At 46.1% G+C, this 72,089-nt stretch overlaps 2 protein-coding genes across 2 annotated transcripts; both read left to right on the top strand.

Moving 5' to 3' along the window:
- Nucleotides 1–18,326: 18,326 nt before the first annotated feature.
- LOC310868152 (extracellular calcium-sensing receptor-like) lies at nucleotides 18,327–19,602 on the top strand (the record flags this gene model as incomplete). The annotated part of the gene is made up of 3 exons (XM_083778421.1): nucleotides 18,327–18,398; nucleotides 18,487–18,610; nucleotides 18,692–19,602. 3 exons carry the CDS (start codon nucleotides 18,327–18,329, stop codon nucleotides 19,600–19,602), a joined length of 1,107 nt encoding a protein of 368 aa, XP_083634547.1.
- Nucleotides 19,603–23,152: 3,550 nt separating this feature from the next.
- Nucleotides 23,153–55,777, top strand: LOC310868153 (extracellular calcium-sensing receptor-like; the record flags this gene model as incomplete). Its single annotated transcript, XM_083778422.1, is given in 8 exon segments — nucleotides 23,153–23,332; nucleotides 52,443–52,563; nucleotides 52,885–53,036; nucleotides 53,263–53,404; nucleotides 53,407–53,531; nucleotides 54,339–54,566; nucleotides 54,655–54,778; nucleotides 54,867–55,777. Coding segments are annotated over 8 exon segments (1,983 nt in total).
- Nucleotides 55,778–72,089: the final 16,312 nt, after the last annotated feature.

A 72,089-nucleotide genomic window follows, 5' to 3' on the forward strand; every position in this document is an offset into this window, starting at 1 on the left:
CAAATGTCTAAAAAATCTTTTGAAAATAGCTGATCTACAAGCTCACAATGCGTCGCAATCGGCTATTTTCAAATGGCCGGAATTTATATAAGGCTGAAGTGGTTAATGTATGTTTTGTAATAATAATCAAAATCTACAAAGTAACTAAAGTTTCCAAATAAATGTAGAGGAGTAAAAGTACAATATTGGGATTTGGGATGTAGTGGAGTAGAAGTAAAAGCATTGGAAATGACAAATACAAATACCTCAAAACATGCCACTGACAACCAACCTGCCACTGACCACCAACCTGCCACTGACCACCAACCTGCCACTAACCACCATTGACCACCAACCTGCCACTGACCACCAACCTGCCACTGACCACCAACCTGCCACTGACCACCAACCTGCCACTAACCACCACTGACCACCAACCTGGCACTGACCACCAACCTGCCACTGACCACCAGCTTGCCACTGACCACCAACCTGCCACTGACCACCACTGACCCACCTGCCACTGACCACCAACCTGCCACTAACCACCACTGACCACCAACCTGCCACCTACCACCAAACTGCCACTGACCACCAACCTGCCACTAACCACCACTGACCACCAACCTGCCACTGACCACCAACCTGCCACTGACCACCAACCTGCCACTAACCACCAACCTGCCACTAACCACCAACCTGCCACTGACCACCAACCTGCCACTGACCACCAACCTGCCAACCTGCCACTGACCACCACCAACCTGCCACTGACCACCACCAACCTGCCACTGACCACCAACCTGCCACTGATCACCAACCTGCCACTGACCACCAACCTGCCACTGATCACCAACCTGCCACTAACCACCAACCTGCCACTGACCACCAACCTGGCACTGACCACCAACCTGCCACTGACCACCAGCTTGCCACTGGCCACCAACCTGCCACTGACCACCATCCTGCCACTAACCACCACTGGCCACCAACCTGCCACTGACCACCAACTTGCCACTAACCACGACTGACCACCAACCTGCCACTGACCACCAACCTGCCACTAACCACCACTGACCACCAACCTGACACTGACCACCAACCTGTCACTGACCACCACTGACCACCAACCTGCCACTAACCACCACTGACCACCAACCTGCCACTGACCACCAACCTGCAACTGACCACCAACCTGCCACTAACCCCCACTGACCACCAAACTGACACTGACCACCAACCTGCCACTGACCACCACTGACCACCAACCTGCCACTGACCACCAACCTGCCACCAACCTGCCACTAACCACCACTGACCACCAACCTGACACTGACCACCAACCTGACACTGACCACCACTGACCACCAACCTGACACTGACCACCAACCTGCCACTGACCACCACTGACCACCAACCTGACACTGACCACCAACCTGACACTGACCACCAACCTGACACTGACCACCACTGACCACTAACCTGACACTGACCACCAACCTGACACTGACCACCACTGACCACCAACCTGACACTGACCACCAACCTGACACTGACCACCACTGACCACCAACCTGACACTGACCACCAACCTGACACTGACCACCAACCTGACACTGACCACCACTGACCACTAACCTGCCACGACATGTTGCGAACCGATTTGCAAGTTTATTGCAAATCTCATTGTCTCTCGTAACGTACAAAAGTATTGGCATCAAAATGTACTTAATGTACCAAAAGTATAAGTAGCCTACTCATTATATAGAATGTGGCCCATTTCAAATGTCTAAAAAATCTTTTGAAAATAGCTGATCTACAAGCTCACAATGCGTCGCAATCGGCTATTTTCAAATGGCCGGAATTTATATAAGGCTGAAGTGGTTAATGTATGTTTTGTAATAATAATCAAAATCTACAAAGTAACTAAAGTTTCCAAATAAATGTAGAGGAGTAAAAGTACAATATTGGGATTTGGGATGTAGTGGAGTAGAAGTAAAAGCATTGGAAATGACAAATACAAATACCTCAAAATTTAACTTAAGTACAGTACTTCAGTAACTCTAGTTTGTTACTTTCCACCACTGATACCTGGTGTATGTTAAGCCCTGCCTCTGTGTGTGCCTAAAGGCCCAGATCGGTGTTGTGAAAGATTACGTAATGTCGTCATCTGGCACAGGGGACGGCACTGCATGGGTATAAAACCTAACAACTGGACACTGGATGGAGAAGGTGGGAGGCGGTTGTTGAGGACAGTCATGAGGACTTCTTTAGACATACAACTGTTTTCATACTTGATGATGTTCGCTTCCTTCTCTCCTTTGTCTTCATCCTCTTCCTCTTCTTGTGAGTTCCAGGCACCGTTAAAACATGGCGGAATGTACAAGGCTGGAGATGTGCTTCTGGGTGGTTTGTTTCCATTCCACGTCTCCTCTGAGTTCCCTGAGCTGACGTTCACACAGTCCAAGGAACAGAATCCCTCCTGCAGTCGGTGAGTATCACGAAGACAACACCAACCTTGTTTTGATGTATAGAAACATGATTAGTTGATGTGTATATTTCTACAAAGATATAGGCTGTCGGGTGGAAACCTTCTCAGAACATGTGTTTGGATGGATCTAGGGTAGTTATTATTTAGTCACAAGCACTTTCACCTAAATATTTTCTTCAAAAATAGCAAAAAATAATTTGTCACACTGTAGTATGACAAAGTAACTAATTTATTAAACAAAAACAGAACGTTTAAATATGGAGATACAAGGTTTCTGCCTGACAGCAATGATATTCAAGGCTACAGTGTAATTGTGTGTGTTAGTTTTCACATGTCGGTGTTCAATGGTGCACAGACCATGGCTTTTGCCATCACTGAGATCAACAGAGACCCCAGCCTGCTCCCCAATGTGACTCTGGGATACCGTTGCTATGACACCTGTTTAACGCTTGGAGTTGCAGTCCCTGCAGCGTTGTCACTGATCAGTGGGACAGAGGAGCAGTTTACACTGGATCAGAGCTGTGTTTGGTCTCCTCCAGTACTTGGAATTGTGGGTCCTAGTACCTCAAAAAGTTCTATTACACTCTCTAGAATATTAGGTGTATACAGAGTGCCCATGGTAAGTTTCCTATCCCCTTTCACAATAGCCTATTTTATTTAATTTTGATTACTTGGCTATTTGCAAATCTATAATATGATAAATATAAAATGTTGTCTTTTTGGAGTTTGAAAGACATAATCGTTGCTGTCGAGAAGAAACCTTGTGTCTCCATATTTCAACTTGTAATGCTTTTTTAATGCCCTATGAATGCCACAGACGAAAAACAGTCTTAAGTCCACACTATTGATCCATAATGTATAAATGATTGATAAGGGTTCAGGACAACGAGGCCTTTTTGTGGAGGGGTCAGAATGAAATTTGGACTTAGACTGTTTTTCGTCTGTGGTACTCATTTCTTCATTATGCTAATGTTAGACAAAAGTATCAAACACAGCTGATCAACAAGGTCACAGTGTGACATGTTCTGAGCTTGTAGTCTGCAATTCTTTCTTGTTCTGTCTTTTTTCCCCCTTTTTTGTTTTAAGTGAAAGTGGTAAGTAACTGCGCTTAGCCTGTGTTTTACAGGTCTGTTGGTTCATGGTACAGCATCAATCACCTCTGTACAATTAGAGCCTGTCCTTAAAGAAAAGGCAGGTAAACTAAATAGACCTACAGATGTGCCATTCCAACTCTTCACACTTTACTGATCTTTTCTTGAACGTTTCTGAAAATGCATGTTTTCCCTGCAGGTTTAATTCACTGATTAGCCTAATGTTAATGCTACTGCTTTGCTACTGAAAAGAAGTGTCCAGCAGAGGAACAATATCTATTCAGGATCATTTAAATATAACACATTGACATATGCCCCCTTACTGAACTGTTCTGTTTCTGACAATGCACTGACAATCTACTGAACTGTTCTGTTTCTGACAATGCACTGCATTCTACTGAATTGCCAATGGCAGGACATGTAAAGTTCTCAAACAGCACATCCAAATCTCTCTGGCCAGCATCCTCTCCATAGTATTGGAAATAATCATGTTTGTACGTCTGGAAATGTTTGTCTTTACTGCAGATAACCAGTTCAGATTAAAAAATAAATCTGGCACAGTGCAATTTTTGCAATTAAGGAAATGATTGCCAGCTACAGTATTTCCACTATCTTCTTATGCTAAATTGAAACTTCTTGAGCTTTTGACAGGATAAACCAAACTGTTTCAGAAGCTGGTTGTGGCACATCTAAGCACATTGTGCAGAGAACAGGGTAAGATGAACCACTTTTTGCCTACGTTGTCCTGGAAGCAAGGCAAAATGAGATGGCAGTAAAATCTAATGATCTACCCATATTTCAGGATGTCTTCTATCAATTGAAATGATGAGTAAGCATCTATGACAAAGGGCCATGAAAATATGACCTTTTTAAAAAAAGTGGTCTTGTGGCTCAACTTGCCCCAGGTAAGGGGTAAGTAGATCCAAGTTGAGGGGCAAGTCGAACCACATGATATTTTAATGTTAAAAGCTTAAACTTGAACAGATAATGTATTCACTTATCAATAATAATATAATAACAGTTTTCCCTTTAGCAAATAGTCTTATTTACCGTATATTACCAAATAGTAGCCCAGGCTGTAATATGCAAAATCGATTCGGACCCCGGGCGTTTATAAGGAGCCGGGCCGTTATTTGCCATAGGCTGTTATTTATTTTTGCACCGGCCTGCACAAGGCCATTATTTGGTTTCAGTATATACAGTAACATGAAGTGCAAATAATAATAATAAAAAAACAAACTACAGTACATATAGTAAAGCGTTTACAAGTATACTGTACAAAACAACATATAATAATACTGTACAAGTGTACAGGGTTCCTACCGCCATGAAATTCAGTGAATTTTAATTTTAAAATACAGGCCTAGAAAAGCTAATTTGGAATTAAAATGTTTGGATATCATTTCATAAATAGCAACCTAACAACATAGTGTTAGTTACTTTTTTACATCTGTTCGTTTTTCCATCTTGTGTTGCATGGGATGCATTACTGTACTCAGCATGTACAGTAATAATCCACATATTTTTCTTAATCCAGAGCGATTTACATTAAGCAAGAACAAAAAGCATCGCAATACATCACATACATAAAAAGTAGTTATCATGAATCATGCGTAAACTAAGAACGTAACAGTGGAATATCTATATAATGGGACTATGCATGTATACTCTATAGTGCTATGTCTACATGAACATGCTATAAGTCTACATAAAATGCTATATATAGTCTACATAAAAAATGTCGGGGCTAGGGCAAGTGCTAAGTGCCATGATGGAGTCTGAAGAGATGGATTTTCAGACCACGGCGGAAGATTGGGAGTGCGGCTGCAGTTCTGATTGTAATGGGAAGTGCATTACATAGTTTTGGAGTTTAGAGTTAGAGTTAGAGTTTGGAACGTGTGGAGCGTTGTCCCGGCGTTTTTAGTGAAGGTACTTCCAGCTTCCCTGCGTTGGCTGATCTGAGCGCTCGGGAGGGTTTGTAGGGTTCTATCGGACTTGCAAGATATGGGGGTGCCATACCTTTGGTTGCTTTAAATGCTAGCATCAGAGTCAATGGAGGGAGCGGAGAAGGTGGGAGTAGTGGGATAATTTTGGCTGGTTGAAGACCAAAATGAGGCTTCATTCACAACATGTGAAGAGAACATATAACGAACAGATTATCACAGGTAATAAAGTAAGTGGTTAATACTAAGTTGTCAGGCCATACAACATACAATAACTACAATCTTGTTCAAAACAATGAAAATAACTAATATTATACTTTAATTATTGGCCGCAGATACATTAATCAGGGGCAGCGGGTTGAGTAGCACTGCCCTGAGGGTACCAGACGCACTGTTGAATACCTACAGTCCAGTTCTATTGGTCTGTTCCTCGCTGACATCTACATCTAGGTACCTTTCAAAGATCTAGTACATTACAGAATAGATCTTTTGTATTTGTTTTTATTCTGTTTTTCCAGATAAGTTACTATGCTGGTTGTTCCTGTCTGAGCGACCGGACTCAGTTCCCATCCTTCTTCAGAACAATGCCAAGTTTTGTCTTCCAGGTGAACTTCTATAACAATAGATGTGTTGGTATCTAATAGTTCATGTTTCAGAAACTGGAATACTCGAACCCATGGGGTGGGCAACTTTGATGTAGGAGAGGGCCACTATATTTCTACACTCACTCCAGAGGGCCACTATATTTCTACACTCACTCCAGAGGGACACTATATTTCTACACTCACTCCAGAGGGCCGCTATATTTCTACACTCACTCCAGAGAGCCACTATAGTTCCACACTCACTCCAGAGGGCCGCTATATTTTTACACTCACTCCAGAGGGCCACTATAGTTCCACACTCACTCCAGAGGGCCGCTATATTTCTACACTCACTCCAGAGAGCCACTATAGTTCCACACTCACTCCAGAGGGCCGCTATATTTTTACACTCACTCCAGAGGGCCACTATAGTTCCACACTCACTCCAGAGGGCCACTATAATTCTACACTCACTCCAGAAGGCCACTATATATTTCTACACTCACTCCAGAGGGCCACTATATTTCTACACTCACTCCAGAAGGCCACTATATATTTCTACACTCACTCCACAGGGCCAATATATTTCTACACTCACTCCAGAGGGCCACTGTATTTCCACACTAACTCCAGAGGGCCACTATATTTCTACAGACTCCTGAATTATTGTCTCCACCAGGCCGAAGGCATGTGGGGAGAGTATGTTTTGCACTCCGTCCGTCCGTTTGTGTGTCCGTCCGTGTGTCCGTGAACAGCTAATCTCGGCCACCGTTAACCCGGTCGATGCCATATTTTGCACACACACTCCCTGGATGCCAACGATGAACCTCTGCCCCAAACTTTCCAGAACGGCCTGTTATAGCGCCACCAGGAGGCCGCTTTGTGCAAAACAACCCGGTCGATGCCAAATTTTGCACACACACTCCCTGGATGCCAACATGAACCTCTGCCCCAAACTTTCCAGAACGGCCTGTTATAGCGCCACCAGGAGGCCGCTTTGTGCAAAACAAGTTTTTGCACAGTACACCTACAGATTTTGTCCAAACATCACGCAAATTGGTACACAGTCTCTCTAGAGCCATTCAACGAAACGGGTCTTTCAGATTTATCAGACTCCATCCTGATTGGTTAACATTGGCTTCCAAAGTTCACAGGAGTGCTCAGTTTCAAACAAAATGCTGCAAATCATGAACACATCGCGTGATTTCCGTGAAATTGTGCACCCACATTCCCACTAGGCCGAGGACGAAATGCCACATGAACAATTTCAACTCAGCCTCAAGGTGGCGCTATAACTGGCCGAAAAGTGTTTTTACCTCTAACTGCACGGATCTGTGGATAACCTGGTGGAGACCTGTGCCCGGAAGGGCACTTTTTCTAGTTATTTGCTATTTTTGCTAAGGATTTGAGTATTTCAGGATTTGCTAATCCTGAAAATTAGGTCTAACTTTTTTTTTTTTTTCATATTACATGTATTTATACTTATGTTAACTTAAAACAAACATACTTAAATTCAAATGCATTGGACATAAAAAGACAATTGATTTTTTTTTTTTTTAATTCATAGCTTTTTATTGTTCATACTAGTAGCAGTTGGTCACAACATACAATATCTCGCCTATGGGAGAAAATAAAAATTATGGGGTACAATCTTTTTTAGTTTGTTCCCTAGAGGACAACCTCCTACCTCCCACCCACCCCCCCGCCCGACAATGACACAATTTAAATTGTAATTATGCTACTAATATTGACCATTATAGATATAATTAAAGCGGGTCATGTTTGCATGTTTGGAATTGTAACAGCTGAAATCAATAATATAATGGTATTCCAATATTAACCTGCAGGCCACATAAGTGAACACGGGGGCCGCATGTGGCCCCTGGGCCGCCGTTTGCTCATGTACTGTATGATCTAACCTAAGTACATTTCCGTCCATTTCTCATCCACTCAGGTGCGAGCTATGCTCCATACTATGAGGTGGTTCGAGTGGACCTGGGTAGGACTGTTGTTCAGTGATGATGATGCTGGCCGTGACGCCGCCCGATTGTTCCAGTCTGGCCTGGACCAGTCTGGTCTGGGTTGTGTGGCTTATTCAGAGGCTCTGCCCTTCCACAATGACCTGGATAAACTCCAGAGGATTGTCACTGTGATGAAGACGTCCACAGCTCGGGTGGTCATTATGTTTGGATACGGGCCCTATATGCATAATGTCTTGGATGAGGTTTGTGTTACGATACATCTGTGGAGGATGTTAATTTAGGGATTCGTAATTAGAAGAATCTAAAATGAGAATGTATTGAAAGAAAGACATGTCTTTCATTTCTTTCAAAACGATTAACAGGTGGTTAAGCAGAATGTGACAGGTCTGCTATGGATCTTACCTGCCACTTCAGCTTGGTGGGGAGATTATCATCTCCAGTCTCCTCACCTCCTGCCATACCTCAGAGGCACCCTGGGTTTTGCCATCCGTCGTGGAGAAATACCAGGTTTCAAAGACGTTTTGTTAAAAATACGTCCTGACAATGACCAGGATAATATAGTAAGTATTTTTGTTTAATTTGATTGTATATTTATTTAATTGTATGTCTTTAAATGTCTCAATTAATTGAATACACACCACAATGGACACAAGTCCTTAGGACATTTTGTGTTATCCTTTTTGCACCATTGTATAATTGTACCACTGTATTATCTGCAAACTTAGTCTGTGCATGAAGTGAATACCGTATATTACCAAATAGTAGCCCGGGCTGGTAATATGCAAAATCGGACCCCGGGCGTTTATAAGGACCTAGGCCGTTATTTGCCATAGGCTGTGATTTATTTTTACACCGGCCTGCACAAGGCCATTATTTGGTTTCAGTATATACATACAGTAACATGTAGTGCAAATATTGTCTGGAACTGGTATTACCGTAATAATAAACAAAAACAAAGCTACAGTACATACAGTAAAGCGTTTACAAGTATACTGTACAAAACAACATGTGATAATACTGTACAAGTGTACAGGGTTCCTACCGCCAATTCAGTGAATTATTTTAATACAGGCCTAGAAAAGCTCATTTGGAATTAAAATGTTTGGATATCATTTCATAAATAGCAACCTAACAACATAGTGTTAGTTACTTTTTTACATCTGTTCTTTTTTCCATGTTGTGTTGCTTGGGGGGATTGCATGGGATGCATTACTGTACTCAGCAGCATGTACAGTAATAATCCACGCGATAAAAAAGAAAATCGTAAAACAATAATCCACGGACACGATCATTTTTCATGGCCCCATCCGACCTCATCCTACGTTATAAAGAGTAAAATCGTTGTAGAACCACTATAGTTTGTCATAAAAACAACACAGGCGGGCGCCGCCATCTTGCTCAGAGACGAGCGCTGAGTGGTGAGCGGAGCGCAGCCTGGAGACCAGAGACGTTTAGAGAGAGAGAGAGAGTGACGACAACATATACTGTTCAGTGACTCATCAACACGTATCAACACACAGGTGTACTACATGTTCTGATTGAGCAAGGGGAAGCAATGATTTCATTATAAACTGTAGGCCTACGTACCGGTAGATTGCAATTGAATAAAACCATAATTTATAGGCCTACACTACACATAGCCTACTGTAGTACTGTGTGTAGTCAAGTGGCTAAACCCCACAGTTTACCGATAGAAAATGTAATGTCAAGCAGAGCCATGCAGTGCACGTGAACTGCATATGCCGATGTTAGCAGCTCACTCCATATAATTTAATAAAAGCATATAAAAAACATGAATTATACACCCAATGAAAATTTACACTTCACGGATTATAGGCCATTTGGAATTAGAACAATCGGTTGAAGATTGTCCGAGTATTGCATGATTCAAATATCAACTTTTCTTTTTGCGGCGAGTACGTTTTTTATAGTACTATACTTGTGAGGACCTGGCTGGCGCACGCCACGCACCGAAAATGGATCATCTGCAAGCTCACAAAGCGCTGTCATGCAACACTTGGAGCTTGTAGATACACGGATGACAATAAACATTACACAGAATATATACCACTTTACATTAAAACAATTGGTTGTGCATAGGAGGCACTTGTGAAACTATAGCCTAGATTTATTTTATGGATGTGGAGGACTGGTGTTGCGCTGTTGTGAGGTGATCGAGTGGCGTGCGGAGATTTGCAAACTCAACACGGTGAACAAGCATATAATACTATAAATGAGGGCTGAGGCTGATTAAGTTTGCAAATAACGGCCAATGGGCACTTATATGGACCGAGGGCGGTTATTTGAAGGAGGCGGTTATTACACAAAATGGTGTCAGAACCTGGGCCGTTATTAGGTGCTATTTGAGCATGCATGGGCTGTTATTTGGTAATATACGGTAATCAATAAATTAATCAATTCATTGTATTTACCGTTTTACTTGTGTTCTTTCAGGTGATGCAGTTTTGGGAACACACATTCCGGTGTAAATTTTCACCCCTTCCACCAGAGTGGGTGGACGCTGGTGGAAGGGTGTGTACTGGACAAGAGGACCTGGGAACAGCAGAAACTACACTGTTGGATGTGTCTGACCTCAGGGGAGAGTACAATGTGTACAAGGCTGTGTATGCTCTGGCCCACGCCCTCCATGACATGCTGCAGTGTGTGCCAGGAAGAGGGCCTTTCCCTGGGCACAGCTGTGCCAGTTTGCAGACAATACAGCCATGGCAGGTGGGATATTAATTCAGTTAACCTGTAGGATTATTTTTATTTATTGTTTATTTGCACATTTAAAAACAACACATTTGAAAAACAATATTATTGGGTTGTGCAGGTGAGACAGGTGACATTCACACCAGAAAGCTTCACTGCGATTAAAACAAATCCTGCTGCTTATTGTCAGAAAGTTCGCTTCGTTTGGCAGGTGTGAAGCATCATTCGAATCCTAATGCGCATCAAATAATCGCATTCTACTTCGACCAAAAATGGGGGTTTCGATTCGTTTCCAATCGCACTTGAATACCATTCGGTGCAGGTGTAAATGCAATCCGCAGCAAATAAAGGAAACGAAGCAAACAATGTGGCGGGTGAGGAGTTAAACACAGTTGGAGACGGAGAAGGCATATTTTACGCAGCACAAAGATGTCCCGTTACCGTGGATAGACACGGTCGAATGAGAAGACCGAAGCCCTGGTTGAAATGATGACGAGTACATTAATCAATTGCTTAAGGAAACACATAAAAACACTGAGGTGTAGCCTACATAATATTCTGCCCAAAGGAACAATGCGTGCGGAGGGAGAGAGAGAGAGAGAGAGAGAGAGAGAGAGAGCGAGAGAGGTCCATTCCCAGACGGCACGAAACATGCACGTTGAGTAGAATTTTAACACCATAGATTTAACTGTGTAGGCTATAGTTTATGAATTGAACACATTGATAAAATTCCCTGCTGCGTTTCCTTGCTGCGCTTGACACAGCCAGTGTGAAGGCAAACCGCAGCAAATTAAATATGCAAGAATCGCAACTTCTCCGCCCATTCGCATCAATTTACAATTACAATTTACAATTTAGGCATTTAGCAGACGCTCTTAATCCAGAGCGACTTGCATTAAGCAATAACAAAAACTAAGAATGTAACAGTGGAGTATCTATGTAAACTATACATACTATACTAGTCTATATTATATATTATGCATGTGTACTATAAAGTGCTATGCTGGCTATGTACTATAAAGTGCACACTACACTTTGTCCTTTTTATCATTCATTCATTTTTTAAGAGCGGGCCAGGGACTACAGATGGAATTTTCGGCTAACTCTGGCCCATTTACATTGATGTGAAAACTGACATGTTGATTAATGAGCTTTGTCCCTGTCAAATAAATAAATAAATAAAATAAAATGCAATTCTAATGCTGTCTACGTAACAAGCTATTAGTCTGTTTAAAATACTATCCAAGTCTACATAAAGTGCTATCTAAGGGGCTAGGGTAGGGCAAGTGCTACGGGCCATGGTGGAGTCTGAAGAGGTGGGTTTTCAGACTACGGCGGAAGATTGGGAGTGAGGCTGCAGTTCTGACAGTGATGGGAAGTGCATTCCATAGTTTTGGAGCCAGAAGGGAGAAGAGTTTGGGACGTGTGGAGCTTTGTCCCGGCGTTTTTAGTGAAGGTACCTCCAACTTCCCTGCATTGGCTGATCTGTGTGTGCGGGAGGGTTTGTAGGGTACGATCATACTTGTGAGATATGGGGGAGCCATGCCTTTGGTTGCTTTGAATGCCAGCATCAGAGTTTTGTATTCTGTGCGGGCAGCGACCGGGAGCCAATGGAGGGAGCGGAGAAGGGGGGGACGTTTGATAATTTTGTCTGGTTGAAGACCAAGCGAGCTGCGGCATTTTGGATCAGTTGGAGGGGCATAAGTGCACATGCCGGTAGGCCAGTAAGGAGGGAGTCAAGTTTTGACAAGACTGTTGTCTCGATTAGGAGCTGGGCTGACTCCTGGGTGAGGAACGGTCTAATTCGTTGTATGTTATAGAGTGTAAACCTACCGGATCGAGTGACAGGCAGCTGTGATGTGTGTTTTGAACGAGAGCTGACTGTCCAGGACAACACCAAGGTTCCTGGCTGTCGGGACAGACATTACCAGGGCGCTGTCTACGGAGATAGTTAGCTTCCGCATAGGGCAGGACTTAGCTGGGAAGAACAGAAGCTTAGTCTTGTCTGGGTTCAGCTTGAGGTGGTTGGAAGACATCCACTGTGAGATGTCAGCCAGGCATGCAGTTCATGCAGAGGGGGGAAGGATATAAACAGTTGTGTGTCATCGGCATAGCAGTGATAGGATATATTGTGAGCAGAGATGATAGTGCGAAGGGATTTAGTGTACAGTGAGAAGAGGAAGGGACCAAGTACAAATCCCTGTGGGACCCTAGTTTGGAGGGTACGGGGGGATGATAGCAAAACTTTCCAAGAAACCTGGTAGGTCCGGTCAGAGAGGTAGGAGGAGAACCGAACAGATCAGATCAGCTAGGGTGTCTAAGAGCAGCTGGTGGTTCACTGTGTCAAATGCCGCCGATAGGTCTAGGATAATCAGGACTGCAGAGTGGGAAGCAGCCTGGGCAGCATGTAGTGCTTCTGTGACTGCGAGGAGTGCAGTTTCCGTGGAGTGTGCCTTCTTGAATCCTGACTGGTTGGGATCCAGCAGGTTGTTCTGTGAGAGATGGAGAGAAAGCAGATTAGAGACAACACATTCAAGGGTTTTGGAAAGAAAGGAAAGGAGTGATACCGGTCTGTAGTTCTTGACATCTGAGGGGTCAATAGTTGTTTTTTTGAGGAGTGGTGATACCCTGGCTGACTTGAAGGCACATGGGACGCAGCCTGAGGTTACTGAGGTGTTGATGATGGTGGTGATGAAGGGGAGCAGGTCAGGTGCGATGGTCTGGAAGATTGGAGACGGGACGGGGTCGAGAGGACAGGTCTAGTGGATGTGACTAGTTTCAGGACCTCGTCTGGGGACAGAGGAGAGAAGGAGAACATGCATGGTATGTTATGGTTAGCATTGGTTGAGTCGAGTGCTTCTTTATGGGGGAGGGGGGTAAAGGACCTACTGATATCATCAACCTTCTTTTCGAACTAAGTGGCAAAGGCCTCCGCGGTGAGGGATGAGGGTTGAGTGGGGGGAGGGGGTTTAAGGAGGGAGGAGAAAGAGTTGGGTTAGAAGTGCAGGTTTGGAAGAAGGAGGTTTTAGCAGTGGTTAGTGAGAGGGAGAAGGCAGAGAGGAGTAAGTGAAAGTGGGAGAGATCATCTGGTAGCTTTTCTTGTGCCACTTCCTTTCAGCTGCCCTGAGAGGTGTTCGTTCAGATCTGAGGGTTTCAGATAACCAGAGGGCCGGTGGGGATGAGCAAGCTGGCCTGGTCGAGAGAGGGCAGTGTTGGTCAAATGCAGATGAGATAAAGGAGAGGAAGGATGTGGTTGCGGAGTCGGGTGAGAGGGAGGGGAAGGACTCCAGGGAGGGTAGAGAGGAGAGAATAGAGGATGAGAGGGAGGAGGGGTTTAGGGACTTGAGATTGCGTCGAGTGGTGGTGGTCGGAGGGAGAGTAGGTTTAGGTGGGAGAGTAGAGAGAGAGAGGGAGAAGGTTATGAAGTGGTGGTCAGACCTAATTAAGGGGGTAACAGAGAGTGTGGAGAGGGAGCAGGCTCTGCAGAACACGAGGTCCAAAAGATTACCAGCCTTGTGAGTGGGAGGGGAGGGAGATAGGGAGAGGTCAAATGAGGATAGGAGGGACGTAACAGGAAGATACTTCTCTGCCTTAGGTAGGTTAAAGTTACCCAGTAGAATCAGGGGGGTGCCACCCTCCGGAAACGAGCTGATCAGAGTCTAGTTCTTCCAGGAAGTTCCCAAGGGTTCCTGGGGGGCGATAGAGCACAATGAGGGTGACTGGTTGTGATATTGAGATAGCATGAAATTCACATGTGGAGAGAGAAAGGTGAGAGAGATTTAAGACACGGAAATTCCATTTCGGGGACATGAGTATCCCTGTACCACCCCCCCATACCTGTTGAGCGAGGGGTGTGTGTAAATTTGTGTGAAACAGAGAGGGCGGCGGGGGTAGCAGTGTTATCAGGGGTAATCCAGGTTTGGGTTAGAGCAAGGAAATGCAGAGACTTGAGGGTGGTGTGGTCTGAGATAAATTCAGGCATTTCCTTTTTGGCAGTTCCAAAGGCCTCCCTCCACCACAATGTGGTGACTGGGTGAGTGAGCTGGGCATATGAGATTTGAGGGATTACTGTGGTGGGGGGAAGTAGTGTCTGGGGCGACATGAAAAGGTCAGGATAGGGATGGTGGGAAAACACATAGTACACAAATAAATTAAAATATATATAATATATATATATATATATATATATATATATATAATAAGAATAAGAAGAAGATAAAAATGATATAGAGAGATGGAACCCTCTTTATATATCTTTGTGGGGAAAAGCTAATGTCCTTAAGATGAATGTTGTTCCTAAATTTAATTATCTCTTACAAGCCCTTCCAATTAATATCCCGCTGAAATACTTCAAACAATTTGATAAATTATGTAATCAATTTTTATGGAATAACAAACGCCCTAGGCTTGGATTGAAGAAGCTGCAGTGGCCGGTGGACCAGGGAGGTCTGGGAATCCCAAATATTCTGCTCTACCATTATGCTTTCAGCCTGAGACATCTAGCTCACTGGTATCTCCCTCCTGAACGAGCCCCACCGTGGTCTCAGATAGAGAACCACTTCTCTGATAGCCTACCTTTGGTATATTTTACCACTGCTCAACTACCTGAGGTTGTTAGTGACCATCCCATTTTTCTCCACTTACGTTGGGTGTGGAAGAGAATGTCGCTTTTTTTCAAATTTAACTTATACCTTAACCCATCTTCCAGTATTTGGCTGAATCCCAAACTCCTTATTGATAGAAGACCATTCATTTGGAATCTATGGGTAGAAAGAGGTATTTTGGCTCTGAAAGATTTGTATGAGGGAGATGCATTTAAAAGTTTCACAGAACTTGCTGATCAATATGGTCTTCCACGTAATCACTTCTGGAAATATCTTCAAATTCGGCATTTACTATTGACAAATGTAAGAGCTCACCCCAATATGCAGACAGAGTTTGACCTTTTGAAAACAGTGTTAGCAATATTTGGAACTGGGCATGAGGCGTCAACATACTATTCAATTATGATAGCACACCAAGGTCAGCCCTCAAGCGTAAAGAGTGTTTGGGAGGTCGATTTAAATCAATCCTTTACTGACGGTGAATGGAAGATGATTCTACGGAACTCAAAGAAGATGTCCCGTGAACTTAGAACCAGATTAGTTCAATTTAAAATAATGAATAGAGTCTACTGGACTCCGAGAAGATTGTTCAAGGCTAAGCTCAGAGATAGTCCGGTTTGCTGGAGGTGTGATGAGGACCTCGGTACACTTATTCATGTATTATGGGAGTGCCCTAGGGTACAGACGCTATGGTGTGCTATTCATGAGAATATAATGCAAATCACAAACCAGGATATTCCTTATACACCGGCTCTCTTTATTCTGGGTGATCCATCGCCACTAAAACACCTCCCTGCACCTCTAGCTGACTGGATTCAAACAGCATTAATGGTGGGCAGGAAGATCATTGTTAAGGAATGGAAGTCTGAGGTTTTACCTCCAGCACATGTATGGTTCACTCAGCTCGGTACTGTGGCTGCTTTGGAGAGGTTATCCTTTAAGATGAATAATCAGTTGGATAAATATGATCTGAAGTGGGACGTGTTCCTCAGTCATGTTGCAGGTCCCTTGATGTGATCCATGGTCAGGCAATGCCCTCTTGATTGTTTATTGTATTACTACACATTATGATACGGTTGATGATGCTGCGTTTGGTCGTGTAAATAATGTAAACTATTTTCACATTTTAATTTGATTTTTCCTTTTTTTTTTTCTCCTTTATTTTAATTTGTATTTGTTTATCTTATCTATCTTAATTGTCTATCCATGAATACGTACTCTGCTGTTGTTGCTTGTGTTTGTATTGTAGGTCTTATGGTTTATGTGTTTGTAAAAAATCAAAATAAAGTACTGATCATAAAAAAAAAGAATAAGAAGAAGATTGATACAAAACCCTGGGAGGCTGCCTCCTTCGTTAGATGTGTCTGGATGTCCGGGTCTTTGGGTTGGGCACCAGGCTAAAGTGGTCGTTGGTCAGCCGGTGTGCGCTATGGATCAAGGTTCATTCACGTGTGTACTAACAGGGCAGTATGTATAGAAGACAGGGAGGAAGTAAAAGAACCAAGAGCAGAGATGGTTGAAGAGTAGAGGGGTAGCTTTAATGGATAGTTTATAGGGGTTAGAATAGTATAAGTGCAAAAGGAACGGAGTGTGTTTCTCTACCTGTGTGTGTATGCAGAGTGTCAAAGTTTAAACAGCTGTGGAGCTGTTTATCACCTTGTCTCTGCGACCGTGAGTGAGTGAGTCAGTGATCTGAGAGCAGTTACTGTATATACTGCCTGAGGCTTTAATTAAAGCCTTGATCTAGCCAGCAGGGGGATTCAAGTAGAGTCTATTTGTTCTGCCTGATGGCTGATTAAAAATTCAGATCAAAAGAGTCACTCCCACCAGGTCTTAAAAGTACCTACAGAGTAAGAAAGACAAACAGAGAAAATACAAGATGACAGAATATTAGCAGAGAGGGTATAAAAAACAATGCAGACAAACAGAAACAAGCTATAACAAAAAAACACAGAAAGGCAGAGTGGTAAAAAGGAGTGAGAATGAAAGAGATAGTTTTTAAGGGGTCAGAATAGTATCAGTGCTAAAGAACAGTGTGTTTCTCTACCTGTGTGTGTATGCAGAGTGTCAACGTTTAACACTAGCATGTCTGAAATAAAATCACTACTAATAAGGGTCAAGATGACCGTGTTTTTCGTGCAATTCCATTGGCTACTCTCTCCCTGCATTTACAAAACGTTTTCGAATATTTAGACAAAGTCATGCAAGGGGAACTTTCTCAGGACTTCATGGGCAAAGAAAATCAACTTCAAAATGTCACTGTAGTAGAAGAGATGCGCCTGGTGAGGGTTTAAACCCCGCCGCTACATCAAGTCCGTCTACAGGAAATACGTAATCTGAGACCCGTTTCTGAATTCGTCTATAGGGGGCAGGTGGTAATCACATGTTCTTCTGAAGGTGGTCTGTATAGGGGGCAGGTGGTAATTACATATACATTACAATTACAATACACGTTTACCGTTGTGTCTTCTTGTCTAGAAATGCGGTCATGCTTCTCTTCATTATGCAAAAATCACACAAAATGCAGAAGTCTTCCTCACTCCTAATTCTCAACAAATGTGGGTAACATTATCGTTTTGTTCAAAGGCAATGCATAATGTATGTAAGGGGTAGAGCACATGATTTAGTAATGAGGCTGGTGGTGGCAACTCAGCAACAGGAACACCCCTTGCACAGTGCTTAAATCCCCATAGTGTGTAGCGTGACTTGGGCACATAATAGGACCCTATAAGTATGTTTCTAAAGTATCTTGCTCTTCATGATTTTGCTAATCACCATTTCTAGCTTCTCTATTACCTGGAAAAGGTCAACTTCACCACATCTGGTGGTGATCGTGTATACTTTGATGAGAATGGTGATGCTTTACCAATCTTCGATATATTGAACTGGGCGTGGCTCCCTGATGGAAGCACAAATATTCACAACGTAGGTGTGGTCAAGATGACAGCCTCCGGAGATGAAGAATTCACCCTCGATGAAGACAGAATCTTCTGGAACTTTCAATCCGCAAAAGTAATTTCAGCTTTCTAAAATGTTTAATTGAGCTCATGATGTGAATGAAATGTATAGTTAAACTAATCATTGTCACGTTCCTCTGCAGCCTCCTCGGTCGGTGTGCAGTGAGAGCTGTTCTCCTGGAACCCGTGTGGCCAGAAGGAAAGGAGAACCTGTCTGCTGCTACGACTGCATTGCTTGTTCTGAGGGAGAGTTCAGCAATGAGACAGGTAGGATTACATAATGTAGCTACAGTATATGTACAGAAGGTTATAAGAAGATACGTGAGTGTCCCTCATCCTATTTGTTAGACTCTACAGAGTGCACCGTGTGTCCAGAGGACTTCTGGTCCAGTCCCCAGCATGACCACTGTGTCCCTAAGAGCATTGAGTTCCTGTCCTACGATGAGTCCCTGGGGATCTCCTTAACAACCATCTCATTGCTAGGAACATTTGCCTGTGCTATTGTCCTGGGGATCTTTGTTTATCATAAAGAGACGCCCATGGTCCGCGCCAACAACTCAGAACTCAGCTTCCAACTCTTGTTTTCACTCAAACTATGTTTCTTGTGCTCACTCTTGTTCATTGGTCGTCCCAGACTCTGGACTTGTCAGCTGAGGCATGCAATATTTGGGATCAGCTTTGTGCTGTGTGTCTCCTGCATCCTGGTAAAGACTATGGTGGTGCTGGCTGTGTTCAAGGCCTCCAAGCCTGGTGGTGCAGACATCATTAAGTGGTTTGGTCCTATGCAGCAGAGAGGAACAGTTCTGATTCTTACTTCAATCCAGGCAATAATCTGCACAGTCTGGCTAGTGTCTGCCTCACCAACTCCTCATAAAAACACACAATACTATTCTGAAAAGATAGTCTATGAGTGCAATGTTGGATCAACAGTTGGTTTTGCGGTGTTACTAGGTTATATTGGCTTACTAGCACTCCTCAGTTTCCTCCTAGCATTCATGGTAAGGAATCTTCCAGACAACTTCAATGAAGCTAAGTTAATTACTTTCAGCATGTTGATCTTCTGTGCCGTGTGGATAGCCTTCATACCAGCATATATCAGCTCTCCAGGCAAATATGCAGATGTAGTGGAGGTGTTTGCTATTTTAGCATCTAGTTTGGGCATTTTGGTGGCACTGTTTGGACCAAAGTGTTATCTAATCATTTTGAAACCTGAGAGAAACACTAAGAAGTCCATCATGGGTCATGCCACCAAGACGTAGAATCAGACATTTTTAAATTCACATTATGTGTATTTTATTACAATACGTGTATTGGATATATATATATATATATATATATATATATATATATATATATATATATATATATATATAGCTGATAACCTTTTGTTTTCTACCATATTAAACTACATCTAGTCAGAGATACAAACATCTATTATCTGTGATAAAGGAGAAGTTGATTACCCTCCCTCAAAGACTGTTTGTTGATTTTAGAGCTACATTGACAATAAACCATGTGCACCTCTCCATTATCTGTGGGTCAAAATAGAAAATACTATATAGTAAGAGGCAAATTATGTATCGGTAGCATTACTTTGTGAAGGCCTCTGGTTTCAATGGGTTAAAGCTGCTTTGATTAATATTTTCAAAAACCTATTTCAAAACATACAAGAGATATTATTATAATAAAAAAGTAAAGACGGTTTGGACATACACGGTTTCCACCCGGCAGTGTGTATATGTAGAATGTGTTGGTTGTCATGTGGTCTTTAAGGCTCAGTCCTTTGGCCCAGGCCGTAGCGTAACGGTCTGGGCACCGGACTGGTGATCCAGTCGCGGTGTGCCGCGGGTTCGACTCCCGAACCCGACACGGCCTTTACCGCATGTCATCCCCCCATCTCTCTCCCGTTTCCTGTCAGCCTACTATCTGTCCCTTAAAAAATCAATAAAAGGCGTAAGCCGCAAAAAAAAATCTTAAAAAAAAAAAAAAAAAGGCTAAGTCCTTGTACAGCCGGCCCGCTTTTACCACGCCCCCAGAGTGGCTGGCCAACATTAAAGCCATGCTTACCCTTATGGCCAAAGCTGGAACTTCAGGACGTTCATGGAGGTGGATGGACGTTCAGTGACGTCATGACGCAAAAGTTTAAATCAAATCTCATCAAATCATATCAAACTTTATTTCTAGAGCACATTTACAAAGACCTGAAGGTCAACCGAAGTGCTTTACACGATCATAAAACAGGCATACAATCAACACAAACAGCATAGTAAAACAACATCAAAGCAACAGAAATATTACACAGGTTAATTAGGTCAAACATCATTGAAAGCCAGGGAGAAGAGATGGGTTTTAAGTAAAGACGTAAAGGCCTCTAAGGAGCGGGCAGATTTATAGGGGATTCACTGAGAGGGACTCATTGGAACCGTTTCCGAATACGGTTGCCTGGTCCCCGATGGCCATGATTCACATTGCCCGAGATTCAACAGCGCACCTGGGTACACTTGCATAACACACTTAGATCCTCCAGGTGGCGGTGTGCTTGATGGCTGGCGCGCAAGGACACTGACCATCAACTCTGTGACATTGTCTCCAATAAATCCCGACACACTGCATTGCATTGCATTGCCTCTTTGGCTCTTTGCCGTTATACTACTTCACTGTCAACCTGGCTGCTATTCACCGTGTCAGTCAGTTCTGTGCTCCAGTGTCGTGTTTGATATTAGTTTGCTATGCTACTTTAGCATTATTATTATTTTGTTTTACTTTGGAAACTATGCCAAGCAAAGCCCAAGAGCCACGTGTAGTCCGCAGAATAAGATCAGCACGCACTGCGGTGCTGCGCTATACGCGTACAGTGCGCTATACGTATACAGTGTAGGCACTCACGCACGCATGCACGCACGCACACACATCCAAATTTGTATTAATTTCCTACTGTAGCCTACTGTGTACTGAGGCTGTACACATATCCGCCACACATCACATCAACTGTTGATAGTCGGTACATGTGTTGTTATGGCCATATATCTGGTCATTGATTTAAATATTTAATACCAAGCATACATTATGCACTGATTTGGAAATTTTTCAACATGGAAACAATTGATGATTATGCAAAGATGATTGTGATTATCTTAAATAATTGCGATTAGGTGATTATTTAATTAATTAATGTGAAGATTGAACATTGATCATAGGTGATTTTTGTTTACGTTTTTCATTAATTTAATTTGTGCTTTGTAATGACATTGACATGACTCACATGCTGATGCCGTTTAGCTATAATGACTTAATAAATCATAGTGTATAGAACAAGTACTTGTCTTGCTTTTTATTGTGTTTATATTCTATTACTTAGCCATTGAGTTCTCACAGATGTGTACCCAGATAGTGTATGCTATTTTATACAAGCTGTAATCCTTGTTGATAATCATGAGCTGTGGGCAGTTCAGAAACCCGTCCACCAGTGACATCATCGATGGGGAATCCAAGCTAATAGAAACTGCAGGCTTTCTAATCGAGAAAAGTTGCAATGTGAAAATGGAAGCCATCGTTCTCACGATAATAATAATCAAAAGTATTGTTTAAAAAAAGAATCTGCCTAACAAAGATGTCAATGGTTCAAAGTTAACTATGGAATTGTGCGTTTTTTGTCTGTCAGTGTACTCAAAATCCCCATACATGGGGAAATCCTCCATATATTCTGCCCAGGTCTCGTGACATCACTATGACATCATCAGGTATGATAGTAAATCAGGATCATATAGTAAATACGACCTGCTGTCGCAAATAAGCCCATATATGGAGATCCCTGATGTCATCAATATTAATATATGGATATATGTCAGAACCTGACATTCAATATGTTGATCCTTGACCATCCGTCCTTCCTCTTCGATGTCTGCCTTTTGACTGATACCTGTCCATTTAAACTCTAGAAGGGCCTGCCCCAAATGAATTAGTGCAGCCGGCAGCCGGTGAAAACTAGAGTTCTAAACAGGTCCAAAAATGAAGTCCCGGCCCTTTAAACTGTCCCTCCCCTCATCAAACCCTGTACCCTGTACACACCTGTACTCCCTCAGGTGTCTTACTGGTACTGTATAGGCCTATTAACACACCTGTACTCCCTCAGGTGTCTTACTGGTACTGTATAGACCTATTAACACACCTGTACGCCCTCAGGTGTCTTTCTGGTACTGTATAGGCCTACTAACACACCTGTACACCCTCAGGTGTCGTACTGGTACTGTATAGGCCTATTAACAATATTTACAATGTGAAGTTACCATTTCAGTGTTCTGTTCTGTCCGTTCTGTTCTCAATTCAAATCAATTCAGGGCTTTATTGGCAGCATGAGAAAACATTGCGAGTCAAAAGGCAACCGAATGAAGTGCGGTGGCGCCACCTAGTGGCTATCTTCTTTTTGAGTGGTTGCCACTCTAACTTTATTGGATAAAATACATATAGTCAATTAGACAAGCCTAAAAAATACAGTATGTCCGTGTCCTTTTTATGGACTTCTCCTCTGCTTTGAATACGGTCCATCCCCGTCTTCTCCTAAAACGCCTGTGTGACCTGAACGTCAGTAGTAATGTCATTCTGTGTGACCTGAACGTCAGTAGTAATGTCATTCTGTGGATTAGGGAGTTTCTGAGAGAGAGACCCCAACGAGTCTGTATTAATAACACTCTGTCTGACTGCCTTACACTGGCGTTCCACAGGAGTGCGTTTTATCACCTCTGTTATTTTCCCTATACACAAATTAGTTGAAATACACCAACAAAGAGTTCTCTATCATAACGTACGCTGATGACATGGCCTTGGTTGGACGTTTCCAGTCCCTCCTACTCCCAGCACACCGACCGTATTGCCACCTGGTTTGACCTTAATGTCCCTAAGACCAAGGAGCTGTGTTTGGGAGGGGGGGCAGGAGCAGAGGGTCCAGGGTCCATCTTTACCTGTCCTATGAGTGGGGAGGAAGTGGAGCAGGTCAGTGACTTTAAATATCTGGGAACGACCATAGACAATAAATTCACCTTTCAGACCAATGCAGATAACATCTACAACTAGATAAAGTGCCCATCGGCAAAGGTCTCCACCAGGGCAGGTCAGGTTGTGGCCTCCTGGTGGCGCTATAATAGGCCAATGTGAAAAGGGTGCCATTTCTTCTTGCCTTGGATGGCAATTGGATGATTTGAGGCTTTTTGTTCAAAACGGGCCAATCCTGCATACGTTTTAAGCCAATGTTAGCCAATTAGGATGGAAAATGATATATCGGACAGATCCGTCTTGAACACATGACTATGAAGATAGTGTGTAAGCCAATCAGTGTAGAATCTGAGAAATCCAACAGACTCGTCTTGATCACATGACTACAGAGATCATGTGGACCGATTTGCGTGAGATTTGGATGAAATCTGTGGGACTAGCAATGTGTTTTACAGAAATCAGCTTCATGGTGGCCCTATAACCGGCAGATGTGGAGGGATGCAGGGACAATGTTTTTCCATGGCCTCTAGGGAGTGCGCATACATAAGTTGTATACAGATCGATGCAGTTATAGCTAAAAACAGGAATAGGCCTGTTATAGCGCCACCGTGAGGCTGATTTGGGGGGGAACATCGTCCTCGGCCTAGTGGAAATGTGCATGTATAATTTCACAGAAATTGCACACTGTGTTTGTGATTTGTGGCATTTTTTCTAAACGGACCAATTGTGTGAGCTTTGGAAGCCAATCTTAGCCAATCAGGATGGAAGATGGGAAATGGTGCCGCTCCGTGTTGATCAAATGACTATGGAGATAGTGTATACCGAATTGTGTGATGTATGGATAAAATGTGTACGAGTAATCTACAGAAATGTGTTTTGCCTAAATTGGCCTCATGGTGGCGCTATAACAGGCCGTTGAGGAGTATTTGGGGCAGAGGTTCGTCGTTGGCATCCAGGGAGTGTGCAAAGTTTGGCATAGATCGGGCCAACGGTGCCGGAGATTAGCTGATAACGGAAGGACGGACGGACGGACGGACGGACGGACGGACGGACGGACGGAAGGACACACACACACGGACCGAGTGCAAAACATACTCTCCCCCCATGCCTTCGGCCTGGTGGAGACAAAAAGGCAAGGCAGCGGCTTTATCTTCTCAGGAAACTGATACGTTTTAATGCTAGTAAACACACGCTGACCATGGTCTATAGATCACTCACTTTTAACATTGTGGTTTGGGAATCTCTCAGTTAGAGATAAAAACAAGCTCACCCAGGTAGTCAACCAAGCAAGTAAGATCATTGGAGACTAACCGTTGCAACTTCAGGACATATACAACCGCTCCATAACCAAATTCAGATTTACAATGACTCTACCCACCCTCTTCACTCAGGGTTTACAAAACTTTGTTTGTGCAAACTGCTGTGGACATTATAAATAAGAAAATGTTTAAATAGTTCACCTAATCCCCACTGTTGATGATCACTGTTGCTGTGTTTATGTGAATGCATTTTATGTAGTATTATAATGCATCTGTGTAATTTATGTAATGTATGCACACACGCATGCATGCATGCACGCACGCACGCACACACACACACACACACACACACACACACACACACACACACACACACACACACACACACTGCAGGTCACATAACCTAGCCTAGTGACTGCACAAACACACACTATAGCCACACAAACACTCTTCATGTCACATCATTGTAGAAAGGGATACTGGACATCAGCATTAAAGGCATTAAACAATAAACGATAAGATCAGCTAACTTGCTAAGGCATTGAACCATGTGATATTTAATTGGTGTTATTGCAATGTTTCAACCTTGTGTTATTAAAATTTGCCTCTAAGGCCTGGGTTAATTAATGTGTGTGTGTGTGTGTGTGTGTGTGTGTGTGTGTGTGTGTGTGTGTGTGTGTGTGCGTGTATGTGTGTGTGTGTGTGTGTGTGTGTGTGTGTGTGTGTGTGTGTGTGTGTGTGTGTGTGTGTGTGTGTGTGTGTGTGTGTGTGTGTGTGTGTGTGTGTGTGTGTGTGCGTGTGTGCGTGCCTGCATGCATGACATCACTCAACTAAGGGACTGTCATTTGGGACACAACTAGTGAGTTGAAGATCCCTTGGGCTTTACTCTTGTTTTCCCTCACACTTTGGTAATCAGGAGTGGCCACCTGAGAAGTGGGGGGAGGACTGACCACTGCTCTGATTAACAACTTCAGAGCTGAACAGTTGTTATGGTGCCCAAATTGTCCAGGTGCCACTGACCGGCAACCTGCCTCTCTCTCTAGGTCTTCCTCAGAGTCAGACGGGCCCTCCATCGTTTCTTCCAGTCAGCCCGGTTTTCCATACATCTGGCCAGCTCGTTGTTGTTGCACATGTTAATGTGGGACGTTGTCGTGACCGGTGCCCGTGTGTTGGTTCCCACAGCACTAGTTTACTGGCTGGCAGCTCTTGGTGTCTTTGGCAGTGTCCTGCTAAAGTCTCATTCTCCTGGATGCTATTTTCTGGCTCACCCTTAGCATTCCATCATACAGATTCTTGTTGGTAACATGTGTGCTCTTACTGATGTTAAATGAGCATTTGCGCCTGTCGTAGACATGCGCAGAGCAAGTTCAGTCAGGGAACCTCAGTCAGCGCACCGGCCGTTAATTGGGCCACCGCAGCATCAGGCTCTCATCCACATGATTCACTCAGCCAATCACACGCTCACCCAATCTCATACCGGCTACTTTAACCGAAGGTTTTCCATTCATCCTCCTGCTTGCTTGCTTGCTTGCTGCTGCTTTATTGTATACTGTGCGCTGCTGTATACAAACCTGCTGCTAATGTCACCAGTCTCGCCACTGCTACAAGTGGCGTCTGGGCGATTATGCACTAAACGTTTCTTTCACGGTTTTCATACAATCCTGGTAAGTCAGTGAGTTTAATTGTTTGGAAGAACGTGCACTGCTTTTGTTCACCGACGGAAATAACCTAGATCAAGTTGAAGCTGCTGCTTAAATGTTCTCTTCTGTTGCCATTTTATCGTTGTGCCTCGATCACACCGAGATCGCATTTGTTAGCCAATGAATTTCACGTCGGGTCCTGTCCTGCTCACAACAATAGTCAAGGAAGCAGCTTACCTGCCGTCTGCTCTGCTTTCCGCCGTTCTTCACATGTAAATCCAGGCCAAAGTTTATAATCAGTTTTATGACAGTGGTCACGCTTGGTGCGCATTCTTGTCTTGGCTGCGTAGTAGTAGGCTACTAGTCAATATGTGGACGTAATATAGATTCAAGGCAGCAGGATTAAAAGTATACACTGCGACTAGTTTGTCCACAGTGTAGAGTAGGAGAGTGGTGACACGCTTTGTATAGTTCCAAACATTGTTCCTTTGGCTGGAACTATCCCATTGAGATAGAACGAGCACTTCCGCATTCCATTGTTTCCAAGGGAGTCAACACTAGTGTCGCCACTATTACTAAATTACTCTGAGTATGTCCGCATCGTCTGTCAGGCATGTTGCCACGTCTGCACATTATAAGCGTCTTGGGCTTGTTTTATTTAAGTCACTTGCCGGGTGAACGTTGTTGTTTAAACCCGCGGTTCATTTGAAGCACCCTCAGTTTAATATGATGATAAACTTATTTGACGTTGTTGGATTGTTTTCATAATGATTCAAGATAGATTTTGCGGCTTGTTTTCGCGGACCTGGCTGCTTGTCTCTTCCAATATGGCAACACAAGTTCTCTGATCAGAATGAAACGTCCAATGCAGCATCAGTCAGACGTAAATGGAGTTGACCAGAGCAACTGAGGGAGCAGTGAGGTTGCTCTTGGTTGCATAGGCCCACATGGCACCTGGGTCCCAAGGAATATTTCAGTGTGAATCGTACCGTATCATGCGCCTAGTGTTGGGCAGAGCCATGCTGGATATTTTTTATTTTTATTTTTGGCTGGAGGAATCAATATCATGCCAATTGATTCATGCTAACTATCTATAAACTAATTGATCCTGCTATTTAAGTAAATGATTTACCTGGCTATAAGGTGGATGCTTGCACATTCAGGAATCTCAATAATTATTTTTAATTAGTAGGCCTATTATGAGGTATTCAGGAGGCTAATTGATAGGGAAATTAATTATCTGGAATATGTATTGCAACTATTACCAGTTGTCAAGCACAGTTCAATGTAAGCGTTCTGCAGCTAGAGGATTAAGAAATTCCCAGAAATCACTTTGGCTCAGTTACATTGGGGTCCTCCTTTTCAATTAATCAGATGCAGAAGTGCTCACGATGGTTAGAATGTGCTCGTGCTCATGAATGGAGAAACAGTCTATGGTACGGACGCACGGGATATAGGCCCTATGCGGGCGCGTAAGTTCTTAGAACGATAGTGGGTGCCCCCCGCCCCGCCCCCAGTGCGGGAGCGCACTCGTCCATTTGTTTGCATTGCACAGTGCGCTCAGTGCGCTATTTCCGAACGCGCCCATTGTGTCAGTGGGTGCTTCAGGCCTCAAGCTCCCCCGACTCGATGCCTATGCCTATGCTTGGAGAAATGGCGGCATAGGTTACAGCAGAGCCATTTAACACTACGAAGTCTGAAAAAAAATCACTACTACTCAGTCGGCTGAACGGTCAAGGGGACCGTGTTTTTGGTGCGATTTGATTGGCCACTCTCTCCCCCACACGTCCCTCTCCAGCTGGAGAAGACATTGTTCAAGCCTGCATCCCATTTCCAACGAATCAAATCATAATATGTTTCTTAACACATGTTTTCACTCCTAAAATGTATAAAACTAATAATACATGTGAAAAATATATATTTTGCCGTTGCCCGTTAGTACTATATTGCAACATAGCCATGGAAGAGTGTCACGTTGCTGCCTTTTGTTGTTTTTTTTTTCCTTCCAAAAGAGCAAGATCACTTGTCTTTTCTTGTGTGTTATCGATGTAATTAATATATGTGACCCCACGCGATGTACAGACTGCTTGACTAGGCATGTAAACATGACATAATTGTATTAATGTTTAAGTGTAATGATGTTATTGACCGGATTGTCCGTAGTCCTCCAGCCGTTAGCTTACAGTTGCTAATATTATAAGCTAACCGCATTACTAAAGCCAATGTATTGCATTAAATGCGGCCTGTCCGCGGTAAATTACTTATACAAGTGAGTCGCGTTATATTTACCTAAATTACCAGCCAAAGTACATTCCAAATAAACAATTATTAGCCACGTTATGTTGTTATATCAGTTTAATTAATAAAAAAACATCGTTCATAATACGGCCGTTAGCACTGTGAATTCAACATCCGGTGAGGAGAGGATACGGTTCGTGTATGTGTTGTGTATGGAAGTCAGCGCATACAGTGGCTTACCGGATGTAAGCCTTGCACTGAGAGTGCACTGCTTCCCTGAGAGGGAGAGAGAGAGAAAAAGTTTACAGATAAAGAAGGACGGACAGGCTGAACTCTTTTGACTGACAAAGAGCTGGCGATATTGAGCCTATATGCCAGAACAAATTAATCCACAGCAGCATGCCTACATAAGTTCCACGTCGCTTGCAGAAAGAACTGTTCTTTTGACTGACAAAACATTTAGCGGTCTATCTGGTTGGAATTATTCAAACACTTTTTATTTTGTATCGCGCATCGGCAAGCGTTCTCGCTTCATGGAAAGTAAATGTCGGGTCGAGTCTAACCGAGCATTCAATAATAATAATAATAATAATAATAATAATAACAATGATAATAATCATTGTATTCATATTCCTATTATCTTATCAAAATAATAAACAAATTCCAAGTTAATTAACCAGCCAAACGTATATGATTTAATTCGTTGGACATGGAATGCAGCAACAACAACAACAATGTCTTCTCCAGCTGTCCGTTTGTGTGTTCTTTTTTTTTCTCCACCCCTACCACCATAACCACCATAACTCGCTCATTTTTTGCTCATTTAAAAAAAATCAAAATACCATGTAAACTATGGAATTGGGGCTTTCATTTGGTATATAAATCGGTTGTGTAGGCGCTCTCTACGAAACGATATCAAGTGAAAAGGAAATGTCGGGGAATCACCATTAACACCATTATCAAGCAGCGCAAACAAAAGACGAGAGGGGGAGAAAGGGTGACGGCGGTCGATTGGGCCGATTATAGTCAGACTGAGTAAGAGATATATGCCTAAAATCATATTTACAAAATGTTTCAAATGGAAAAAAAAACAGAGATGATTTCAACCGAATATTTAGACAAAGTCATGCAAGGGGAACTTTCTCTGGACTCCATGGGCTAAGAAAATAAACGTTGAAATTTCAAATTCGGTCAGAACGGCTGCTCAGACTTCCTAGTGTTAATAGAAGAGTTACGATGAGCGAGCAGAAACCGAGCACTGTTCATGCAGCCTGAAAGGCGGACAAGTGGAGTTTTGAATACATTGTTTTCAACGAGGGCGGTGGAAATAAGCTATTTAGGCATGTGTGCAACATGACAATGTTTTAAAATTATTCAGGACGACTAAAGTCTCTGTAATGTGTTTGTTGTACGATTACTACAAACAATCTAAAATAAGGGATTTAAGAATACTAAAGCTGGGCTGTTGCCTGGGTCCATGCAGTTCTGCCTACTTCTGTCCTTCTACCCATTTGTAGAAGAAGAGCCGCGCCATTGAACTGGCCCCATGAAGTTAACGGAGTTTTCGTGACTCTGTCTTACTCTATGGGTCTGTTTTACAGGTAAGTACATATGGTGCGCCAGGGAAGTGTTTAACATAAAATAAAATGCACAGTCTGTCTTAAAGACAGGAATTGGCTCATTGCTAACATTTCTGCTATGCTTAGCCCAGGAACAGAGGCGTAGTGTTTTTCCTATGCTCGGCCCAGGAAAAGAGGTATGGCGTTACCGCGTTGCTAACACTGCTGCTAAATGATTGATTTGAATTATATCAGCGTTACGGCTTAGATGACACTACACTCTGTGACTGAAGCTAACTTGCTTTAACGTCAACTTTAGCTATATCCATGTCATTTTAAAGCGATTCATAGCCTGTTCTCATACTGCTTCTGTTTCCATTTCCTGAGCGACAGCCCTTTATACTGATGAGATGAACCTTGGATGCTGGGAAGGTCCTCCCTGTGGGTTGCCGCATACAGTCTTCATCGCAGCTGCAGCCATTATCGGATAGGCTCACATTGGTGGTATACATGGATCTGCTGCTACTGAAACCATGAGGCAGGTCATCAGTTAATCAATCTGCATCTTCACCTAGGCTGCATTGGTTCTATTAATTCTATATTCACATGCAGTCGCTCAGCCACTTAAGTAGTGTTTCGGTTGAAACATCTGTATCCTTGATATGTTGACATGGACGCAGCTCCTTCTACGGTCTTGGGGGAAGAGTACGAAGGGAGATGGGTTGCAGATAAATGGCTGAATTTAATACTTGCCGGCAGATGTAAGTCTTCCGTGTTATTTGAGCTACAGTACCTTATACGCAGCGGTGGCATGCTTTTGGTCGGATAAAACCTGGAATGGGAAACAGATCAGTCATAATGAAGGGATCTGCATCACCCATCAATAAGGACACTCCTCTGTTCTAATTCCAGGTTCGTCAACGTAGAGATGCTTGTCCTGTTTAATTTCATGTTCTAGCTCAGAGGCCATGCTGATAGTTTCAAGCTGCCTGGTAAACTTCAATCAAACCATGGTAAATGATTCCTGCCTTTTCTTAATTGCAGCTGCAAGCTCATGAGGTTACAGTATGTTTGCCAAATCGTCATAAAACCTACGACTCTGCAGGGTCATATTCATCTTTCCAAGTTGCTTTCTGGGTATCCTATCATAGTAGTGCTTTTAGTTAATTGTTTTAAATCTCAAAGGCATTATAACTGGCGTTCAGCTTTACTCCAGATACTTCAGTGAGTAATCTACTGGCAATCCTATAATAGTTTTGTTATTAGTTTTTTTTTTTTTTTTACTTTTTATGTGGTGAATCCTATGCATGATATTTCCACTTCTGACTTTGCTTGGATGCCCACCATTAAATCACTCAAAACAACTAATTTCATTAAGGTATATCTGTGACAGCAACTAACACTGGTTTTTGTCCTTTCTCTTCCATGCCTCGTTTTCTGCCATGCTGTCCATCCGCAATGTCATGAGCCCCATTCATGATGGATTCCGGGAAGCCATGGCCGGTCCTGCAAAAGCTGCTTCTTCTGTGTCAAGGCTGTGGGCTGCCTCCTAATCGCTACACGTCACACAATTTAGGATCGGCACAGCAGCACCAAAAGTTCCAAATGCTACACTCTACAAGCTTTGGGCTGGTGGTCTTCTGCAGCTGATGAAAGCTATGCTCTGCTAAACTCGAATGCATTTTTCAGGCTCAGAACTAATGAGCTCTGAATTATGTTGGTTACGTTGCTGCTGCTACATGTATATTCATTATTTTGCTCCTTTTGCTGCAGGATATTATTAATACTCTTAAAACTGTTTTTCTGCATGATCTTTCTGTTTCTTAGGCCGGTGGTCCTCTGCTGCTTACGAAAGCTATGCATGCAGTGTTACCGCATCATGATCATGCATGCGATCATGTTGCAAGCTAAAATGTGCAGCTCCAGGTGGTAGACTACGGGGTACTGATTTCAGATATTTATGATAATGATAGAATGTCCCTTTCGGTGATCCTGGTTGGGTTGGGTTATTTATGCAGTGGGTCATGTTGGCTTTGCAGCGCGCAGTGAACCAGGACACCGTTTAGGACTCCTGAATTTCAGGGATCAACAGGCGCTGTACTGTTGAACACATTGACCTAGTCATCACATAATGATAGAACAGGCGCTGTACTGTTGAACAGGCGCTGTACTGTTGAACACATTGACTAGTCATCACATAATGCTAGAACTGGTGCTCTGTTGAACACATGTATAGCTTAGGGTTGGTGATGATCTGCTTTTTGGGATGTTTTGCGCTGTTGGGGGATTCAGAGTCCCTATGGTCGGGACTGATGCGCTTGACCTGAGTACCTAAAAAGCAGATCCAATACATCGCCAAACCATAATAAATATATTGCATTGATTATCTTATATTCAATAAATATATATATTACATCCTCCTTGAGTTGTCTGACTGAAGTACTGCACGCAGCATTCTGGTGTAGCACCCGTCTAGAGACTTCTGCAGAGTTGGCTTCAGGCTTCAGGGTCCAGCACTCACTGCCGTATAGGAGAACAGACTACCGTTGTGTAGAAAAAGCTGAGTTTGGTTTGACACTGACCACCAACCTGCCACTGACCACCAACCTGCCGCTAACCACTACTGACCACCAACCTGTCACTGACCACCAACCTGCCACTGACCACCAACCTGCCACTGACCACCAACCTGCCACTGACCACCAACATTCCACTGACCACCAACCTGCCACTGACCACCAACCTGCCACTAACCACCACTGAACACCAACCTGCCACTAACCACCAACCTGCCACTAACCACCACTGACCAACCTGCCACTGACCACCAACCTGCCACTAACCACCACTGACCACCAACCTGCCACTGACCACCAACCTGCCACTGACCACCAACCTGCCACTAACCACCACTGACCACCAACCTGCCACTAACCACCAACCTGCCACTAACCACCAACCTGCCACTGACCACCAACCTGCCACTGACCACCAACCTGCCAACCTGCCACTGACCACCACCAACCTGCCACTGACCACCAACCTGCCACTGACCACCAGCTTGCCACTGACCACCAACCTGCCACTAACCACCACTGACCACCAACCTGCCACTGACCACCAACCTGCCACTAACCACCACTGACCACCAACATGCCACTGACCACCAACCTGCTACTGACCACCAACCTGCCACTAACCACCACTGACCACCAACCTGCCACTGACCACCACTGACCACCAACCTGCCACTGGCCACCAACCTGCCACTGACCACCATCCTGCCACTAACCACCACTGACCACCAACCTGCCACTGACCACCAACCTGCCACTGACCACCAACTTGCCACTAACCACCACTGACCACCAACCTGTCACTGACCACCAACCTGCCACTAACCACCACTGACCACCAACCTGACACTGACCACCAACCTGCCACTGACCACCAACCTGGCACTGACCACCAACCTGCCACTGACCACCAGCTTGCCACTGACCACCAACCTGCCACTAACCACCACTGACCACCAACCTGCCACTGACCACCAACCTGCCACTGACCACCAACCTGCCACTGACCACCAACCTGCCACTAACCACCACTGACCACCAACCTGACACTGACCACCAACCTGCCACTGACCACCAACCTGGCACTGACCACCAACCTGGCACTGACCACCAACCTGCCACTGACCACCAGCTTGCCACTGACCACCAACTTGCCACTAACCACCACTGACCACCAACCTGCCACTGACCACCAACCTGCCACTGACCACCAACCTGGCACTGACCACCAACCTGCCACTGACCACCAGCTTGCCACTGACCACCAACCTGCCACTAACCACCACTGACCACCAACCTGCCACTGACCACCAACCTGCCACTGACCACCAACCTGCCACTAACCACCACTGACCACCAACCTGACACTGACCACCAACCTGGCACTGACCACCAACCTGGCACTGACCACCAACCTGGCACTGACCACCAACCTGCCACTGACCACCAGCTTGCCACTGACCACCAACCTGCCACTGACCACCAACCTGCCACTGACAACCAACCTGCCACTGACCACCAACCTGCCACTGACCACCAACCTGCCACTAACCACCATTGACCACCAACCTGCCACTGACCACCAACCTGCCACTGACCACCAACCTGCCACTAACCACCACTGACCACCAACCTGCCACTAACCACCAACCTGCCACTAACCACCACTGACCAACCTGCCACTGACCACCAACCTGCCACTAACCACCACTGACCACCAACCTGCCACTGACCACCAACCTGCCACTAACCACCACTGACCACCAACCTGCCACTGACCACCAACCTGCCACTGACCACCAACCTGCCACTAACCACCAACCTGCCACTAACCACCAACCTGCCACTGACCACCAACTTGCCACTGACCACCAACCTGCCAACCTGCCACTGACCACCACCAACCTGCCACTGACCACCAACCTGCCACTAACCACCAACCTGCCACTGACCACCAACCTGGCACTGACCACCAACCTGCCACTGACCACCAGCTTGCCACTGACCACCAACCTGGCACTAACCACCAATGACCACCAACCTGCCACTGACCACCAACCTGCCACTGACCACCAACCTGCCACTGACCACCAACCTGCCACTAACCACCACTGACCACCAACCTGCCACTGACCACCAACCTGCCACTGACCACCAACCTGCCACTGACCACCAACCTGCCACTGACAACCAACCTGCCACTGACCACCAACCTGCCACTGACCACCAACCTGCCACTAACCACCACTGACCACCAACCTGCCGCTGACCACCAACCTGCCACTGACCACCATCCTGCCACTAACCACCACTGACCACCAACCTGCCACTGACCACCAGCTTGCCACTGACCACCAACCTGCCACTAACCACCACTGACCACCAACCTGCCACTGACCACCAACCTGCCACTGACCACCAACCTGCCACTGACCACCAACCTGCCACTAACCACCACTGACCACCAACCTGACACTGACCACCAACCTGCCACTGACCACCAACCTGCCACTGACCACCAACCTGCCACTGACAACCAACCTGCCACTGACCACCAACCTGCCACTGACCACCAACCTGCCACTAACCACCACTGACCACCAACCTGCCGCTGACCACCAACCTGCCACTAACCACCACTGACCACCAACCTGCCACTAACCACCAACCTGCCACTAACCACCAACCTGCCACTGACCACCAACCTGCCACTGACCACCAACCTGCCAACCTGCCACTGACCACCACCAACCTGCCACTGACCACCAACCTGCCACTGACCACCAACCTGCCACTAACCACCACTGACCACCAACCTGCCACTGACCACCAACCTGCCACTGACCACCAACCTGCCACTAACCACCACTGACCACCAACCTGCCACTGATCACCACTGACCACCAACCTGCCACTGACCACCACTGACCACCAACCAACCTGACCACCAACCTGCCAACCTGCCACTGACCACCACCAACCTGCCACTGACCACCAACCTGCCACTGACCACCAACCTGCCACTAACCACCACTGACCACCAACCTGCCACTGACCACCAACCTGCCACTGACCACCAACCTGCCACTAACCAACACTGACCACCAACCTGCCACTGACCACCAACCTGCCACTGACAACCAACCTGCCACTGACCACCAACCTGCCACTGACCACCAACCTGCCACTAACCACCATTGACCACCAACCTGCCACTGACCACCAACCTGCCACTGACCACCAACCTGCCACTGACCACCAACCTGCCACAAACCACCACTGACCACCAACCTGGCACTGACCACCAACCTGCCACTGACCACCAGCTTGCCACTGACCACCAACCTGCCACTGACCACCACTGACCAACCTGCCACTGACCACCAACCTGCCACTAACCACCACTGACCACCAACCTGCCACTGACCACCAAACTGCCACTGACCACCAACCTGCCACTAACCACCACTGACCACCAACCTGCCACTGACCACCAACTTGCCACTGACCACCAACCTGCCACTAACCACCAACCTGCCACTAACCACCAACCTGCCACTGACCACCAACCTGCCAACCTGCCACTGACCACCACCAACCTGCCACTGACCACCAACCTGCCACTGATCACCAACCTGCCACTGACCACCACCAACCTGCCACTGACCACCAACCTGCCACTGATCACCAACCTGCCACTGACCACCAACCTGCCACTGATCACCAACCTGCCACTAACCACCAACCTGCCACTGACCACCAACCTGGCACTGACCACCAACCTGCCACTGACCACCAGCTTGCCACTGACCACCAACCTGCCACTAACCACCACTGACCACCAACCTGCCACTGACCACCAACCTGCCACTGACCACCAACCTGCCACTAACCACCACTGACCACCAACGTGCCACTGACCACCAACCTGCCACTGACCACCAACCTGCCACTAACCACCACTGACGACCAACCTGCCACTGACCACCACTGACCACCAACCTGCCACTGGCCACCAACCTGCCACTGACCACCATCCTGCCACTAACCACCACTGACCACCAACCTGCCACTGACCACCAACCTGCCACTGACCACCAACTTGCCACTAACCACCACTGACCACCAACCTGCCACTGACCACCAACCTGCCACTAACCACCACTGACCACCAACCTGACACTGACCACCAACCTGCCACTGACCACCAACCTGGCACTGACCACCAACCTGCCACTGACCACCAGCTTGCCACTGACCACCAACCTGCCACTAACCACCACTGACCACCAACCTGCCACTGACCACCAACCTGCCACTGACCACCAACCTGCCACTGACCACCAACCTGCCACTAACCACCACTGACCACCAACCTGACACTGACCACCAACCTGCCACTGACCACCAACCTGGCACTGACCACCAACCTGGCACTGACCACCAACCTGCCACTGACCACCAGCTTGCCACTGACCACCAACTTGCCACTAACCACCACTGACCACCAACCTGCCACTGACCACCAACCTGCCACTAACCACCACTGACCACCAACCTGACACTGACCACCAACCTGCCACTGACCACCAACCTGCCACTAACCACCACTGACCACCAACCTGACACTGACCACCAACCTGGCACTGACCACCAACCTGGCACTGACCACCAACCTGGCACTGACCACCAACCTGCCACTGACCACCAGCTTGCCACTGACCACCAACCTGCCACTGACCACCAACCTGCCACTGACCACCAACCTGCCACTGACCACCAACCTGCCACTAACCACCATTGACCACCAACCTGCCACTGACCACCAACCTGCCACTGACCACCAACCTGCCACTAACCACCACTGACCACCAACCTGCCACTAACCACCAACCTGCCACTAACCACCACTGACCAACCTGCCACTGACCACCAACCTGCCACTAACCACCACTGACCACCAACCTGCCACTGACCACCAACCTGCCACTAACCACCACTGACCACCAACCTGCCACTGACCACCAACCTGCCACTGACCACCAACCTGCCACTAACCACCAACCTGCCACTAACCACCAACCTGCCACTGACCACCAACTTGCCACTGACCACCAACCTGCCAACCTGCCACTGACCACCACCAACCTGCCACTGACCACCAACCTGCCACTAACCACCAACCTGCCACTGACCACCAACCTGGCACTGACCACCAACCTGCCACTGACCACCAGCTTGCCACTGACCACCAACCTGGCACTAACCACCAATGACCACCAACCTGCCACTGACCACCAACCTGCCACTGACCACCAACCTGCCACTAACCACCACTGACCACCAACCTGCCACTGACCACCAACCTGCCACTGACCACCAACCTGCCACTGACAACCAACCTGCCACTGACCACCAACCTGCCACTGACCACCAACCTGCCACTAACCACCACTGACCACCAACCTGCCGCTGACCACCAACCTGCCACTGACCACCAACCTGCCACTGACCACCAACCTGCCACTAACCACCACTGACCACCAACCTGCCACTAACCACCAACCTGCCACTAACCACCAACCTGCCACTGACCACCAACCTGCCACTGACCACCAACCTGCCAACCTGCCACTGACCACCACCAACCTGCCACTGACCACCAACCTGCCACTGACCACCAACCTGCCACTAACCACCACTGACCACCAACCTGCCACTGACCACCAACCTGCCACTGACCACCAACCTGCCACTGACCACCAACCTGCCACTAACCACCACTGACCACCAACCTGCCACTGATCACCACTGACCACCAACCTGCCACTGACCACCACTGACCACCAACCTGCCACTGGCCACCAACCTGCCACTGACCACCATCCTGCCACTAACCACCACTGACCACCAACCTGCCACTGACCACCAACTTGCCACTAACCACCACTGACCACCAACCTGCCACTGACCACCACTGACCACCAACCTGCCACTGGCCACCAACCTGCCACTGACCACCATCCTGCCACTAACCACCACTGACCACCAACCTGCCACTGACCACCAGCTTGCCACTGACCACCAACCTGCCACTAACCACCACTGACCACCAACCTGCCACTGACCACCAACCTGCCACTGACCACCAACCTGCCACTGACCACCAACCTGCCACTAACCAACACTGACCACCAACCTGCCACTGACCACCAACCTGCCACTGACAACCAACCTGCCACTGACCACCAACCTGCCACTGACCACCAACCTGCCACTAACCACCATTGACCACCAACCTGCCACTAACCACCAACCTGCCACTAACCACCAACCTGCCACTGACCACCAACCTGCCACTGACCACCAACCTGCCAACCTGCCACTGACCACCACCAACCTGCCACTGACCACCAACCTGCCACTGACCACCAACCTGCCACTAACCACCACTGACCACCAACCTGCCACTGACCACCAACCTGCCACTGACCACCAACCTGCCACTGACCACCAACCTGCCACTAACCACCACTGACCACCAACCTGCCACTGATCACCACTGACCACCAACCTGCCACTGACCACCACTGACCACCAACCTGCCACTGGCCACCAACCTGCCACTGACCACCATCCTGCCACTAACCACCACTGACCACCAACCTGCCACTGACCACCAACTTGCCACTAACCACCACTGACCACCAACCTGCCACTGACCACCACTGACCACCAACCTGCCACTGGCCACCAACCTGCCACTGACCACCATCCTGCCACTAACCACCACTGACCACCAACCTGCCACTGACCACCAGCTTGCCACTGACCACCAACCTGCCACTAACCACCACTGACCACCAACCTGCCACTGACCACCAACCTGCCACTGACCACCAACCTGCCACTGACCACCAACCTGCCACTAACCACCACTGACCACCAACCTGACACTGACCACCAACCTGCCACTGACCACCAACCTGGCACTGACCACCAACCTGCCACTGACCACCAGCTTGCCACTGACCACCAACCTGCCACTAACCACCACTGACCACCAACCTGCCACTGACCACCAACCTGCCACTGACCACCAACCTGCCACTGACCACCAACCTGCCACTAACCAACACTGACCACCAACCTGCCACTGACAACCAACCTGCCACTGACCACCAACCTGCCACTGACCACCAACCTGTCACTAACCACCATTGACCACCAACCTGCCACTGACCACCAACCTGCCACTGACCACCAACCTGCCACTAACCACCACTGACCACCAACCTGCCACTGATCACCACTGACCACCAACCTGCCACTGACCACCACTGACCACCAACCTGCCACTGGCCACCAACCTGCCACTGACCACCATCCTGCCACTAACCACCACTGACCACCAACCTGCCACTGACAACCAACCTGCCACTGACCACCAACCTGCCACTGACCACCAACCTGTCACTAACCACCATTGACCACCAACCTGCCACTGACCACCAACCTGCCACTGACCACCAACTTGCCACTAACCACCACTGACCACCAACCTGCCACTGACCACCACTGACCACCAACCTGCCACTGGCCACCAACCTGCCACTGACCACCATCCTGCCACTAACCACCACTGACCACCAACCTGCCACTGACCACCAGCTTGCCACTGACCACCAACCTGCCACTAACCACCACTGACCACCAACCTGCCACTGACCACCAACCTGCCACTGACCACCAACCTGCCACTGACCACCAACCTGCCACTAACCACCACTGACCACCAACCTGACACTGACCACCAACCTGCCACTGACCACCAACCTGGCACTGACCACCAACCTGCCACTGACCACCAGCTTGCCACTGACCACCAACCTGCCACTAACCACCACTGACCACCAACCTGCCACTGACCACCAACCTGCCACTGACCACCAACCTGCCACTGACCACCAACCTGCCACTAACCAACACTGACCACCAACCTGCCACTGACAACCAACCTGCCACTGACCACCAACCTGCCACTGACCACCAACCTGCCACTAACCACCATTGACCACCAACCTGCCACTGACCACCAACCTGCCACTGACCACCAACCTGCCACTAACCACCACTGACCACCAACCTGGCACTGACCACCAACCTGCCACTGACCACCAGCTTGCCACTGACCACCAACCTGCCACTGACCACCACTGACCAACCTGCCACTGACCACCAACCTGCCACTAACCACCACTGACCACCAACCTGCCACTGACCACCAAACTGCCACTGACCACCAACCTGCCACTAACCACCACTGACCACCAACCTGCCACTGACCACCAACCTGCCACTGACCACCAACCTGCCACTAACCACCAACCTGCCACTAACCACCAACCTGCCACTGACCACCAACCTGCCACTGACCACCAACCTGCCAACCTGCCACTGACCACCACCAACCTGCCACTGACCACCAACCTGCCACTGATCACCAACCTGCCACTGACCACCACCAACCTGCCACTGACCACCAACCTGCCACTGATCACCAACCTGCCACTGACCACCAACCTGCCACTGATCACCAACCTGCCACTAACCACCAACCTGCCACTGACCACCAACCTGGCACTGACCACCAACCTGCCACTGACCACCAGCTTGCCACTGACCACCAACCTGCCACTAACCGCCACTGACCACCAACCTGCCACTGACCACCACTGACCACCACTGACCACCAACCTACCACTGACCACCAACCTGCCACTGACAACCAACCTGCCACTGACCACCAACCTGCCACTGACCACCAACCTGCCACTAACCACCATTGACCACCAACCTGCCACTGACCACCAACCTGCCACTGACCACCAACCTGCCACTGACCACCAACCTGCCACTAACCACCACTGACCACCAACCTGGCACTGACCACCAACCTGCCACTGACCACCAGCTTGCCACTGACCACCAACCTGCCACTGACCACCACTGACCAACCTGCCACTGACCACCAACCTGCCACTAACCACCACTGACCACCAACCTGCCACTGACCACCAAACTGCCACTGACCACCAACCTGCCACTAACCACCACTGACCACCAACCTGCCACTGACCACCAACCTGCCACTGACCACCAACCTGCCACTAACCACCAACCTGCCACTAACCACCAACCTGCTACTGACCACCAACCTGCCACTGACCACCAACCTGCCAACCTGCCACTGACCACCACCAACCTGCCACTGATCACCAACCTGCCACTGACCACCAACCTGCCACTGATCACCAACCTGCCACTAACCACCAACCTGCCACTGACCACCAACCTGGCACTGACCACCAACCTGCCACTGACCACCAGCTTGCCACTGACCACCAACCTGCCACTAACCACCACTGACCACCAACCTGCCACTGACCACCAACCTGCCACTGACCACCACTGACCACCAACCTGCCACTGACCACCAACCTGCCACTGACCACCAACCTGCCACTGGCCACCAACCTGCCACTGACCACCAACCTGCCACTGACCACCAGCTTGCCACTGACCACCAACCTGCCACTAACCACCACTGACCACCAACCTGCCACTGACCACCAACCTGCCACTGACCACCAACCTGCCACTAACCAACACTGACCACCAACCTGCCACTGACCACCAACCTGCCACTGACAACCAACCTGCCACTGACCACCAACCTGCCACTGACCACCAACCTGCCACTAACCACCATTGACCACCAACCTGCCACTGACCACCAACCTGCCACTGACCACCAACCTGCCACTGACCACCAACCTGCCACAAACCACCACTGACCACCAACCTGGCACTGACCACCAACCTGCCACTGACCACCAGCTTGCCACTGACCACCAACCTGCCACTGACCATCACTGACCAACCTGCCACTGACCACCAACCTGCCACTAACCACCACTGACCACCAACCTGCCACTGACCACCAAACTGCCACTGACCACCAACCTGCCACTAACCACCACTGACCACCAACCTGCCACTGACCACCAACCTGCCACTGACCACCAACCTGCCACTAACCACCAACCTGCCACTAACCACCAACCTGCCACTGACCACCAACCTGCCACTGACCACCAACCTGCCAACCTGCCACTGACCACCACCAACCTGCCACTGACCACCAACCTGCCACTGATCACCAACCTGCCACTGACCACCACCAACCTGCCACTGACCACCAACCTGCCACTGATCACCAACCTGCCACTGACCACCAACCTGCCACTGATCACCAACCTGCCACTAACCACCAACCTGCCACTGACCACCAACCTGGCACTGACCACCAACCTGCCACTGACCACCAGCTTGCCACTGACCACCAACCTGCCACTAACCACCACTGACCACCAACCTGCCACTGACCACCAACCTGCCACTGACCACCAACCTGCCACTAACCACCACTGACCACCAACGTGCCACTGACCACCAACCTGCCACTGACCACCAACCTGCCACTAACCACCACTGACGACCAACCTGCCACTGACCACCAACCTGCCACTGGCCACCAACCTGCCACTGACCACCATCCTGCCACTAACCACCACTGACCACCAACCTGCCACTGACCACCAACCTGCCACTGACCACCAACTTTCCACTAACCACCACTGACCACCAACCTGCCACTGACCACCAACCTGCCACTAACCACCACTGACCACCAACCTGACACTGACCACCAACCTGCCACTGACCACCAACCTGGCACTGACCACCAACCTGCCACTGACCACCAGCTTGCCACTGACCACCAACCTGCCACTAACCACCACTGACCACCAACCTGCCACTGACCACCAACCTGCCACTGACCACCAACCTGCCACTGACCACCAACCTGCCACTAACCACCACTGACCACCAACCTGACACTGACCACCAACCTGCCACTGACCACCAACCTGGCACTGACCACCAACCTGGCACTGACCACCAACCTGCCACTGACCACCAGCTTGCCACTGACCACCAACTTGCCACTAACCACCACTGACCACCAACCTGCCACTGACCACCAACCTGCCACTAACCACCACTGACCACCAACCTGACACTGACCACCAACCTGCCACTGACCACCAACCTGGCACTGACCACCAACCTGCCACTGACCACCAGCTTGCCACTGACCACCAACCTGCCACTAACCACCACTGACCACCAACCTGCCACTGACCACCAACCTGCCACTAACCACCACTGACCACCAACCTGACACTGACCACCAACCTGGCACTGACCACCAACCTGGCACTGACCACCAACCTGGCACTGACCACCAACCTGCCACTGACCACCAGCTTGCCACTGACCACCAACCTGCCACTGACCACCAACCTGCCACTGACCACCAACCTGCCACTGACCACCAACCTGCCACTGACCACCAACCTGCCACTAACCACCATTGACCACCAACCTGCCACTGACCACCAACCTGCCACTGACCACCAACCTGCCACTAACCACCACTGACCACCAACCTGCCACTAACCACCAACCTGCCACTAACCACCACTGACCAACCTGCCACTGACCACCAACCTGCCACTAACCACCACTGACCACCAACCTGCCACTGACCACCAACCTGCCACTAACCACCACTGACCACCAACCTGCCACTGACCACCAACCTGCCACTGACCACCAACCTGCCACTAACCACCAACCTGCCACTAACCACCAACCTGCCACTGACCACCAACTTGCCACTGACCACCAACCTGCCAACCTGCCACTGACCACCACCAACCTGCCACTGACCACCAACCTGCCACTAACCACCAACCTGCCACTGACCACCAACCTGGCACTGACCACCAACCTGCCACTGACCACCAGCTTGCCACTGACCACCAACCTGGCACTAACCACCAATGACCACCAACCTGCCACTGACCACCAACCTGCCACTGACCACCAACCTGCCACTGACCACCAACCTGCCACTAACCACCACTGACCACCAACCTGCCACTGACCACCAACCTGCCACTGACCACCAACCTGCCACTGACAACCAACCTGCCACTGACCACCAACCTGCCACTGACCACCAACCTGCCACTAACCACCACTGACCACCAACCTGCCGCTGACCACCAACCTGCCACTGACCACCAACCTGCCACTGACCACCAACCTGCCACTAACCACCACTGACCACCAACCTGCCACTAACCACCAACCTTCCACTAACCACCAACCTGCCACTGACCACCAACCTGCCACTGACCACCAACCTGCCAACCTGCCACTGACCACCACCAACCTGCCACTGACCACCAACCTGCCACTGACCACCAACCTGCCACTGACCACCAACCTGCCACTGATCACCACTGACCAACAACCTGCCACTGACCACCACTGACCACCAACCTGCCACTGGCCACCAACCTGCCACTGACCACCATCCTGCCACTAACCACCACTGACCACCAACCTGCCACTGACCACCAACTTGCCACTAACCACCACTGACCACCAACCTGCCACTGACCACCACTGACCACCAACCTGCCACTGGCCACCAACCTGCCACTGACCACCATCCTGCCACTAACCACCACTGACCACCAACCTGCCACTGACCACCAGCTTGCCACTGACCACCAACCTGCCACTAACCACCACTGACCACCAACCTGCCACTGACCACCAACCTGCCACTGACCACCAACCTGCCACTGACCACCAACCTGCCACTAACCAACACTGACCACCAACCTGCCACTGACCACCAACCTGCCACTGACAACCAACCTGCCACTGACCACCAACCTGCCACTGACCACCAACCTGCCACTAACCACCATTGACCACCAACCTGCCACTAACCACCAACCTGCCACTAACCACCAACCTGCCACTGACCACCAACCTGCCACTGACCACCAACCTGCCAACCTGCCACTGACCACCACCAACCTGCCACTGACCACCAACCTGCCACTGACCACCAACCTGCCACTAACCACCACTGACCACCAACCTGCCACTGACCACCAACCTGCCACTGACCACCAACCTGCCACTGACCACCAACCTGCCACTAACCACCACTGACCACCAACCTGCCACTGATCACCACTGACCACCAACCTGCCACTGACCACCACTGACCACCAACCTGCCACTGGCCACCAACCTGCCACTGACCACCATCCTGCCACTAACCACCACTGACCACCAACCTGCCACTGACCACCAACTTGCCACTAACCACCACTGACCACCAACCTGCCACTGACCACCACTGACCACCAACCTGCCACTGGCCACCAACCTGCCACTGACCACCATCCTGCCACTAACCACCACTGACCACCAACCTGCCACTGACCACCAGCTTGCCACTGACCACCAACCTGCCACTAACCACCACTGACCACCAACCTGCCACTGACCACCAACCTGCCACTGACCACCAACCTGCCACTGACCACCAACCTGCCACTAACCACCACTGACCACCAACCTGACACTGACCACCAACCTGCCACTGACCACCAACCTGGCACTGACCACCAACCTGCCACTGACCACCAGCTTGCCACTGACCACCAACCTGCCACTAACCACCACTGACCACCAACCTGCCACTGACCACCAACCTGCCACTGACCACCAACCTGCCACTGACCACCAACCTGCCACTGACCACCACTGACCAACCTGCCACTGACCACCAACCTGCCACTAACCACCACTGACCACCAACCTGCCACTGACCACCAAACTGCCACTGACCACCAACCTGCCACTAACCACCACTGACCACCAACCTGCCACTGACCACCAACCTGCCACTGACCACCAACCTGCCACTAACCACCAACCTGCCACTAACCACCAACCTGCCACTGACCACCAACCTGCCACTGACCACCAACCTGCCAACCTGCCACTGACCACCACCAACCTGCCACTGACCACCAACCTGCCACTGATCACCAACCTGCCACTGACCACCACCAACCTGCCACTGACCACCAACCTGCCACTGATCACCAACCTGCCACTGACCACCAACCTGCCACTGATCACCAACCTGCCACTAACCACCAACCTGCCACTGACCACCAACCTGGCACTGACCACCAACCTGCCACTGACCACCAGCTTGCCACTGACCACCAACCTGCCACTAACCGCCACTGACCACCAACCTGCCACTGACCACCACTGACCACCACTGACCACCAACCTACCACTGACCACCAACCTGCCACTGACCACCAACCTGCCACTAACCACCATTGACCACCAACCTGCCACTGACCACCAACCTGCCACTGACCACCAACCTGCCACTAACCACCACTGACCACCAACCTGGCACTGACCACCAACCTGCCACTGACCACCAGCTTGCCACTGACCACCAACCTGCCACTGACCACCACTGACCAACCTGCCACTGACCACCAACCTGCCACTAACCACCACTGACCACCAACTTGCCACTGACCACCAAACTGCCACTGACCACCAACCTGCCACTAACCACCACTGACCACCAACCTGCCACTGACCACCAACCTGCCACTGACCACCAACCTGCCACTAACCACCAACCTGCCACTAACCACCAACCTGCTACTGACCACCAACCTGCCACTGACCACCAACCTGCCAACCTGCCACTGACCACCACCAACCTGCCACTGATCACCAACCTGCCACTGACCACCAACCTGCCACTGATCACCAACCTGCCACTAACCACCAACCTGCCACTGACCACCAACCTGGCACTGACCACCAACCTGCCACTGACCACCAGCTTGCCACTGACCACCAACCTGCCACTAACCACCACTGACCACCAACCTGCCACTGACCACCAACCTGCCACTGACCACCACTGACCACCAACCTGCCACTGACCACCAACCTGCCACCGACCACCAACCTGCCACTGGCCACCAACCTGCCACTGACCACCAACCTGCCACTGACCACCAACCTGCCACTGACCACCAACCTGCCACTGACCACCAACCTGCCACTGGCCACCAACCTGCCACTGACCATCCTGCCACTAACCACCACTGGCCACCAACCTGCCACTGACCACCAACTTGCCACTAACCACGACTGACCACCACCTGCCACTGACCACCAACCTGCCACTAACCACCACTGACCACCAACCTGACACTGACCACCAACCTGTCACTGACCACCACTGACCACCAACCTGCCACTAACCACCACTGACCACCAACCTGCCACTGACCACCAACCTGCCACTGACCACCAACCTGCCACTAACCCCCACTGACCACCAACCTGACACTGACCACCAACCTGCCACTGACCACCACTGACCACCAACCTGCCACTGACCACCAACCTGCCACTAACCACCAACCTGCCACTAACCACCACTGACCACCAACCTGACACTGACCACCAACCTGACACTGACCACCACTGACCACCAACCTGACACTGACCACCAACCTGCCACTGACCACCACTGACCACCAACCTGACACTGACCACCAACCTGACACTGACCACCACTGACCACTAACCTGACACTGACCACCAACCTGACACTGACCACCACTGACCACCAACCTGACACTGACCACCAACCTGACACTGACCACCACTGACCACCAACCTGACACTGACCACCAACCTGACACTGACCACCACTGACCACTAACCTGCCACGACATGTTGCGAACCGATTTGCAAGTTTATTGCGAATCTCATTGTCTCTCGTAACGTACAAAAGTATTGGCATCAAAATTTACTTAATGTACCAAAAGTATAAGTAGCCTACTCATTAAATGTACCAAAAGTATAAGTAGCCTACTCATTATATAGAATGTGGCCCATTTCAAATGTCTAAAAAATCTTTTGAAAATAGCTGATCTACAAGCTCACAATGCGTCGCAATCGGCTATTTTCAAATGGCCGGAATTTATATAAGGCTGAAGTGGTTAATGTATGTTTTGTAATAATAATCAAAATCTACAAAGTAACTAAAGTTTCCAAATAAATGTAGAGGAGTAAAAGTACAATATTGGGATTTGGGATGTAGTGGAGTAGAAGTAAAAGCATTGGAAATGACAAATACAAATACCTCAAAATTGAACTTAAGTACAGTACTCTAGTTTGTTACTTCCCACCACTGATACCTATGTATGTTAAGCCCTGCCTCTGTGTGTGCCTAAAGGCCCAGATCGGTGTTGTGAAAGATTACGTAATGTCGTCATCTGGCACAGGGGACGGCACTGCATGGGTATAAAACCTAACAACTGGACACTGGATGGAGAAGGTGGGAGGGGTTGTTAGACAGAGGAGGACAGTCATGAGGGCTTCTTTAGACATACAACTGTTTTCATACTTGATGATGTTCGCTTCCTTCTCTCCTTTGTCTTCATCCTCTTCCTCTTCTTGTGAGTTCCAGGCACCGTTGAAACATGGCGGAATGTACAAGGCTGGAGATGTGCTTCTGGGTGGTTTGTTTCCATTCCACGTCTCCTCTGTGTTCCCTGAGCTGACGTTCACACAGTCCAAGGAACAGAATCCCTCCTGCAGTCGGTGAGTATCACGGAGACAACACCAACCTTGTTTTGATGTATAGAAACATGATTAGTTGATGTGTATATTTCTACAAAGATATAGGCTGTCGGGTGGAAACCTTCTCAGAACATGTGTTTGGATGGATCTAGGGTAGTTATTATTTAGTCACAAGCACTTTCACCTAAATATTTTCTTCAAAAATAGCAAAAAATAATTTGTCACACTGTAGTATGACAAAGTAACTAATTTATTAAACAAAAACAGAACGTTTAAATATGGAGATACAAGGTTTCTGCCTGACAGCAATGATATTCAAGGCTACAGTGTAATTGTGTGTGTTAGTTTTCACATGTCGGTGTTCAATGGTGCACAGACCATGGCTTTTGCCATCACTGAGATCAACAGAGACCCCAGCCTGCTCCCCAATGTGACTCTGGGATACCGTTGCTATGACACCTGTTTAACGCTTGGAGTTGCAGTCCCTGCAGCGTTGTCACTGATCAGTGGGAGAGAGGAGCAGTTTACACTGGATCAGAGCTGTGTTGGGTCTCCTCCAGTACTTGGAATTGTGGGTCCTAGTACCTCAAAAAGTTCTATTACACTCTCTAGAATATTAGGTGTATACAGAGTGCCCATGGTAAGTTTCCTATCCCCTTTCACAATAGCCTATTTTATTTAATTTTGATTACTTGGCTATTTCCAAATCTATAATATGATAAATATAAAATGTTGTCTTTTTGGAGTTTGAAAGACATAATCGTTGCTGTCGAGAAGAAACCTTGTGTCTCCATATTTCAACTTGTAATGCTTTTTGAATGCCCTATGAATGCCACAGACGAAAAACAATCTTAAGTCCACACTATTGATCCATAATGTATAAATGATTGATAAGGGTTCAGGACAACGAGGCCTTTTTGTGGAGGGGTCAGAATGAAATTTGGACTTAGACTGTTTTTCGTCTGTGGTACTCATTTCTTCATTATGCTAATGTTAGACAAAAGTATCAAACACAGCTGATCAACAAGGTCACAGTGTGACATGTTCTGAGCTTGTAGTCTGCAATTTTTCTTTCTTGTTCTGTCTTTTTTCCCCCTTTTTTGTTTTAAGTGAAAGTGGTAAGTAACTGCACTTAGCCTGTGTTTTACAGGTATGTTGGTTCATGGTACAGCATCAATCACCTCTGTACAATTAGAGCCTGTCCTTAAAGAAAAGGCAGGTAAACTAAATAGACCTACAGATGTGCCATTCCAACTCTTCACACTTTACTGATCTTTTCTTGAACGTTTCTGAAAATGCATGTTTTCCCTGCAGGTTTAATTCACTGATTAGCCTAATGTTAATGCTACTGCTTTGCTACTGAAAAGAAGTGTCCAGCAGAGGAACAATATCTATTCAGGATCATTTAAATATAACATATTGACATATGCCCCCTTACTGAACTGTTCTGTTTCTGACAATGCACTGACAATCTACTGAACTGTTCTGTTTCTGACAATGCACTGCATTCAACTGAACAGCGGGGAAGGTGGGAGTAGTGGGCCACTATAGTGGGATAATTTTGGCTGGTTGAAGACCAAAATGAGGCTTCATTCACATGTGAAGAGAACATATAACGAACAGATTATCACAGGTAATAAAGTAAGTGGTTAATACTAAGTTGTCAGGCCATACAACATACAATAACTAAAATCTTGTTCAAAACAATGAAAATAACTAATATTATACTTTAATTCTTGGCCGCAGATACATTAATCAGGGGCAGCGGGTTGAGTAGCACTGCCCTGAGGGTACCAGACGCACTGTTGAATACCTACAGTCCAGTTCTATTGGTCTGTTCCTCGCTGACATCTATAGGTACCTTTCAAAGATCTAGTACATTACAGAATAGATATTTTGTATTTGTTTTTATTCTGTTTTTCCAGATAAGTTACTATGCTGGTTGTTCCTGTCTGAGCGACCGGACTCAGTTCCCATCCTTCTTCAGAACAATTCCAAGTTTTGTCTTCCAGGTGAACTTCTATAACAATAGATGTGTTGGTATCTAATAGTTCATGTTTCAGAAACTGGAATACTCGAACCCATGGGGTGGGCAACTTTGATGTAGGAGAGGGCCACTATATTTCTACACTCAATCCAGAGGGCCGCTATATTTCTACACTCACTCCAGAGAGCCACTATAGTTCCACACTCACTCCAGAGGGCCGCTATATTTTTACACTCACTCCAGAGGGCCACTATAGTTCCACACTCACTCCAGAGGGCCACGATATTTCTACACTCACTCCAGAGGGCCGCTATATTTCTACACTCACTCCAGAGAGCCACTATAGTTCCACACTCACTCCAGAGGGCCGCTATATTTTTACACTCACTCCAGAGGGCCACTATAGTTCCACACTCACTCCAGAGGGCCACTATAATTCTACACTCACTCCAGAAGGCCACTATTACACTCACTCCAGAGGGCCACTATATTTCTACACTCACTCCAGAAGGCCACTATATATTTCTACACTCACTCCACAGGGCCAATATATTTCTACACTCACTCCAGAGGGCCACTGTATTTCCACACTAACTCCAGAGGGCCACTATATTTCTACAGACTCCTGAATTATTATTTGCTATTTTTGCTAAGGATTTGAGTATTTCAGGATTTGCTAATCCTGAAAATTATGTCTAACTTTTTTATTTAATTTCATATTACATTTATTTATACTTATGTTAACTTAAAACAAACATACTTAAATTCAAATGCATTGGATATAAAAAGACAATTGAAATTGTTTTTTTTTTATTCATAGCTTTTTATTGTTCATACTACGTAGTAGCAGTTGGTCACAACATACAATATCTCGCCTATGGGAGAAAATAAAAATTATGGGGTACAATTTTTTTTAGTTTGTTCCCTAGAGGACAACCTCCTACCTCCCACCCACCCCCCGCCCGACAATGACACAATTTAAATTGTAATTATGCTACTAATATTGACCATTATAGATATAATTAAAGCGGGTCATGTTTGCATGTTTGGAATTGTAACAGCTGAAATCAATAATATAATGGTATTCCAATATTAACCTGCAGGCCACATAAGTGAACACGGGGGCCGCATGTGGCCCCTGGGCCGCCGTTTGCTCATGTACTGTATGATCTAACCTAAGTACATTTCCGTCCATTTCTCATCCACTCAGGTGCGAGCCATGCTCCATACTATGAGGTGGTTCGAGTGGACCTGGGTAGGACTGTTGTTCAGTGATGATGATGCTGGCCGTGACGCCGCCCGATTGTTCCAGTCTGGCCTGGACCAGTCTGGTCTGGGTTGTGTGGCTTATTCAGAGGCTCTGCCCTTCCACAATGATCTGGATAAACTCCAGAGGATTGTCACTGTGATGAAGACGTCCACAGCTCGGGTGGTCATTATGTTTGGATACGGGCCCTATATGCATAATGTCTTGGATGAGGTTTGTGTTACGATACATCTGTGGAGTATGTTAATTTAGGGATTCGTAATTAGAAGAATCTAAAATGAGAATGTATTGAAAGAAAGACATGTCTTTCATTTCTTTCAAAACGATTAACAGGTGGTTAAGCAGAATGTGATAGGTCTGCTATGGATCTTACCTGCCACTTCAGGTTGGTGGGCAGATTCCAGTCATCTCCAGTCTCCTCACTACCTGCCATACCTCAGAGGCACCCTGGGTTTTGCCATCCGTCGTGGAGAGATACCAGGTTTGAAGGACTTCTTGTTAAAAATACGTCCTGACAATGACCATGAGGATAACATAGTAAGTATTTGTTTAATTGTATGTCTATAGTTACATGTCTCATTGAATTGAATAATGAGACACAGGACCACAATGGACACAATTAAGCCCTTAGGACATTTTGTGTTATCCTTTTTGCACCACTGTAGTATTTGCAAACTGTGAATGAAGTGAATAATCAATAGGCTTACATTAATCAATTAATTGTATTTAAAGGTATTCTTATGAATTAATTGTGTTCTTTCAGGTGAGGCAGTTTTGGGAACGCACATTTCAGTGTAAATTTTCACCCCTTCCACCAGAGTGGGTGGACGCTGGTGGAAGGGTGTGTACTGGACAAGAGGACCTGGGAACGGCAGAAACAAAATTTTTGGATGTGTCTGACCTCAGGGCAGAGTATACAAGGCTGTGTATGCTCTGGCCCACACCCTCCATGACATGCTGCAGTGTGTGCCAGGAAGAGGGCCTTTCCCTGGGCACAGCTGTGCCAGTTTGCAGACAATACAGCCATGGCAGGTGGGATATTAATTCAGTTAAACTGTAGGATTATTTTTATTTATTGATTATTTGCACATTTAAAAACACATTTGAAACAACAACATATTATTGGGTTGTGCAGGTGAGACTTAGAAAACAGTATAGTTTATAACAGTTTATAACGTTAATCTCACCATATTTAAAATAAATCATAACAATCAAAACAATCAAATGTGAATTATTTTGCAACATTCATAATATAACAATGGGTAGATGCACAGTATAAATGAAAAACAAAATACATATTAGTAGAAAATAATGTATGTGTAGTGTGTAGGTGCCACGGTGTGAATCAAGAGGGTTAGGACTCAAACGCAGGACAAAGGCAGAGAGGCAGAGCAGTCGAAATTGCAGGCGGTTTATGCACCAAAATCCATACACGAGGAGAACACAAGGAGTAACAAGAACACTGGGAGTCAAAGTACTAGGAGTTCACTAGGAGCATAACACTAGTGACGTACAACAATGATCTGACAAAGAACTGAAAAAACAGGGGAGTATAAATACACAGGGAAAACAGGGCACAGGTGAACATTAATGCTCAACAAATGTGGGTGACATTATGGATATGGTTTTGTTGAAAGGCAATGCATAATGTAAAGGGTAGAGCACATGTTTTAGTAATGAGGCTGGTGGCGGAAGATAGCAACTCAGCAACAGGAACACCCCTTGCACATTGCTTAAATCCCCAAATAGTGTGTAGCGTGACTTGGGCACATAATAGGACCCTTAAGTATGTTTTTAACTTCTCTTGCTCTTCATGATTCTGCTCATCACCATTTCTAGCTTCTCTATTACCTGGAAAAGGTCAACTTCACCACATCTGGTGGTGATCGTGTATACTTTGATGAGAATGGTGATGCTTTACCAATCTTTGATGTATTGAACTGGGCGTGGCTCCCTGATGGAAGCACAAATATTCACAACGTAGGTGTGGTCAAGATGACAGCCTCCGGAGATGAAGAACTCACCCTCGATGAAGACAGAATCTTCTGGAACTTTCAATCCGCAAAAGTAATTTCAGCTTTCTAAAATGTTTAATTGAGCTCATGATGTGAATGAAATGTATAGTTAAACTAATCATTGTCACGTTCCTCTGCAGCCTCCTCGGTCGGTGTGCAGTGAGAGCTGTTCTCCTGGAACCCGTGTGGCCAGAAGGAAAGGAAAACCTGTCTGCTGCTACGACTGCATTGCTTGTTCTGAGGGAGAGTTCAGCGATGAGACAGGTAGGATTACATAATGTAGCTACAGTATATGTACAGAAGGTTATAAGAAGATACGTGAGTGTCCTTTTAATCTTGTCCTATTTGTTAGACTCTACAGAGTGCACCGTGTGTCCAGAGGACTTCTGGTCCAGTCCCCAGCGTGACCACTGTGTCCCTAAGAGCATTGAGTTCCTGTCCTACGATGAGTCCCTGGGGATCTCCTTAACAACCATCTCATTGCTAGGAACATTTGCCTGTGCTATTGTCCTGGGGATCTTTGTTTATCATAAAGAGACGCCCATGGTCCGCGCCAACAACTCAGAACTCAGCTTCCAACTCTTGCTTTCACTCAAACTATGTTTCTTGTGCTCACTCTTGTTCATTGGTCGTCCCAGACTCTGGACTTGTCAGCTGAGGCATGCAATATTTGGGATCAGCTTTGTGCTGTGTGTCTCCTGCATCCTGGTAAAGACTATGGTGGTGCTGGCTGTGTTCAAGGCCTCCAAGCCTGGTGGTGCAGACATCATTAAGTGGTTTGGTGCCAAGCAGCAGAGAGGAACAGTTCTGATTCTTACTTCAATCCAGGCAATAATTTGTACAGTCTGGCTTGTGTCTGCCTCACCAACTCCTCATAAAAACACACAATACTATTCTGAAAAGATAGTCTATGAGTGCAATGTTGGATCAACAGTTGGTTTTGCGGTGTTACTAGGTTATATTGGCTTACTAGCACTCCTCAGTTTCCTCCTAGCATTCATGGTAAGGAATCTTCCAGACAACTTCAATGAAGCTAAGTTAATTACTTTCAGCATGTTGATCTTCTGTGCCGTGTGGATAGCCTTCATACCAGCATATATCAGCTCTCCAGGCAAATATGCAGATGTAGTGGAGGTGTTTGCTATTTTAGCATCTAGTTTGGGCATTTTGGTGGCTCTGTTTGGACCAAAGTGTTATATAATCATTTTGAAACCTGAGAGAAACACTAAGAAATCCATCATGGGTCATGGCACCAAGACGTAGAAGCAGACATTTTTAACCAATTAACTGCTTGTGACGGAACGTTCCGCCAGTTGGAATCCAACCGGCAACTGCTATTGGCCTAACGTTCCGTCTGATAAGCTTTATTGTTGATACCAAACCGGATCGCTGATTTCTTCTTTTTTGCTTGGCCTTTCCTTCTTTACATTTTACGATTTAGGTATTTAGCAGACGCTCTTAATCCAGAGTGATTTACATTAAAGACGGTAAGAAGAGCCTTATTGGCACACTCACAGAGGAGACTTTGGGCTCTGTTTTCCTCCATGCTATTGAAGCCATTTTGACCTGTGGGAACCATTCTGCAAATGTCTTCTACATCCTGACTGTTTTCTTGAAAAAGCTGTTTTTCTATGTCAGTCGTTCTCAAACACATTCATGTCACTTTTCACGATTCTTCAAAAATAGCAGACCTACAAGCTCGTAGATCTGCTATTTTTCAATAGCTAAAGCATTACATAAAGCAACAACGAAAGGGGTTCCCGCCCAAAATGGGTTAAAGCCCTTATCCTTAAACTACTTTTTTTCTTTTACTATTTTTGAAAAACATTCATGAATAGCTTAAGAAGAATGTATAGTTGGTTGAACCGTGAATGATTTCACATAAATTACACAATGCGTTCATGATTTTAGGGGGTTTTTTTTGTTCAAAACAGGGACAATTCTGCAAACTTGTTAAACAATTAGGCTGGAATATGAAATATAGGTTGACTATAGATGACTATAGAGATAAGATGTAGCGATATGCGGGGAGTAATATAAAATGTGTTTTACCAAAGTCAGCCCTTTAGGTTAGGATGAAAAGTTGGAGGCTGCACTATGGTGTCCCCTCCGAGTACACCCCTCCATTCCGAAACAACGCTATTCCGAAGGTTCACTTCCATGTTTCGGAATGGCAGTGTTTCCTAATTTTATAATAGACCCTGGCATTCCGGAAAAAAACGCATCGCCTTTTCGAAGATTGACTTCCATTATTCGAAATGGCGGGGTTTTATTATTTTCTATAACACCCCGTCATTCCGAATATAGCCTTTTATTTGTTATTATTTCATATTATTTGTAATTTGTGGCTTCCCCGAGTCCCTCAGACTCCCTCCACTAGTTGCTCCGTCCATAAAATGCGTGTGTGCGGCTGTGCGCTAAGTTAAATTCCCCCTCACACCATACTGATGTCTCCGCTGCCGCAACACAACTCTTTCCCCTCTCTCTCTCTCTCTCTCAACAACGGCTTTACCTTTACGCAGCGGCTATGCGCTCCTCCTCTCCCCCACCCTCCCTCTCTCTCTCTCTCTCTCTCTCTCTCTACCATGGCTCGAACCAATTTCGCCTGAATTTTAAACTGTGCGATCTAAAAATATAACTGGGAGCACCAGTGCCACTGCATATAATTGCTGTAGTGCGACCAAAACGATCGCGACCGAAAGTGTCGCGGGCCGGTTCCGTCCTGCGAGATGATTTAAACTTGTAGAGTATAAATATCTGAGCATGTAAAAAAAAAAGTAAGTTCCTAGTCCATTCCTGTCCAGAGTTATGATTTTTTTAAGAAATATCTTCTTGGCTTGGCTCTGCTCTCCCTCAGCTGATCAGACCAAAGGTCCGCAGCTGTGAGAGACAACAAAAGGGCTCAATTGAATGGAATGTGTGGAGGCAACACACACACACACACACACACACACACACACACACACACACACACACACACACACACACACACACACACTTTTCCTACACATGCAAATTAATGATGTTATGAGACAGTATTGAGAATTTAATAATATTTTCATCTGGTTTATTGCCTCTTCTTAAACAAAAATCCCAAAGTGGGGTCCGGGGACCCCTAGGGGTCCTTGAGGGAGTTACAGAGGGTCCTCAGCTAAATTATATTAGGAACCAAATTGACCCTTATGGCCTGGGTCTGAAACTCTGAGAGTGTACATATTATGGGTATACCAATTTCCCTGTACATTTGTACACTCTCAGAGTTAAATTAACTTTGATTTTGCAATATACAGTGGGGTCCCAGAGATAGCCTCACTGCTAGAGCCGTAAAAATCTTCTCTTATGGGGTCCCCGTCCCTGGCATATATTTTCAAATGGGGGGTCGGTGGGCTAATGAGTGTCAATTTGGGGGTCCTTGACATGAAAAAGTTTGGGAACCACTGTTGTAGTCTACAAGTGTAATACCAATAATTAATGTAAAAAATGTATTACATATTGGTGCTCGTTAAATTTTGGTGGGTGCTCCTAATTTTTTTCTGGTGCTCCTTCATTCTGAATTTGGGAGCACCAGTGCTACCAATTAAAAAGGTTAATTTCGAGCCCTGCTCTCCCCTCTCTCTCTCTCGCTCTCTCTCTCTCGCTCTCTCTCCCCTCTCTCTTTCTCTCTCCCCTCTCTCTTTCTCTCTCCCCTCTCTCTCTCTCCCCTCTCTCTGCGTGGCCTGAGGTTGATTACCAATTAGTGTGGTATAAAGGTGATCTGTGCCAAATGCCATGCTTGTATCACCAACTGTGGATTAACCATGAGCAGATGTACATTTATGCAATTTCTCAGCAGCCATATTGAAAGATATACCGCCATATTGGAACCTAATGTTATTGTTTTATCTCACTTGGTAGAAATACCTCCAGGACATATCTTATACCAAAATTAGGGGAAATTCTAAGTTTTATAGGCCCCGCAAATTGGTGTAGTCCAAAACGTATGTCCAATTGCAAACTGGCGGCCATCTTGGAAAATGGAGGAATTTTGCGTGGCCCGAGGTTGATTATCGATTATGGTCATATAAAGGTCATCTGTGACAAATTTCATGCTTGTATCACCAACTGTGGATTAACCATGAGCAGATGTATATTTATGCAATTTCTCAGCAGCCATATTGAAAAATATGCCGCCATATTGGAACCTAATGTTATTGTTTTATCTCACTTGGTAGAAATACCTCCAGGACATATCTTATACCAAAATTAGGGGAAATGCTAAGTTTTATAGGCCCCGCAAATTGGTGTAGTCCAAAACGTATAGGTCCAATTTCAAACTGGCGGCCATCTTGGAAAATGGAGGAATTCCGCGTGGCCCGAGGTTGATTATCGATTATGGTCATATAAAGGTCATCTGTACCAAATTTCATGCTTCTATCACCAACTGAACTATCACCTCTATTTCCCGCCTAGCTATACTATCAATATTTGTTCGAATAAAGTTTGGCCTTATTGGTGGAGGTTGTAGAGGTGGGTGGAGGTGGGTGGAGTGTGGAGGTGGGTGGAGGGGTGGAGGTGTGGGTGGTGGTGGGTGGAGGTGGGTGGAGGAGTCTAGAGGTGGGTGGAGGTGGGTGGATGAGGGTGGAGGTGGGTGGAGATGGGTGGAGGAGGGTGGAGGTTGTAGAGGTGGGTGGAGGAGGGTGGAGGTTGTAGAGGTGGGTGGAGGGGTGGAGGTTGTAGAGGTGGGTGGAGGAGTCTAGAGGTGGGTGGAGGAGGGTGGAGGTGGGTGGAGGTTGTAGAGGTGGTGGAGGGGTGGAGGAGGGTGGAGGTGGGTGGAGGAGTCTAGAGGTGGGTGGAGGAGGGTGGAGGAGTGTGGAGGTGGGTGGAGGTTGTAGAGGTGGTGGAGGGGGTGGAGGTGGGTGGAGGAGTGTGGAGGTGGGTGGAGGAGGGTGGAGGTTGTAGAGGTGGGTGGAGGAGGGTGGAGGTGGGTGGAGGAGTGTGGAGGTGGGTGGAGGAGGTTAGAGGTGGGTGGAGGTTGTAGAGGTGGGTGGAGGTTGTAGAGGTGGGTGGAGGAGTCTGGAGGTGGGTGGAGGAGGGTGGAGGAGGGTGGAGGTTGTAGAGGTGGTGGAGGGGTGGAGGTGGGTGGAGGAGGGTGGAGGTGGGTGGAGGAGTGTGGAGGTGGGTGGAGGTTGTAGAGGTGGGTGGAGGTTGTAGAGGTGGTGGAGGGGTGGAGGTGGGTGGAGGAGGGTGGAGGTGGGTGGAGGAGTGTGGAGGTGGGTGGAGGTTGTAGAGGTGGTGGAGGGGTGGAGGTGGGTGGAGGAGGGTGGAGGTGGGTGGAGGAGTGTGGAGGTGGGTGGAGGTTGTAGAGGTGGGTGGAGGTTGTAGAGGTGGGTGGAGGTTGTAGAGGTGGGTGGAGGTTGTAGAGGTGGGTGGAGGTTGTAGAGGTGGGTGGAGGTTGTAGAGGTGGGTGGAGGTTGTAGAGGTGGGTGGAGGTTGTAGAGGTGGGTGGAGGTTGTAGAGGTGGGTGGAGGTTGTAGAGGTGGGTGGATGTGGGTGGAGGAGTCTAGACGTGGGTGGAGGTGGTGTTCCGAATTTCGGAATGGTGGTGCTTTTTAAGCACCACCATTCCGAAAAATACTTTTCGGAATGGCAATGTTTCGGAATGGTGGGGTTTCGGAATGGTGGGGTTTTGGAATGGAGGGCTGTCCCCGTCCCCTCCGTCAAATCTACCCCCATATGTAAATTTACACATACACTTTGAGCACTTTGATATTATAACTTTGTGATTTATCCTTCATGTTGTCTTAATGTTTTGTCTTAATGTATGTCTTGTATTATTTTTGGTATGTTGTGTTGTATTTTGTGAATTTTGCATGTTTCATGGTGTCTTAATGTTTTGTTTTAACGTATGTCCTGTATTATTTTGGTATGTGGTGTTGTGTTTTGTGAATTTTGCATGCTTCATGTTGTCTTAATGTTTTTTTTTAATGTATGTATTGTATTATTTTGGTATGTGGTGTTGTGTTTTGTGAGTTTTGTATGTTTCATGTTGTCTTAATGTTTTGTTTTATTGTATGACTTGTATTATTTTGGTATGTGGTGGTGTGCTTTGTGAATTTTGCATGCTTCATGGTGTCTTAATGTTTTGTTTTTATGTATGACTTGTATTATTTTGGTGTGTTGTGTTGTGCTTTGTGAATTTTGGAGAGACAGCGAAATCCATTCACGGCGGACGACCTAGGTTGTGACTGAATCATTTTGCGTCGCGGCTTATAATTTTCCGTTGTTGGCTATATTCAAGTACGTCATGGCGTAAATATCAATTCGTCCCAACGTTTTATTAATTCGCCCCCTGCGTTCCAGAGCTGTCACCTCTTTTGCCCACCGAAAATAGCAGATCTACCAGCTCCCCGGGCGGCCTTCCTACATACGGGATGGCCCGACCCGCGTCTGTGGACCCCTGGGGGGGTAGTCCACGGGGGTCCGTCTGTGTGTGTGTGTGTGTGTGTGTGTGTGTGCGCGCAACGCCGTTTCTATATGTCAGAAAGGCCGCAAGGCGTTTATAAGAGAGAGAGAGAGACAGAGAGATTGGGGGGGGGGGGGGGGGTGAGTGACCGGCTGCCGCCACCGCGCAATCAATCAATCAATCAATCAATCAATCAATCACTCACTCACTCCACACCACACCGATCAGCAACCCCTCTCACTTCCCCCCTCTCTCTCTCTCTACCCCTGTATCTCTCTCTCTCTCTCGTTATGTTTAATAGTTAATAGTGCGCATTGTATTATATATTATATATATAGTAGGCTAGTATATGTTTTTCGTTAATAATAATACATGCTAATTATTATTGAACCATTTCAAATATTTATATTTCACTATAGAATTTATGCTCCATTTTACCGATCTAGTCTGTCTGTCTGTCTGTCTGTCGGCATCTGATCTACAAGCTCACGCATCGCAGCGGACAGCGGTTGATTATCGCTGGGCCACAGCGGGTCTATATCCCCTAATGTATCATACAGCGAATGAAAGCAAACGTGTGTGTGTGTGTGTGTGTCCTAGCTATGTTCAAAATAATATATCTTAGAACATTTAAAATGATTCTAAAAAACATAGCTAGACCATGGGAAGTATACATATACTTCAATGCAGCCAGATAGCAGATTATGTCACTCAGTCTTTATGACTGATTGACATCCCCCCCCTCTCCTAAAAAGAAAACATTTAAATAAATATTGATTCTGAACTTGACGATTGGCGTGATTAAAAATCACAATATATCCCTGAATCCATTTTTGTTTCCGACCCCTAATTCGGTGGGCTAACTTAACCCATTCTGAACGGGAACCCATTTTGGTGTTAGCATCATGTCGTGCTTTAGCTATTTAAAAATAGCAGATCTACAAGCTCATATCGCGCCACCGAGTGGCGCGATACGAGCTTGTAGGTCTGCTATTTTTGAAAAATTGAAGAACGACTGACATTTTTAGAATCTGATCTCAGGTCAGAATGGGTCAATCAGACCAATGTGTGTCCAGTGGAAACCTCGTATGAATCTGATCTCAGGTCAGAATGGGTTAACAAAGATCAGAACTAATTTATAGTTTCATAACACTTATTCATTTTCCAGCTAATGAGAAGTCTCTTCAGAAGACTATGAACGAGATGGAGAGACGAGAGAGACAGGGCAGTGGACATGGACAGGGCAGTAAACGGGCCCCCAAGCCTAACATGAAATATGTAGAGGAGGAGGGGGGGATGGATCTTTCTAAGAAAAAGGTAAGTGTGGTCTTTTGTGTGTTTATTATGTACATACTACCACAAAGTAATCCAAGATTCTAATTAAAGCAGTATCTAATTCTAAATGACACGTCATTAATGCGCTCAGATATCTTTCGTCATCTGTCTCCTAATTGCCCTTTTGGAAGTACAGTACAGTCAGATTTTTCCATTGGTAAATGGTGCATTTATATAGCGCCTTGGATTCAAGGCGCTTTACATAGATTGTGCATTATATTCACCCATTCACACACACACATTCATACACCAATTGCAGCAGAAACCATGCAAGGCACCAATCAGCACATCAGGAGCAATTAGGGGTTCAGTGTCTTGCTCAAGGACATTTGACACTCTGGGGAGCCCGGGTTCGAACTGGCAACCTTGCGGTTACCATCCAGCCACTCTACACCTGAGCCAATGGCACCCCATGCTTTGATGTGCAATAGTAGGCCGGTCCACTGCATGGCAGCAGAATATTAGAAGGCTTTCTTACCCAATTCAGAATTGACCTCTGGGACATAAAAAAATTAAATGCTACCCCTGGAGTTACACCTGTCCCTCTAATTCACACTCTCCAAGAGTCATTGGACAGGTATGTGGGTATACAATTTACAATTTAGGCATTTAGCAGACGCTCTTAATCCAGAGCGATTTACATTAATCAAGAACAAAAAGCATGGGAATACATCACATAAAAGCATTTATCATGAAACATGCGTAGCTAAGAAAGTAACAGTGGAATATCTATATAATGAAACTATACATATATACTAGAATTGTAAACGAATAATATATACTACTATGCTATACATATGTACTATGGCGTGCTATGACTATATACAATGCAATTATAGTGCTGTCTACATAACATGCTATAAGTCTGTATCAAATGCTATCTAAGTCTACGGAAGTGCTATCTATAGGACGGGTTATGCTGAGGCTTGGCACATGGTAAGCTGATGAACTCTGCTCTCCACCATATAGCCATCCAACTGTCCTGTGACTTAAAGGTTAGTCTTAACACTTTTCTTTTCCTTTTAATGAAATCCTGTCTGTCTGTCTGTCTGTCTGTCTGTCTGTCTATCTATCTGAGAAGATTCAGAAAAGGTCAGCTGATCTGGAGATGGAGTCAGGTGAAGGGCTTTCAAAGAAAAAGGTATTATCATGTGTGTTGGAAAGCCTTGTACACTACTATAAGTTCAACATGTTATATTTATTTAACTGCACCAAGTAGGGGTATAGATTTTAGATTACAAATGAAACAATTTAAATCAACCCAGGTATTACTTGCCATGTTATTGCCTCATGAATGTAATTTTAAAAAATGTAATACACCCAAAGGCACTTGAACAAAGAAGAGAGGCTGATGTGCAGCTGTGGCAGAATAGGAAGCTTGCCCAGTTTCAGACGACCATCCAGGAACTGAGGGATGAGAACGCTAAACTGAATGCTGAAGTTTCTCGCCTCCAACACATTATCACCACACGTATGTTATATTTCCATTATTCTATTGCTATTAGGTGTCAGTCAGCCCAAGTCTATTTAAGTAATATTACATGAGAAAATGTGTATTGCAGAGGTTATTCCACGAAAGTGATGCGGTCAAGTCATAATCATCACTGCAATTATGCAACAGTTACCATAAATATGTGTAATCAATCATATTATGGGGAGATTTTCTGTGTGTGGGGGGGGGGGGGGGGGGCTTTGCAAATCCTCTCGTTTCCCTGTAAATAGAACAGATAATCTCAGACAGTAGTTGCGGTTGATTTATCCAGCTCATGATTGAGATAGGTCTGGCGAGCAAACATATCCCGGACCCAAAATGAATCGATACTAGTACTACACATTATGAAATACAACATGACTCCATAGCTCCTGTGTTGTTGTAACAAATATCTCCAGGTAAAATAATTACTGACCTGAGGAAGATTGTGTGGAAAAAATGGTCTTCTTCTCAATAAAGTGATTATTTTACCTGGAGAACGGTGTGCAGGCACTCCCTCTTTCCATGATTGCCTTATTGGCCCTGCACCCACTGTCGAGGTGCGTGCACAAATACAAACGGGTATGCTATGTAACAAAGACATCGTCTAAAATGTATATTGTATTCAGTGACAGAATCAGCCATTGCTGTATTCTTAAACTGTCAACAAGGCTATGTCTCTTCCCACTTTGACATCTGAGCGCAGCCACTCAGATGTCAAAGTGGGAAGAGCCCGAACCGCAGTGACATTATGGGCCGTTGTGTGATGGTGTTGCACACTGAAAATACCTACAGCTCTGTGAGCTTGTAGATAAGCCATTTTAGGCATGCCATCACAAAGTGCACATCATAGGATGTGCAATGTTTTATTGTTATTACCTTACTATCAAGGGTAACCTTAACAAAGGTTATTATAATTAGCCTTAGTACTAAGGTTAACTATACTTATTACTTACTGTCTGTTGATCTGATCATCGTGATTGATCCTTTCCTATTCATCCCTACACTAGACCTACCTCAAATTAAAGAAGACATCGCCGTTCTGGCTGGTAGAGTAAGTTCTTATTTTGTATTTTTTTTTAATTGTAGGACTACTTGTTTTTTTCACCAGAGGAGGCAAATTGTTTGTTAAGGGCTGATCTCACAAAATGCTCAATGTATTTGCACTGCCAGCAGGTATGGATGTTAACAATTGATCAACAATTGATTTTTTTTTTATTGAATTTTGAAAATTAGAATTTTGAACTATCCTCAACTTTGCTGCTCTGCTTTTGGACCTCCTGGAACAATTGGTTAATTATCTGTAGACAATGCATTGACCCTCATTACTTTCTCAGATCATGGCAGCAAAATAATATTGCTGGTGTAAATGTGAAGGCAGCATTATGCAGCCTGCTATGTTTTTGTCCCACAACCAAAAAAGTCCAAATAATGCGGCTGCAGTTTTTTTCAGTTTTTAAAAACCTCCATATACTGTGGTTGTTCAGGAAGCAGTTTATAAAAACGTAACCTCGCATCACCAGGCTTTCCACCTCGGAGGATAGGCTGGTCTGTGTTACAAAAGTGCTGTGTGGACCCAAAAAGGAATGCTGGCCAGGCTAATAAAAACAGCAGCAAAGTAACTGTAGTTTGACAGTAGTAGTTAACACTTTTGTCATGTCACTGTTTAATTTTAAGAGCCAGTCATCTACCCCGGGCCGTGTTGTGGAGGCAACAGCTCCAGCAGAGAGCTCCAGACCTCCCTGTCCCGAGCAACACCGGCCTAATGGACCTGAAGGTCCCCCGAAAGTAAGTACATTATGTCATTGTCTCCACCAGGCCGTAGGCATAGGGAGAGAGTATGTTTTGCACTCCGTCCGTCCGTCCGTCCGTCCGTCCGTCCGCCCGTCCGTCCGTCCGTCCGTCCGTCTGTGAATAGCTAATCTCTGGCACCGCTGACTTGAGAGCCATACTCTGCACACACACTCCCTGAATGCCAGAGCTGAACCTCTGCCCCAAAGCTTTCACATTGCCAGAGCTGAACCTCTGCCCCAAAGCTTTCACATTGGACTGTTATAGCGCCACCAGGAGGCCGCTTTGTGCAAAAAAAATGTTTTGACAGTACACCTACAGATTTTGTCCAAACATTGCGCAAATTGGTACAATGCAGTCTCTCTAGAGCAATTCAACGATGGCTTTCAGATTTTTCAGACTCCATCCTGATTGGCTAAGATTGGCTTCCGAAGTTACAAAATGTACAAAATGCTGCAAATCATGAACACATTGTGTGATTTCCGTGACATTTTGCACGCACAATACCACTAGGCAGAGGAAGAAATGGCACTTGAATATTTTCAACTCAGCCTCATGGTGGCGCAGTGAAGTATAAACAAGGCTTTAGGATTTATAAGTCGTTTTTAGAATCCTCCTCCTCAGGAGGAGGACTTAAATAACTTAAATGTGATATTTTGTTTTTTCAGATAGAAATTGTGAAAGGATCAGGTGTCCTTTGCAACAGGGCAACCTGGACTTCCGCCGCCGCCGCCACCACTCCAACACAAATGGTGCGGTTGCTCCTGATGGGCGTGTTCCCCATGAAGGAACTCCTCAGCGGTCTTTTTTTCCCCAAAATCTCTTAAAGTCGATCCATTAACTAATGCAGAATTACGATTTGAACCTGCTTGGGATAATATATTTCCGTTTGTACCTCCATAACATAAATCTGAGATATTGCTTAAGTGAAACATCATGTAGTTGAGGGATTTCCCACGTTTCATTTAAAAAATAATGTTTAAAATATCTTATTTAGGTGGGATGTCAAAGCGTGGCAGTGGCGGGGAACATCTGAAGGCCCTGGACCCTGAGAAGAAGAACGCCATACTTGGTGAGTACATCAAATTAATTCAAGAAGTAAAAGAACAGTTCATAGATATGCATTGAGTTGACTACTTTAACCATCCCTATTTTCACTATTTATTAGCCATCAGTGGTAGTTTATCACTGGAGTCAGAAATCAGGTAAGTGATGACATCCATTGCAGAAATCTGCACGGCGTAGCACCTGGTAATTATAAAAGCCTAACTTAATTTGCTCACTTCATTGCAGCTCACTATATTTATTCTGGGCTAGTGTGCTTCCACTGAGATAATTAAGTGTGGTCCTCTGGGTTGTAGAACATGTAGTTGGTTAGTCAATAACAATTGTTGTCCTACAGCAGTGGTTCCCAACTGGTGGGCCGCAAGGGGATTTCAAGTGGGCCCCCAAATCATTGGACAAAACACTAGAATGTTATTAAAATATAACATTCATATTTAAAGACGTCTTTAAAAATTATATTTTATGGTGTTTCTTAGACTGGAATAAGTATACTATGTTCCATTGATCTAAGCCAGAACACAAGTTGATTGATCATTAAATAAACATCAAATAAACATCTTAAGAAACTGCATGTGGCCCACCTATCGACTTGTCTACTGCCAGGTTATGTGATCAGATAGGCGGGCCGTGAAAACAATTGAAGATTTTCATGTTGATTCTGCCACAAGAAAAGATTGGGAAAAACTGCTCTACATCTACGAGTGCATGTGTTTGGTCCGACGGAGCATTGGTCCAATGCATTGGTGTGATCGACAGCCTACCTCAAACCCTCACCCTAACCCTAACCTCCCCGGGGGCAGCACACGTAACCCCAACCCCAACCCTCTCCCGACCCCCAGCGCAGACCCTCACCCTAACCCTAACCTCCCCCGGGGCGCAGCACACCTAAACCTAACCTCGGACCAATGCACGTCGGATCATTGCTCCGTCGGATCATAGTATGCCTCCCTACATCTACTGCACCCTTCTTCACCCATAACCCATTTAGACTTGAGGCCAATTCAAAACGCAGTTTATTTTTTATTTTTAGAATATTGTTAACATTCAATGAACATATAACTATATATACTCACTCTACAAATAATTCAGGGCCTGTGATATTTTAATTTTTCCATTAACACCCAGCCCTGTATAATGTAGTAACGTCCAAAATGACTCCCAGATTGAATTGCACATTGACATGAAGGGTATTTCAGGTCTAAATGGGTTCATCATTAATCATGCCATTTCATGCTTTTAGTTAATTTTCTTGATTTGCATGTCTTATCACTAAATAACCTGTGCTGATGAGTGCTGTCACGTCGCCAATACTAATTAAAGTGACATTTGTGAGAAAACCTTGTTTAAATCTATTCATTCCATATACCATCTTTTTGGTTAAAGGTCAACAATCGTCAACAATAGGTTTGTGTACACACTAACAGATGGACTGCTTGAATTCTAGTTGACTTCAAGCATGTATTTTTTTGTATTGCCATGTTTTGTTCTTGCTTAAATGTAAATCGCTCTGGATTAAGAGCGATTTACATTGCTAAATGCCTAAATTATAAATCGGGTCCACTGTCTTCTCATTATTGCCTTTTCCTTGATTCTATGTAGAAGCCACATTAAAGAAGTTTCCCCAAGCCACCAAAGGCATGCTGGGAACAGCAGTGAATGGGAAGCTGACGGAGCTGCGGCGGTCCCATAAGAAGTAGACAAACAAGTAATGATATTATTAAAATGAAATAAAGCTGTTGATACAGCCCCTCCTATATCCAGCTTTAATGTCTGTCCACTACACAAACATTAAATTCAGATTGACAATGAATGGGGAATGATACATCATAGTGTATTGTACGTCATGATGACATGACTCAAATTGTGATGTGCATTTTGTAGCTTGCTTCTGAACTAATGACTCTTTTATCAAATCAGATTCGGGGATGACATGGGAGTGGTACGTGCCCAAGAAAAGCCGGTGACCTGGAGCCCCCTCCAATGTATATTTTATTATTTTTATGGCCAAATTATTATTCTTTATGATTTATTGCCGTAAATAAATGTTTATTCTCCCAAGAAACATCTCTGAGGTCTTCTTTTCTGACACATATTTGGATGTTTTTTTATTCAGAAAGATAAAGATATAGATTATGTAATTTACATATAATAGGCTACATCACTGGTTCCCAAACCACATACACAATTTCTGTGTATGTGTAAATAAAATTGTTGCTATTATATTATTATTATTATTATTGTATTATTTATAATTGTATTATTATTATTATTATTATTATTATATTGTACATTTTATGTTATATTATATTGTTATTTATGTACATATATGCACATATATGTACATGTGCATATAAGTGCATATATGCACATATATGTTCAGGGGGTCCAATTTCATATATGTTACATATATGTCTAACATATATGTAACATATATGTTAGACATATAAGTCCTTTCCGTGTGGGTAGTATAGAGCATAGTATAGATCATAGTATAGAGTATAGTATAGAGTATAGTATAGAGCATAGTATAGACTAGAAGAGCATAGATTATAGAGAGAGTAGATATGGACCCAGTGAAATATCACATCATGGAGTATAAACTCCATGATATCTCGATATCATCCCACCTGCCAGTGCCATAACCCCGCAGGGGAAATTTAATTTCAAGAGGACGGCTGAGCACTATATGCTTAAGGGTATGTATTCTGTTACACTATCAATTCTACATAATATATTTGTCTTATAAAATTAGAAATGTAATGATTAGAATATCAAATATATAAATACAGAATTGATCAACTCTAAAACTGGTGTTCACATAGATGATCAAATGTCTTAAAGTATCTTGGAAAGCTCTGCTTTACATTTCTCATTAATCTGTACTAGATGGAGTCCTTCATTATCTGTGCCAACGCCGCAAGAACGTGGAGAACCACTACGCAAAGGTAAATGTGTTTCATGGTTACTTTTAGTGCTCAAACAATTTAATTGATCAAAAGAGGAAACTTAAAGGACCACTAAACCACTTTTAAACCTGTCTTCATATAGTGAGGATGAATGCAATTAGGCTATATATAAATCATATGAAGATGGGTTGAAAAGTGGTGAAGTGGTCCTTTCAGTATCTGTCAATCTCATCTCTATATGCTATTTACCTATGTAGGTGGTGTCATCGGCTGCTGAGGCCTCTTAACATCTTTAGGGAATTCCATGCCAGTGATATCGGTGGTCACTGCGGTGTGGAGAAGACCCATGACGCAGTGATCCGCCGATATTACTGGCCTGGCATGCAAAATGACATCCGCAAATTGGTAAGTTGGAAGGGTCAAGTTTCATCCAAATTAATATTCTTTGTACATGCTGGCCAATTTAGGAAAACAATGTCAAATTGAAGCATCAATTTAAATTCATGTGCTTGTAGATCACCTTCACTTACTGTTTGTGCTTGACCAATTAATATACATTAATGTTCATATAATTTGATTTAAGATCAAGGAGTGTCCTGAGTGCCAGGTGAAGAGGGGGCACCTTAAGGAGAAGGTCCAATACCAGCCAATCTCTGTGAGTGTTCAACTGAATATAGCATGCATCTACATTTGCTGAGATGGGCTACCAACATATGTCTAATTTCTTTATTTTTCAGGTTAAGGAGCCATTTGAGCTGGTCGGTATGGACCTAATTAAATTAAAGACCACAACCTCTGGCAACACCTATATATGCGTCATGGTGGATTATTTTACGAAGTGGTCGGAGGCATATCCACTGCCAAACAAAAAGGCAGAGGTAAAATAAATCATTTTTTTTCTTTCCCCAAGTGTATCTGCTTCTGTATGTCTTTAAATTTCCTGATGAATTTCACCCATTCTACAATAAAAATAAAAATAAAATAAAAAAATCTACAAACTGTTAATCCAATTTTCTATCAATCAGGTGGTGACAGACTGCGTACTGGACTGGGTCTACAAATTTGGGGGCCCCCAGCGTCTGTTGACAGACCAGGGGACCGAGTTCCGGAACCAGGTACAACACTCAAAGCATTAAAGCAATTTAGCACAAACAATAGATATACATTTAGGTATGTGCCACATTTGGCACATTACGCTATTAGGGCTATTGCACTTATTCCACTATTTCACTATTCCACTATTACAGTTTCTATTATTGTGATGGCATCCTAGTGCCTGTGTAAAATCCATTGCTCGCTGTCTGAATACTAAAAATAAAATGGCATCAAAATGTTTATAGCTACTTTACACAGAAAAAAATGATAGTTTACCAATACAAATGTATAGTTGGGGAGGGACTCAAACCGTTGATCGGAATGTTGTTAATTGTAGTGTTATGTATTTAAATGTGTCAAATGTTATGAATCCCCATTTATTCTTAATGGAAAATGTAATTTAAGGTGAATTATGGGCTGTGCCAAGCACTTGGGATAAAGCGGAGCTTTTCCGCCCCTTACCACCCCCAAACCAATAGGCTGGTAGAGAAGATGAATGGCACCATCCAGAGGTACGTTGCATACTGTCAACTTGTCAGATACACCTCTACAACATGACTGGTGTACATTAAAAGCGTCTGAATGTCTGCTCTTATGTTATGTGGCTATTTTCAGGTCTCTTACAGCACTGTGCAACAAGCACCCCACACTGTGGGACAAACACCTCCAACCAATAATGTTCGCCCTGAGGACAAAAAAACAGCTCACAACCAAATTCAGCCCATACTACCTCATGTTTGGCAGGGAGGCCAGGTATCCCTCTGAGGTCCTGGAGGACTATAATGCAAGTGGCTCAATTGCACCAACTCAGTTTAACCTCCTTTATACAAATGGACAATCTACAGTCTCTCAACCCATTGTGAAATGGTGTTCTGAGAGGTCAATGCCAGTTGCATATTGATTTTCAGGGGTGGGCAACTTTGACAATGGAGCGGGCCACTATATTTCCACAAGCTTTAAGCTTATAGATCAGCTATTTCCTGAATTATTGTTTTGCTATTTAATTAGAATCCTAAACTTATTTTATTTCAAACGCATTTAGTTATACTTGACTTTATGAACTTAAATGAAAATATGTTGAACATATACTGTCAATAACCCCACCTGGTGTTTTTGTACTATAGGTGAGTCCAGAAGAAGTGGAGGGCCTCATGATGAGAGAGGAGGTCTCGGAGGGGCTGAAAAAGCAACCTGCCATTTATGAGGCTGTGCAGAGCAATGTCCAAGTGCAACAGGACAAGGTCAGGAAGAGGAAGCTCGCGCAGGGCTGGGATGATGTCATGGCAGTTGGGGATAGGGTCCTCAAAAAGAACATCAGGGAGGATCAGAGGAAGGGTGGGAAAATGGCCCCAGAGATGCTGGGGCCATACACCATCACTGAGATAAAGGGGAAAGTGGTGTACTTGGTTGGGAACAAAGGAGAGAAGCAATTTGCTAATTTGGACCAGCTTTCACGCTACATAGAGCCAG

The sequence above is a fragment of the Protomyctophum parallelum genome, assembly GCF_964188405.1.
Source record: "Protomyctophum parallelum genome assembly, chromosome: 12".
Classification (NCBI taxonomy): domain Eukaryota; kingdom Metazoa; phylum Chordata; class Actinopteri; order Myctophiformes; family Myctophidae; genus Protomyctophum; species Protomyctophum parallelum.